The 68,029-nt window shown below is 39.7% G+C and overlaps 5 protein-coding genes across 21 annotated transcripts in view; 4 read left to right on the forward strand and 1 right to left on the reverse strand.

Moving 5' to 3' along the window:
- Positions 1-3,289, forward strand: part of cacna2d4a (calcium channel, voltage-dependent, alpha 2/delta subunit 4a) — a 93,901-nt gene extending 90,612 nt beyond the window's left edge. For all 13 annotated transcript variants that reach the window (XM_044186443.1, XM_044186444.1, XM_044186441.1 and 10 more), the window contains 3 exons: positions 222-337; positions 1,008-1,090; positions 1,425-3,289. In XM_044186443.1, the coding sequence (XP_044042378.1) occupies positions 222-337; positions 1,008-1,090; positions 1,425-1,517 (292 nt within the window). In that variant the 3' untranslated portion in view covers positions 1,518-3,289. The remainder of the gene's footprint in view (positions 1-221; positions 338-1,007; positions 1,091-1,424) is intronic.
- A 4,661-nt stretch (positions 3,290-7,950) lies between these two features.
- Positions 7,951-25,384, forward strand: cpsf6 (cleavage and polyadenylation specific factor 6). 3 transcript variants are annotated; one of them, XM_044186506.1, is made up of 12 exons: positions 7,951-8,107; positions 9,991-10,200; positions 10,329-10,432; positions 10,908-11,053; positions 11,178-11,351; positions 12,720-12,827; positions 13,945-14,443; positions 14,674-14,789; positions 14,913-15,066; positions 15,396-15,594; positions 16,130-16,140; positions 22,117-25,384. In XM_044186506.1, exons 1-10 carry the CDS (start codon positions 8,048-8,050, stop codon positions 15,580-15,582), a joined length of 1,758 nt encoding a protein of 585 aa, XP_044042441.1. In that variant the 5' UTR covers positions 7,951-8,047; the 3' UTR covers positions 15,583-15,594; positions 16,130-16,140; positions 22,117-25,384. The 3 variants fall into 3 exon arrangements, with proteins under 3 accessions (XP_044042441.1, XP_044042440.1, XP_044042442.1); XM_044186505.1 differs by lacking the exon at positions 16,130-16,140; XM_044186507.1 differs by lacking the exons at positions 12,720-12,827; positions 16,130-16,140.
- A 638-nt stretch (positions 25,385-26,022) lies between these two features.
- yeats4 (YEATS domain containing 4) lies at positions 26,023-28,604 on the forward strand. Of its 2 annotated transcripts, none has more exons than XM_044186511.1 (7): positions 26,023-26,268; positions 26,509-26,628; positions 26,711-26,822; positions 27,016-27,110; positions 27,393-27,482; positions 27,683-27,770; positions 27,935-28,604. In XM_044186511.1, exons 1-7 carry the CDS (start codon positions 26,218-26,220, stop codon positions 28,102-28,104), a joined length of 726 nt encoding a protein of 241 aa, XP_044042446.1. In that variant the 5' UTR covers positions 26,023-26,217; the 3' UTR covers positions 28,105-28,604. The 2 variants fall into 2 exon arrangements, with proteins under 2 accessions (XP_044042446.1, XP_044042447.1); XM_044186512.1 differs by having other exon boundaries at positions 26,031-26,268; positions 26,756-26,822.
- A 540-nt stretch (positions 28,605-29,144) lies between these two features.
- napepld (N-acyl phosphatidylethanolamine phospholipase D) lies at positions 29,145-38,532 on the forward strand. 2 transcript variants are annotated; one of them, XM_044186509.1, is made up of 10 exons: positions 29,145-29,391; positions 32,646-32,721; positions 32,990-33,103; positions 33,347-33,487; positions 34,564-34,788; positions 34,909-35,012; positions 35,174-35,339; positions 35,480-35,628; positions 36,159-36,273; positions 37,272-38,532. In XM_044186509.1, exons 1-10 carry the CDS (start codon positions 29,252-29,254, stop codon positions 37,401-37,403), a joined length of 1,362 nt encoding a protein of 453 aa, XP_044042444.1. In that variant the 5' UTR covers positions 29,145-29,251; the 3' UTR covers positions 37,404-38,532. The 2 variants fall into 2 exon arrangements, with proteins under 2 accessions (XP_044042444.1, XP_044042445.1); XM_044186510.1 differs by lacking the exon at positions 29,145-29,391 and adding an exon at positions 30,270-30,602.
- A 3,824-nt stretch (positions 38,533-42,356) lies between these two features.
- LOC122871413 (proline-rich protein 5-like) lies at positions 42,357-60,530 on the reverse strand. The gene is made up of 10 exons (XM_044186508.1): positions 60,263-60,530; positions 57,542-57,631; positions 54,412-54,609; positions 52,953-53,033; positions 51,747-51,853; positions 49,100-49,191; positions 48,798-48,938; positions 44,790-44,934; positions 44,343-44,639; positions 42,357-43,281 (listed from the first exon to the last, which is right to left on the reverse strand). The coding sequence occupies exons 2-10, from the start codon at positions 57,565-57,567 to the stop codon at positions 42,929-42,931; spliced, it is 1,440 nt and encodes a 479-aa protein (XP_044042443.1). The 5' UTR covers positions 57,568-57,631; positions 60,263-60,530; the 3' UTR covers positions 42,357-42,928.
- Positions 60,531-68,029: the final 7,499 nt, after the last annotated feature.

The raw sequence follows: 68,029 nt of genomic DNA on the forward strand, positions 1-68,029 counted from the left end.
ATAATCCTATAAATGATTATGTGACATCATTTGGGGTTTTTCATATTATTATTATTTTTTATCAATGTAACAGTCATTGTGGACATTGTATCTGCCTTGGCTTGGCGCCCCCTACTGGACAAAGTGTTTATGCCATACATTTCAATAGAGGTTTTCTTTCTCTGCTTTTGTTTATGTGCACATTTTCACACTTTTTATATGCACGCATTTGTGTGTGTCAGGATGTTTGTGGTGCAACAGATACCAGAGAGCAACCTGTTGATGTTGGTGGTGCAGGCAGACTGTGACTGCTCCAGACAGTACCCACCCATTACCATGGAGCCCAAGGAAGTCAAATATATCCTTTGATATTTTGGAATTCATGGAGTATGCTGGTTCATCTCGAGAAATGATCTCACCTTAACACCCATAATAAATTAGATAATGTTAGAGTGTGCTTGTTTTGATTTATCACAGCACCAACACTGATATTCACACTGGGAGCTACTGAACACAAGCACACTTACCAGATTTGGTAGAGCAGGTAATATTTCACTGCATAACTCACTGCATGTTAGTAGCAGAAGAAAAGGTAGGACAGAGCTGTGGCTTACATGTGTACCTTTAAAAGTACATTATAATTAAATAAACCAAATGTACCTAGAAACATAATCAGTTTGCTGCCCTTTTTGACTTTCCTCCAAATGAATTCCCTTTGTACTGCAGTTTCTGTTGCTGCAAACTCCCACTTTTGCTCTGGAGAGGGTGTAGACAAACCAACAAGCAGGTTGTCACTAATGTTGCAACAAGGACAGGATCTCTTACCAGCTTCTCACTCCTAAACACTGTTTTGATTAAGCTTTTACCCTTGCACCATGTTCCCCCCACTCACTTAAAATTCTGAGGCCCAATGTGTATACATTTGTGAAATATGTCATTTTCAGTGCAAAATTTTTGTATTACTATTTGAATGAGAATTCAAGAGACACCTCTCCTGTTCCTGTTGTTGCTCCTTGACCCCGCTGTACATAATGCCTCAGTGAAGTGTGACAGGATGAGGTCCCAGAAGATTCGCAGACGCCCCGAGTCCTGCCACGCCTACCACCCCCAGGTCAGCTTCTCATTGGTCCACCCCATGAATAACTTTTGCATCAACCAGCATCTGCAGCCAGTGTACAGCAGCTTTCACCAAGTGTCAATTTTTAGAACATTTTGATAATGCAATAATTTTTTCATAACCTAAATTATGATAAAACACACCTCCTCTCATTGTCTTGCTACACTGGTTCTGTGCACCAAATAGTATTTACTACTGTCTTCAACTGTATTGTTGGCATTAATCAAAGCTTCTATATGTGCTATCATATTTAGCTTGATTGCATTGAATAAATATCTAAAGGCTGAAGTCGTGGCAGAAACTTTCCCTTTCTGTTTTGTCCCTGCAGGAGAACGCCAATGATTGTGGAGGAGCTGTTGTTATATCTCTCTCTGCCTCTCTCTTCCTCACCTGTCTCTCCTTCTCGTCACTTGTCTCCTGATGATGGACAACATTGCTGTTTCTCATATAAAGGAGGAGATTGAAATTAATCAAGAAATGTGTTTGGACACAGGACACCTCGAGTGGATTTTTTTAAGTACCTAATACTGCACATTTTGCTCATGACAACCACAAATCTAGTCTCTTAATGATGGACCTTTGATGTGGTTTTTGAGCATTTACTCCTGGAAATTATTACATCTGAACTGAAATCTGCAAAGAAAGCAAGTTAATTGTTGTTGCCATGGATACTTTTCCATTAGTTACTTTCTCATACACCACTTTGCATCTCAAAATGAAAAGGGACTAAATAGATGCAGGTGGTAGCTATGACGTGCATTGATAAAAGGGGATTATGAGTCACAAGATGCAACAAAGTCCAGGGGGGGAAAATATGTCTCTCATTTACCATATCCCACTGAACTGAGTATTGCAGACACAAGTGCATATTATATATGCAGCTGCAAGCATGCACACCTCAAATACTTTATTATCCTGAATGCTTCATCTACAGACTATCATACATGCTCTTTTAAACGCTGAATGAGAGAAGGGAGAGAAGGGCTACAGCAATATACGGTAAGCATTGTTGTGTGATCAGTGTTGCTGCTAGAAGTCATGTTTTACAAGTTTTTTTGCAATATTAATTTCTCTGAATCGTCTGCAAATCTCAGAGGGTGATGGCTCAGTGCCAAGAAAGTAATAGCAAATACAAAAATGTAATAAAGATAATCACAAAATCAGAATGGGAAGTTCCTTCAGGATCTAATGTTTTGAGTTTTTACTTGGTTGACAACCCTAAAAACATTTGTTTCTGTGACATATCTTTTAAAAAAATGTCTGCCTTTCTGTCTTTATCAGCTGTGTCTTTCTGTGTGTTTGTGCATACTGTATGTAATTATGTTTGTCTATTTGGCTGGACATCGTTGTGGAAACAGGGTGTAGATCCACAATCAACATGGATAACACAATGATGAACTTAAATCCAAAATGTGTTTAGATAATATTTTTTCATGCAGTTACATGGTTTCAATGCAAATCTAGTACATATTGTATACCCTGCAAAAGATGCTCATAAATGTTTCTGGAATTAAAACAAAAGGTGTCTTTTGAGGCAGTGACAATGCATTTCGGGGAGACTGTAGTTTTTGGATACTTAGGCCCCAAGGTCATGCAACTGCTACTTATTACTTTGCATAAATAACAATATAATTTTATAAATTCATGATTGAAGCAAAAAAAAGGAATGCGCTCTGGGAAATAAGATTGTCATTATGGAAAAAACTGTTAAATTCTTATTGTGTAATTGCCTAATTTTGGAAATGTCATATACTGTATGTAACTGCAATGTAAATTAACAGTGTAAATCCAATTGCATAGGGTATTTTTGTATTTGCTTGTGTTTCATATTTTGAACTTCAGCATTTCATTGTATTTTGGGCTGTGAGTGTCCCTGTAACTTTTTCTATGCTATTTCTGAATCAACTTACAAAGCATGTCTTTAAGTTGAGCTTACTCTGATGACAAAATTGCCTGAGAATTTGCCTGTTTATGTAATAGACTCAGATACATATTGTGTGTGTGTGCATCATTACAGTATGATCTGTCTTGCTTAGAGTAATTTCATTCATCTGTCTCATTTTTGTTTATAATTTCCACTATACAATATTCTGTATATTATATGGTTGACATATGTCCACGTTGTATGTTGTTTGACTGAAGCCATGATTTGTACCAAGTAAATTAAATTATCCATATAGTTTTTGTACTGTATTTGTTGTCAGTGTGTGTTCTGTTTTGTTTGTCAGTGATTAATGTCAGTGCACATATAAAGATACTAACAATAATACCAGGCTAAAACAGAATCAAGGAATTCTACTAATACTCAAAGAGACTTAAATTTATCAGAAATCAAAGCAAGGTGATCAAATTTCTGACTTCCTTTAATCTGTTCAATAGAGAAGTGGATTAAATCCCAATAATTTCTGTCCGTTGACAACAAACTAACAATTTTTCCATAAAAGTATTGAATCAAACTATCGATAGATAGATAGATAGATAGATAGATAGATAGATAGATAGATAGATAGATAGATAGATAGATAGATAGATAGATAGATAGATAGATAGATAGATAGATAGATAGATAGATAGATAGATAGATAGATAGGACATATTTCCACAAATCCTGAAATCCTTAAACCAAGATCTTTGAATTCTTCAAAGAAAAACTTTCTTTAGATCAGACATTAGACATTGACATTGTATTGAAGCTGAACTAGGGTGTCTAAGTGAGCTCTTATATCCAAATGAGCTTTCATATTGCACCAGAAACAGGAATAATCTAAAGACTTTAAATCATCTCTGCATCTACAAAATACCATAACTAGACACTGCTGCTGTGTGATGCTTTACAGAAAAAGAGTAGGTAGTGTGATGGTTGTTCATCTCTACTCTCTATGTCCAGTTTTACTTCATGCCTTGATTTTATTTACTTTCAACTGAAATTATGAACAGTATCAGGATTTTTTATTTTATTTTCAGATGATGCAGTAGAATATAAATAACAAATGACTCATCTGTCTGTACCATCATCCGGTACAGTTTTTAGATTTCTGTATTCAGGGGTGCTGCTTCATCTGGGCTCCCTGACAGGATGTCAGAGCCCCCCAGCCCAATTTACATAAACAGTAGGCAAAAAACATTGAGACACTTTTTAAGGTATAACCCATAAAAAAGGAAAAAATAGTGCTCTGTGGCTGTAACTATCCCAAAATCATTATCACATCTCTTCTATGTGATCATAAAACAATGCAACACATATCCTATGATGACAATAAACCTACATTTACTTTTCATTTGACATAATTAAAGATCCATCCATCCATCCATCTTCTTCCGCTTATCCGGGGCCGGGTCGCGGGGGCAGCAGTCTAAGCAGGGACTCCCAGACTTCCTTCGCCCCAGACACTTCCTCCAGCTCCTCCGGGGGGATCCCGAGGCGTTCCCAGGCCAGCCGAGAGACATAGTCCCTCCAGCGTGTCCTGGGTCTTCCCCGGGGCCGCCTCCCGGTGGGACATGCCCAGAACACCTCCCGAGGGAGGCGTCCAGGAGGCATCCGGATCAGATGCCCTAGCCACCTCAGCTGGCTCCTCTCGACGTGGAGGAGCAGCGGCTCTACTCCGAGCTCCCCCCGTGTGACTGAGCTCCTCACCCTATCTCTAAGGGAGCGCCCAGCCACTCGGCGGAGGAAGCCCATTTCGGCCGCTTGTATCCGCGATCTTGTCCTTTCGGTCACTACCCAAAGCTCATGACCATAGGTGAGGGCAGGAGCGTAGATTGACCGGTAAATCGAGAGCTTTGTCTTTCGACTCAGCTCCTTCTTTACCACAACGGTCCGATACAGCGCCCGCATCACTGCAGACGCTGCACCGATCCGCCTGTCAATCTCACGCTCCATCCGTCCCTCACTCGTGAACAAGACCCCGAGATACTTAAACTCACTTTGGGGCAAGGACTCCCCACCCACGCGAAGAGAGCAAACCACCTTTTTCCGGTCAAGAACCATGGCCTCAGATTTGGAAGAGCTGATTCTCATCCCAGCTGCTTCACACTCGGCTGCAAACCGTCCCAGTGCATGCTGCAGGTCCTGGTTTGAAGAAGCCATCAGAACGACATCATCTGCAAACAGCAGAGATGAGATCCTGTGGTTCCCAAACCGGACACCCTCCGGCCCCTGACTGCGCCTAGAAATTCTGTCCATATAAATTATGAACAGAACCGGTGACAAAGGGCAGCCCTGGCGGAGTCCAACATGCACCGGGAACAGGTCTGACTTACTGCCGGCAATGCGAACACAGCTCCTGCTCCGGTTATACAGGGACCGGACAGCCCTTAGCAAAGGGCCCCGGACCCCATACTCCCAGAGCACTCCCACAAAGCGCCCGGGGCACACGGTCGAATGCCTTCTCCAGATCCACAAAGCACATGTGGACTGGTTGGGCAAACTCCCATGAACCCTCGAGCACCCGATGGAGAGTATAGAGCTGGTCCAGTGTTCCACGACCGGGACGAAAACCACTCTGCTCCTCCTGAATCCGAGGTTCGACTATCGGACGAATTCTCCTCTCCAGTACCCTGGAATAGACCTTACCGGGAGGCTGAGAAGTGTGATCCCTCTGTGATTGGAACACACCCTCCGGTCCCCTTCTTATACAGAGGACCACCACCCCCGGTCTGCCAGTCCAGAGGCACTGTCCCAGACCGCCACGCGATGTTGCAGAGACGTGTCAGCCAAGACAGTCCCACAACATCCAGAGACTTAAGATACTCAGGACGGATCTCATCCACCCCGAAGCCTTGCCACCAAGGAGCTTGCCAACAACCTCAGTGACTTCGGCCAGGGTGATGGATGAGTCCGCCTCCGGGTCCCCAGCCTCCGCTTCCTCTTCGGAAGACGTGACAGCGGGATTGAGGAGATCCTCAAAGTATTCCTTCCACCGTCCGACAACATCCCCAGTCGAGGTCAACAGCTCTCCACCCGCACAGTACAAGGTGTTGGTGAAGCACTGCTTCCCCTCCTGAGCCGTCGGACGGTTTGCCAGAATTTCTTTGAGGCCGACCGATAGTCCTCCTCCATGGCCTCTCCGAACCTCTCCCAGTCCTGAGTTTTTGCCTCTGTGACGCGCACGGGCTGCAGCACGCTTAGCCTGCCGGTACCTGTCAGCTGCCTCGGGAGTCCCACGAGCCAACAAGGCCCGATAGGACTCCTTCTTCAGCCTGACGGCATCCCTTACTTCCGCGCGTCCACCACCGTGTTCGGGGATTGCCGCGCGACAGGCACCAGAAACCTTGCGACCACAGCTACGAGCCGCCGTGATCGACAATGGAGGTGGAAAACATGGTCCACTCGGACTCAATGTCCCCAACCTCCCGGGATCTGGGAGAAGCTCTCCCGGAGGTGTGAGTTGTAGACCCTGCTGACAGAGGGCTCCGCCAGACGTTCCCAGCAGACCCTCACGATACGCTTGGGCCTGCCAAGTCTGTCCGGCTTCCTCCCCGCCAGCGGATCCAACTCACCACCAGGTGGTGATCGGTTGACAGCTCCGCCCCTCTCTTCACCCGAGTGTCCAAGACACGCGGCGGAGGTCAGATGATACGACAACAAAGTCGATCATCGACCTCCGCCTAGGGTGTCCTGGTGCCACGTGCACTGATGGACACCCTTGTGCTTGAACATGGTGTTAGTTATGGACAAACTGTAACTAGCACAGTCCAACAACTGAACACCGCTCGGGTTCAGATCAGGGGCCGTTCCTTCCGATTACCCCTCTCCAGGTGTCACTGTCGCGTTGCCCACGTGGGCGTTGAAGTCCCCAGTAGAACAACGGAGTCCCCGGGTGGTGCACTGTCTAGTACCCCTCCCAGGGACTCCAAGAAGGCCTGGTACTCTGCACTGCTGTTCGGCCCGTGAGGCCGCCACAACAGTGAGAGACCTGTCCCCACCCGGAGGCGGAGGGACGCGACCCTCTCGTTCGCTGGGGTAAACTCCAACACGTGACGGCTGAGCTGTGGGGCTATGAGCAGGCCCACACCAGCCCGCCGCCTCCCCCGCCCGGCAACGCCAGAGAAATGGAGCGTCCAGCCCCTCTCGAGGAGACGGGTTCCAGAGCCCAGGCTGTGCGTGGAGGCGAGGCCGACTATATCTAGCCGGTAACGCTCAACCTCCCGCACAAGCTCAGGCTCCTTCCCCCAGCGAAGTGACATTCCATGTCCCTAGAGCCAGTTTCTGTGTCCGGAGATCTGGTCGCCGAAGCCCCTGCCTTCGACTGCCGCCCAGATCTCTCTGCACCGGCCCCTTACGGATCCTCCTGCGGGTGGTGGGTCCACGGGGCCCGGCCACCAGGCGCTCGCCGTCGGGCACCCACCCCAGGCCTGACTCCAGGGTGGGGCCCCGGTAGCGCCAATCCGGGCGACGTAACTGGCCTTGATTTTAAATAATCCATAAGGGTCTTCTGAACCGCTCTTGGTCTGACCCGTCACCCTGGACCTGTTTGCCATGGGTGACCCTACCAGGGGCATACAGCCCCAGGCAACATAGCTCCCAGGGTCAAATTAAAGATAATTAAGATTAAAACAGATTTAAAGTTAGGAATAATTAAAAAATATCCATGGTCAAGTCAACATTGAGAAATATTAAGTCAAACTGAGTCAAAAATTGTACCTACTAACTACATAATTACGAGATAAGTCCAAATTTGAACTTTCTACCTCAAAGTTATGAGCAAGTCAATAACATTTAATAATTTTTCTTTGGGCCTCTTTATTATAGACTATAGTGACTAGAATAAATAACTTTTCCTACACGTGTGCTTGTTTGATTGTTATCGTGTGTATATGGTCTACAGCAGGTGTTGTAATTAGTGAGTTAGACCAGCAGGGGCGCTAGTTGTCCGTCTCCGTCTCATTGTTTGTGGCTCACTGTTGCTCTGCACCGCCGGGCGGAGAGAGCGAGCGACGGGTCAGAGGAAAATGGCGGACGGTGTGGATCACATCGACATCTACGCCGACGTAGAGGAGGAATTTAGCCAGGTAATTAATTCATATTCACCACACTTCGACTAATTGTGCTATTTTTTGTATATTTGTGTAATCCTTTCTTGTCATTATGATCGGAGAGTGGCGTGCTCTACTGGTCAAACGAGCTTCTGTGGTATACAGCCCCCCCCCCTTCACCATGCTGCAAGCCTGCATCCTCAGCTTCAGTTACAATTATCGGCTCGAAATGTTGCATCTGTGGTGTTGTCGACATTTACCACGACGTATGCTGCATTTAATAACTGATATGCAATTTGCAAATATAGATTATTTCTTTAGGTAGATACTAAAAGCATCCGCTTTCATTGTTAAGCTTTCACAGTTTTAGGCCTCGGCATGGCCGCCGGAGGCGGGCTACCAAGCCAAACAAACGTAGTTACGTTAGCTAGCTAGCGTTAGCTGGTTTTCAAATAATTATGTTTAGTAAGTTACTTTTTGACTTGTGTATTCAGTTCATACAAGCAAACTTCAAATGCCGTTAAATGCTTAACGCTATATATGAAACGTCAAATGTATGAATTAGAAATGCATTTAATAGACGTATGAATTGTTAACTTTTGGCTGTTAGCTTCGTGTAAGTTAGCATTAATATGTCTGCTGGGTAGATGTTTTCTTCCTCCACACACACCCCTTTTGTCTGTGCAATCAGAAAATGCTGTATCAGCCTAATCTGGGGGTGCAAATAATTAGTTGTTTGTAACGTTAGGTAGTTTAGAGACACCCTTATCTCCATCGTCATCTTAACGAAACAGCTCTCATAATGTTTATGTTGACCCATTGTGCACTCTCAAGATGCTCGGAGTTACGGAAGTAGCACAGCTTGTCGTTTCATTCATGAGCTTTTTCTGTACGTTAATTAAACCTGAGGTCAATAGGGCTGATGTATTAGAACGTTACTCAGATATACTTTATGCTGCAACAACTAAGTTAAAAAAAAAACACACAACAACTTTGAGACAGAAAAAATGTCCCTAAAACTTGCTTATGGCCAGCTTGTGCTATCCTGACATGATCTTCTCAATGAGTATGTACATGCTCCCAATCTACAATTGGGAGGGTCAGCAATACTATTAAAACATTTACACGATGAGTGTGATTTCCTCAATAACATGTTCTACATGCATTCAGTTAACATCAACAGCACATTGTTCTTTGTATTATCTGCATTGCATCTGGTCACATTCACATAAAATATGATTGAGATGTTCACTTACCACAGGCACCTAAATAAATCTACGTATGTTCACAGAGTTACACTTAACTAAGATTCAGTTTACCGTGTTTTAAGACAGCCTAATCAGATTAAAGATTTTAAGAGCAAGCCTATTTAATAGTTTGGCAGTACACAAGCGCTCTGTCAGCTCTAATGGATTTAATGCAATGTAACAACACAATGTAAACAAGTACTTTTGACAAAGTTGATCATTAAGATCTGTCTGTGAGCAGTAAACTTCACTGGAAATTAATTACAATTATAAATATACATTTATCAATGTATTGCTGCAATTTATTGCAATTATTGCCTTTATTTCTATGATCTGCACTGTCAACGTTAAAACTTTGCTGCACACCACTAACCTTGTTGAACTGGTAGAAACATGTGGCTTAGTGAATAAAAATGACAATAACCATTGTCTTTCCTATCCCACCAGATACTGTTACAATTAAATAAAAAAAGAAAACTAAAACACCCCCGCAATGCATTCAGGATGTACTGAAAAATCTATACTTTATTGCTCATTTTGATAATGATGGTCGCTGTACAACTTTCTCAGATTTACACACACTCACAGATAAGACGGGTATAATCAGTGTTGTGGAACTGCTTATAAGGTGTCACACATGTTGGACTGAACTGTTACCATCATGCTTAACAGGAAGCTGACTACCCGGTTCATGAGCAGATCGACCTGTATGATGATGTATTATCCCCATCAGCCAACAATGGTGATGCTCCAGAAGACCGTGACTACCTGGACACACTGCCTGCACCAGGTGGCACAGAGGGAGGGAAGAGTGCCCAACCCAACGTGGTGTACACCTACACAGGCAAAAGGATTGCCCTGTACATAGGAAACCTCACATGGGTGGGTATCAGAGAATTCTGTGCAGGCTGCTTAGATATGTGGAGGAAAGTATTGACCCACAAATGTATATGCAAGTTGTAAAACCTTGCATAATATAAATATACTGATGGTGCTCTTCTCTTATGCAGTGGACGACAGATGAGGACCTGACAGAAGCCATCCGGTCGATAGGCATCACAGATGTGATTGAGATCAAATTTTTTGAAAACAGAGCCAATGGCCAGTCAAAAGGGTAAGGTTTTTATTAGCAATGCATGATGATTGGACTACATCACAGCCTGCTATAGGTTATGATTATTACTACTTGGTACATATTGAGAGTAGTGAGTGGAATCCCATGTAGGATGGGGTAATTTTGTATGTATCTGGTCATATTGCTTTTAAGTTATTGTTAAGGATACTGATGGAAATACGTATGAGTTTAGCTCAAATAATTTTTATTATTTAGAATGTAGTTTTAGTCATTTTCAATACAGGTCCGTTAGAACTGATGCAGTACTGTACTGGTTTGTAGATTGTGAAATGACATTTGGGCAGCCAGGACTTTATAATGTCACATATATTTTGCGAGCTAAAAATTGAAGCAGAAAAAATCTGTCATGCAAAATTACTGAACTCTTTAAATTGAGAAAGTATATCCTTCGAGCACTGACTCTTATGTTTTGCGTGAATCAGATTTGTGTATGTCCTCTGCATTCATCTTAAAGGTTTGCGCTGGTGTGTGTGGGCTCAGAGGCATCATCCAGGAAGTTAATGGAGCTGCTGTCAAAGAGGGATCTCCATGGTCAGAATCCCATTGTCACACCATGCAACAAACAGTCCCTCAGTCAGTTTGAGATGCAGTCACGCAAAAGTAAGTAGGGCAAGTGCACACTTCGCATCTGTTTATTTTAAAATGCACTCAGCAAGAGTTAATTTAACTTGCATGCAAAACTTGAATGGAAAACTTGAGTTACTGTTTTCTCGTCATTTTACAGGTACCCAGTCAGGCCAGATGTCTGGGGAAGGTAAAGCTGGCCCCCCTGGCGCTGGCCTTCGTGGAGGTTTCCCCATGGGTCGAGGCAGAGGCAGGTTCCCTGGACCACCCGGCCCCGGAGGAGACCGCTTCCCTGGTCCCGTTGGGCCTGGAGGGCCGCCACCACACTTCCCTGGTTAGTTTGGTAACAAATGTTTGTGCCAGTATGGTAGGAATAAAGCTCCTCACAGTTCACTTGGTTGAAAGATAATATTTAAAGTGCAGAAATGAAATGGATGGGTAAGTAGATTAAATTAAGGAAAGTTTATTATAGCAGGTCTAATTGAATATCAAACAGTTTTAAAATTTACTTAAGTGATTGACAGCCCGAGTGTAGGAGGTAGCCTGCTGTTAGCCACTCATATTTACTGTAAATTGCAAGCTGTTTCCTAATCTAATTTAGACATTTCAACAATTGTTTTTTACCTAATAAGAGTGGGGTGATCAAGTTATTGGGCCTTGTTAAATGCTCCATTGATCTTGCTGTACCAAACAAGGTGAGTTCATGGTAGAAAAGATGTTTGTGTCCTGATCACATCTCTACTGGAAAACAAGCTGAATTTTCTTAACGTTCTCATTGAAACAGAAAAAATAAATTTCCAGTCTGAGCAGTAGAAGCAAATTCATGGATGGATGCAGTGGGAATACATACACACCATGAATCACACAGTTAGCTCACTGCATGTGTGATCTGTGATGTGTATGGAGCAGTTTATTGGCAATCACCGCTGGCGGTGGTCGTGGTCTATCACCTGTTGAGGTTTATGTGCCAGGGGATTCCTGGTTTAGACTTGGGATTGATGAATGACGCCTTCATATCTAAAATTTTATGTTTTTGTTTTCAGACTTTTGTCATTCATGTGGTGATTTTTTTTTTTTAACAATAATATAGCAGTGCAACAGATTGAAATAATCATCACAGTGTGACAAGTTCCTTGAATACTTAATGTGAGATTAATGAAAATTTTGCTTTCTGTCTGGCAGTGCTGCTATTAGCACAGTCCAGGCTTTGCTACTACTCACACCTGCATGGAACCAAGGCTAGCCTCCTGTAGTGTGTGTTTCTTGTGAGGGATCTTATACCCAGTAAATCTCTCCTGGCAGGGCTGTGTCTTTGCATGTTTCCCTCCCCATCTGGTTTGTTCTTTCTTTGTCCCTCTTCACCTCCAGTTGAACAAAAAAGTCCTTCGCTGGCTGCAGTTTCTGCTCAACACCATTCCTTGACAAGCAGTTTGCTCAAAGCTTTACTTGGCAAGCTACCAACCTTAAATTCCTCGCAAATCTTGGATTGGCCACCTTGCACACGTAGTTGGAGAGAATAGAGTTGCTAGCTTTTCTCTTATTTCCATTTTTGCGTCTTTTTCCCTCCATCCCACCTTTTTCACATCTCTTCTTTCGCTTAGTGGCTGGTGCCCTGTGCTGCTGGGCTGTGACAGGCCTTCAGTTAGTAGGCGGAAGTTTATGAAGGGAAGACTTGTGATTGGTTTGCTTTCTTCCCCATTAGGCTCGGGGATGAGACCAGATCTGATTAGGCATCAAGATGGCCCTCTGATGGATATGAATTTCAATCCCTTCCCGCCGGGGGGCAGGAACGGGAGCTGGCGTGGCAGAGGTGAAATACCTCGATTGATCTGATTGATTTGATCGATCACCTTTTTATCCTAACCCTCGGCTCTTTATTGGTAGGAGTTGTGCCATTGAAACCGTCCGGTTGACTGCCCCAAAAACAGCTGAATTTCTCACCAAACTCTCTAAATCCCTGTAGGGCCTACATGAGGCCAGAGAAAATATTTTGATGTGTTCACACAAAACTAAAACATTTTAGCACACCATTTACAGATGTGCTTTGTTCACAATTAAACAAAATGGTTTATAAAAAAAAAACATCCTCTGCAGAGGCACACAGCAAGTTTTTTTTGAAGGCCACCCTGCATTCTGCCTACTCCTTTTTTTTTTTTTTTTCTCCACGCTTGTATTAAATCTAGTCACAGTACATACAGTACTTCTTTACCTCTTTTGCTCCTCAATCCTCTAAGGATGTGTAATGGCCCAATGTCAAGAAAACACCTTATTTTTAAATAGTTTCTATACAATTCCTTAATGTAGTTGGGTGAAAAGCCTTGTACTCCCCATTTGCCTTAAATGACATCTCATGAGTGTCCCTTGCATAGAAGAATATATTTGCTCACTGCAGTATCGGGGCTCTTGGCAACTTATAGCAGTGCACCCTCTCAATTAAGTGTTGAGGGAAAAGAATGCTTGAAACAATTTGCTATGACCTGTATCTCATCTGTTCTGTTGCCTTCTGATTTCATTTGCAGCATTATTTTGTGGCCTTTTGACATTTGTTGTTCCCTGTAGCTAGCTATGATATGGCTTGCTCTTCCTTATGTTTGTGTCATTATCTCTGCTTTGAACTGCCTTAATAAGTACCTAAGGGTATCTACATTTGAAGGAAAACATGGAAAATACATGCTACTACAGGATATTAAAGTTAGAGCTTGACTGATAAATTGGCCAAGCCTATATGCGTTTTATGTTTTAAACCAACCAATTGCATTTTCAAGTAGAAAAGGTCTTCATGTTTTTTTCCCAGCACACTTATTTCCCCATCATACCCAGAAATGTTGGGGAGAGCACTACCTGCTGTAATATAAACAAAAGATAAAGAGTTCACTAGATCTTACTTTGTCTTATGTGCTTCTGTTTTGTCTCTTGTGTTTTTTTAGGTGGGATGCAGGGACCCCCACGTCCCCCTCCCGGTCCACCTGGTCCCCCTGGCCCTCCAGGACCTCCACCTCCTGGCCAGGGCCTCCCCCCTCCCCTCCCTGGTCCTCCAAATCGTGGTGACAGGCCTCCTCCCCCTGTTCTCTTCCCTGGTCAGTTTGGCCAGCCTCCAATGGGACCCTTGCCCCCAGGCCCCCCTCCTCCAGGTTACGGCCCTCCCCCTGGTCCCCCACCCCCTCAACAGGGCCCACCACCCCCGGGACCCTTCCCTCCTCGTCCCCCAGGCCCCATTGGGCCCCCTATGGCTTTGGCTCCACCTCCACACATGCCAGGTCCACCACCAGGTGGACCACCACCAGCACCCCATGTCAACCCTGCCTTCTTCCCCCCACCTGGCAATAACAACATGCCCCCCAACGACAGCCGAGGCCCCCCTGGACCAAACGACCCATACGGACGGCCACCACCATATGAAAGAGGGGACTACGGTCCTGGAGGCCGGTAAGAAAGGGTGGTGGATGTGGAACAAATAATTGGTACAGAAATTTATATAAAGTTCTCTAACAATATGTTCTCAATACATTGGCACAAAGTATCACTCTTTTTATTAAGTTCAAGAAATGCTGATTTACATTTTAAAGATTTTTTTTTTGTTAAAGTTAGTTTGCATTAGTTGCGTAGATAACAGTAAATACATGCTGTAACTCTTGTGTGTTTGTGTCTATTTGTAGGGAGATGGAGGCGTCACGGACCCCTCTGAGCGAAGCAGAGTTTGAGGAGATCATGAACAGGAACAGAGCCATCTCCTCCAGCGCCATATCTAGAGCGGTGTCTGACGCCAGTGCAGGTAAAACACATAGTAATATAGGATACATATTATGCAAGCACGTACTTACTGCTCAGATTTTACACCAACAAGCCAAAAACTGGGAGCCAATTAAAGCTTAATGCAACCTTGTGTTCTCTTTAGCTGACTACGGCAGTGCTATAGAGACCTTGGTGACAGCCATCAGTCTGATTAAGCAGTCCAAAGTGTCAGCAGATGACCGCTGTAAGGTCCTCATCAGTTCCCTGCAGGACTGTCTCCACGGCATTGAGTCAAAAAGCTATGGTTCCGCCTCCAGGTAAGATTTTAATTTAGTGCAGTAGCCTTTAAATGTTACACTGAAGCTGTTTACAAGCTTTACTAAAAAGACATGTACAACAACTTGTCAGATAAAATATCTTGGGTATATTTTGGATCTAGCACAAAGGAAAAGAGATAAGCCAGCCAGATTTGAAGATGCATGGACTATTGCCTACTTTTTAAAATGTTTTCTAGCCTATATTTGCTGTAATTATGACTGTATCTAAATGATTTCTTCCAAATGGGAATTGGCCCTAGAATATTTGGTATTCAAAACTTTGAAACCCTAGTACACAGTCCAATGATTCTTCTCTATGTCTCTGCCAGGCGAGAGCGTTCCAGGGAACGAGACCACAGCCGCTCCAGAGAAAAGAGCCGGCGCCACAAGTCCCGCAGTCGCGACCGGCATGAGGACTATTACCGAGAACGCAGCCGGGAGCGGGACCGTCATCGTGAGAGGGACAGGGACCGAGACCGGGAGAGAGAGAGGGAGAGGGAGTACCGACACCGCTAGACGAGAAGGGAGGTGGGTACAACTTTTCCTGTGTTATTCTCTTCTGTCATAAACTGTCTTCTGTCTTCCTCATCACTACATTTGTCTTAGACCTGGACTGAGCCAGTCTAGCTCAGGCTCAAACAACCTAAACTACATGGCAGAAGAAGGAAAAACACCAGTGTTGAGTTTTAATGTCTGCTTTGGTTGCTCACCTCCTCTCTTCGTTATTGGATTCAGTTAGCTAACAACCCAAATTTGCTGTTAAGATTTCCTGTGCCCATAACGTATTCTGTCAAAATTTAATCTACTGAGGGTGTGGTGTATTATCACCCACAATAACAAAGTCTTTGTCCTCATGAGTACAGTCTTGTGTAGGCCATCTTTTGAACATTTAAAAAAACCTGATTAAAAACGGGTTAAAGCTTTAAAAGATATGAAGAATTTACAGTATAGAATGACATAAGTGTTAATTTACGTGTCCCTCTATGAATATTTGAGGGAGGGGACAAGGAGAGACAAGGTAAGCAAGGAAAATACTTTTAAAACTCAATCCTTTTGGTTTCAGGTAGGCGTAAGGTAAGTCCACTTTCCTTAAAATTTCATAATTAATGAACATAGTTGTGTTGTGTATTTGGTCCTCCTGTGTAATACACACTTAATGTATTCACTATGCTGCTTTGCACAGAGGGGTTTGTAAGAGTTGTATCTATGATGTGGTTCTCCACAAATCAGAAAATACACTGATAGTAACTGGAAATTGAATTTGTGGATGCATTGTTACTTTTTGGTCTACATGCCTCTGAGGCTGGTAATTAGCAAAATGTGTCAGCCACTTTTTGTATTCTGCCAAATTCAAAATAAGAAATTGAATACTCTTACAGATAGCATGAACCTATGCATGGCAAGAAAGCAGTACTAACCTGCTGCTTGTACATGTTTGGTTGTGGTGGGTAAGATTTTGTACTAGTTCTTCTGCCTTTTTTGGCAGTTTAGACTCTGTATTACACATTTGCTAAACTTTGGCTCATAAAAAATGGAAATGATCAAAATTGTGGTTTTACCAGCAGCTATGGCCAGTGGACCAAAAAAAGTTCAGTTTTTTATGGCTTGAATATCAACATTCAGTACTTAATTGCATATGTGAGTTTAAGCTAATTGAAGTGTATTGTGACTGCTGAGTTGGTTTGTCAGTGTGCTTGTAATAATAGTTCCTTGACTGATTGGCTGGTTTCAGATGTCAAAGTATTCCCCAATCATTTTTTACAGTACTTCGTACAGATTTGACATTTTGTGTGGTCTGTTTGTTCAGATTGGATTGTATTTTAGGGGGGGGGATTACAATGTTTAGCTTGTTGATAGTAGACCAATCTACACTCTGTAAATGGTCCATTCATAGTAATGTTGTATACATATTACCATTTCAATTTAAAAGTTGAATATATGTCATTGTCATGTTATAATTACGAGAAGGTGAAAATTTATTTATCAAAGTGTCTATCTGATGACTTTTGGACACAGAAAATTTTGAGAATGTGATTGTGTCATATTTGCTTGTCGGTAATATTGCCTGACATTTTGCTTTTGTTAAACTCAATGTTTTGCAGCCTAGTGCTTCTCACTTTTGAACCAAAGTACCTCAGTTTAAGATGTTGAGGTGAAGTGAAAAAATATTCATATCTTTTTGATATCATGTTCCGTCAACATAGATGTTAGTGTGATGTCCAGATGTTAATGCCCTTAGTACACATAATGTCATATAGATCATTTTTTCAGGCAAAGGTAAAAGAAAAAACAAAATTTGATATTCTGCTCTGATTGATCAGTAGCTTTGAATTGAAATTATTTGTAATTTATTGATCATCAGAATTGGTTAACATTAAGGATCAGTGCATACATAATTGCAGTATCTTACAAGTATATTATTGACAAGAGTAAATTACATGTAAACATGGAATAAGTGAAATCGAAAGCTAGGATCAGAAAATAAATGTTTTTGTATCCCAGGTTTTTGTGCCTGTCACCAGGCCATCATTACATTTTTTTAGCTGAGTTGCCTGATTCAGTTAAACTGAAGGAAATCATAATTTTATCTCTGAGAACTTTGAAATAATATTGATGGTATACAGTAAATGGAAACTCTTAACAATTTAATTCAATGCAGCAAATCCATGATTATATGCCAATTGTTATTTGACATTGATACATAGAAGACATTTACATTTTAATATTTGGTTTTTATGTGACTTGTATGTACATTGAAATGATTTCCATTTAGGCTGCAGTATTTTGAATTGATGAATCATCATAGGTTGGCATGAGATCATGCAAGTATTTTCAGTATTTCGGCTCATAGTATTGCTGGCTTTTTGGAAGTCATGTTAGGGATGAGTTGTAGATGAATGTCTCAAACTACTTGACATCCGCTTGTATACAACTAATATCGATACCACATTGTCAGTAGTGCGTTGCTCTCAAATTGTTTGAGGTAAATAATTTATAGGCTAATTTTCTGAGACTCGCTGGTGTTTTTCATTGATTCTCGGTGTTAGGCTTTCGCAAATAATTTTGTAATCTTTGTGGGAAGATGCTTTCTTCCATTGCGTCACTTGCGTGTTGAACAGCATGATAATTTTTGTAAAGTTTTGGCACTGTAGTTGAAATATCTGGTTTGAACAATTGTGTCATTTTGATGTCCTTTTGATGTCCAAAGCACTAAGATGTCTGTGGTGTTGTGTATAAACCATTCCTTATCGAGCAGAGTCTTGTAGGTTACATGGACCCTTTAATATCTCTGTACAGTCGCGCATCACCCCAAATAATATTTCTCATAATTTTAAATGAAACAAACTTCATTCACTCTTGACACCTGTCTTAATTTAGTTGTACTCAAGCAGGAAAAATGCTCTATACATTAGACACATTATTTATATATGCACTTTTTCACAAGTGTCTCTGTTTCTCTCCATACTGAGAAATATTAACTGGGGTGGTTTTGCTCATGGAGTTGCTGAATTCTGAAAGCAGGCAAAACTTTTATCTAAAGAATGTAACTTAACTATCTCAATAGTCTGTCATGTGATCTAAATAGGGTAGAGTTGTGCTAATTTTAGCTATCAGCACTAGCTAAGTTTATCTAATCTGTTCCACCCAATTGTCCTATACCTACACAACAGTTTTTACTGAAAAGTAACACTTTGTGTCCACTGGGAACCTCTTTACAAAAGATTACTTTTTCTAATTTAGTTAAAGAGAAAATATATATATATATTTTATCATGTTTCCTTTCATTTACAACATATAATTCAAAGTGGCAAAAGCTAAATGTAAAAAACAAAACCAAAAAAAACTAAGTTTTTTTTTTAATTGTTTTATTTTTTACCAACACTGCATTTTGATCGTAGCATTGCAACATCAATGACTGCAGTCTCCTAACACGTTTTGTTATCTCTGATAGATAAGAGATCCCCAGTGGGCACAAGGCCTAATAACATTTGGTAATATGGAGATGCCAAAAATGCATTCATTAAGTATATTTTTACCAAAATGTTTCTTGCAGTATAAATGAAATGACTAAAGATCAAAATCTGCCTTTGCATTCAGTCTGATATCTTAGAGCATGGTAATCGGGAGGTGGGGAAGAGAATTAAGCATATTGCTTTTATTCCTGGTAGTAGTATGGCTGTTTGTTGTGTCCACAGATATGCTTTAACACTGTTTTATCTGTTCATATTGCCATGGGGGAATGTACACTGTTTGCCCTAGGCTGAAATGACTTTTCATGCTATCTCTTCAGTCTGTCTGTAGGTGTATGTGTGCTTGGAGTCACAGCCCTGTTGTCCTTTTCAATACAAGCATGCTATTTGCTCATGTTAAACCAGGGTCAAACAGAGTTTCAAAGACAGGTCAGTAGTAGGCATTCCTGCCCATTTCCCCAGGGATGAAATAGAATTTATACTTGAAGAGACTTGAATATGTGACTGTGAGAGATGGCTCAGCTAAAGCAACTGTATTGCTTTAATTATGTTTAGTTCTCAAGTTATTATTGTCAACAAATCAGCTATGTAGTTGTCACAGTGAGTAGAATGGCTGGCAGAAGTGTACATTTTCTACACTTTCTTCACTATTAACTATTTCCTGAAATACCAGGAGCTTTCTGAAGACATGATGATTAATGACAATGGAAGCAAAGGTGATACCCACAGGCTTGCTCCAACGTCCAAATGTAATCTGTAAAAAAGGAATTTTTAAATGGTAAGTATCACATTTGTTGAGTATTTCATGGACTGCTTGACCCTGGTTTGACTCTGACCTGTTTCATTTCCATGCTGTATTAGCTGACACACTGCTACTCATTTTAATGTTTTCTATGAATAATAATATTCTATAATGAACGTACGTTCAACAATGTGGCATATTTTTAAATATTGCAAAAGATTTGTTAGTCTGATATATGGATGTAATTTGACCATTGACAAAAGTTCAGTCATGCCCATTCTCACTTGTACTGGATGTTATAGTCCCTTTAAATAATAGTGTGACAAAGAGTACCATTGAATTTGACTACTGTGTTGTGTAAAATATGGTTATTGTCGGCTGAACTGTATTCACCTGTAGCTATGCACCATGTAAAACAAAACCCTTTCTACGGGGGAAAAAAACTATGGAGTTTCAAAATGCATTTGAATCTTTGAACCATATAAAATCATCTGTACTCATTTGACGTGCCTCTAAGTAAGGCCTCTTTGGTGCAGATACCAGTTCTAATTCACCCTGTAAACCTAAACCTGGTGTCATCAAGGCTTAATAGATTTGATTTTAAACTAATAGGAATACCTACCAAATTTGAAATGACTTTCTGTATCGGAATTGTTGTCATTTCATTTGATGAATTTAACATTTCTGTTAAGAGGTGCTTTAAATTGTGTAGAAATGTAATCAGGTCAGTGGACCATTGACAGTCTAATTGACCATTGCTGCTGCCATTTCGGATTATAATGAAGAGGTTGCCTTTCCAGTTTCCTGTACCTTGCATGCTGGACTTTGTCTTTCTAAATTATAAGTACAAAATATTGCAGTTTATTCACTCCCTGGTAGTATGCTTACTAGACCATAAAGGGGTATACTAAATTACATTGGCATGATGCGTGCCTTTCTCTTCGTAGTTTTGTGTTTTTATCTTCGGCTCTTTTTGTCCTTTCTGTGTCTTTTACTCCTGTGTTAATTTCCTGAAAAATTGGTTGTGTCGCAACCAATCATGCACTGTTTTTATGGTATGTCACAGTGGTTTTCAGTGTTTTTAGCTCTGTAACTTATGCCTACCAGTTGGTTTTAAGGAAAAATATGTTCTTGAAATAGCTGAATGACATAGGGTTTTGCAATGCTGCATGAAGTGGCTAATGCAGGGAAAAAAATTACTTGTTAGTTCATGTTTAGTCAAGGTATTAAAATAAAACTACCAATGACCCATGTCTTCAGCAATAAAAAGCTGAATTTTTTAAGCTTACTTTTAAAAGACCTCAGAAAGCTGGTGGTGGGATGTCTTTTTAGAAAACCAGTTGATTGGAAAATTGCAATCTAATAATTGTCACCCCTTGCATAATTGATAAGTTGATTTCCGGTGAGATTTGTTATGATTTTGTCTTTGCTCTGTTGGCTAATGTTAACAGCACAGTACAACATGTAATGTTTTCATTCCACAAATATATTTGACCAATTTACCAAGAAATTTCATAATTTTTGCATCACAAAAGACAGAAGATGCTATGTAGTGCAGAACTGATCCTGTTAAGACAGGTGCACTTTATGACTTCAGGCTCAGTTAAGATATCCACAATTAGAGGATGAGTCTTGTTCAACCCAGCATAGCTTTGCCCTTTAGATCAGCATTTTCCCCCATGTCCATCCCTGAATTTGGAATTCAGTGTGCACTGTAGACCATTCTGTTACAAAAATGTCCAACTTCACTGTCCTGAGTCTTTAAATATACATTTTATATATGGATGTCAATTCTTGTCTGTCAAAAGAGTTACATGTAATGTGCAAGCATTCATATATGAATTTACTTAAAATGCATATAAACAATTTCAAATCCATGTTTCAACAACAGCGATAAATCTAATAGGCATAGACTCGACTGAATATGGTTATATTTTCTGGTGTGTGTACGAACTGGTAGATTTAAAATTTGCTTCTTGGATATTTCCTGTTCAAGTTTGCATGACATGTTTCTCTGTGTCTGTGCTAGGGTTGGGGTCAATGCACAGTCACCTGAGCATTAAGAGAAACAGAAGTTCATGTCCTAACAGGGAATTCTGCCATGCATATGCCTCGTTTTCAGAGACTTCTCTGACCACACGCCCCTTGTCAAAATAAAATGTTCAGTAAGTGGACTTGGGCGAACTCTGACCTTGTGACTCAAAGTGATGGTGAATTGAACCCAGACCTGGTGTGCACTATGTATGTGTAGTCTAGAGGTAAAATGGTGAGGGGGGAAGTGTTCACTGTTGGGCTGGCTCGAAACCAAACTCCACCCTTCGTTTTGACACCTTTCAGCTAACGAGGATCAAGGATGAATGGAAGGAAAAGGAGGAGGAATTTCAGTGCGCCACCACCTCCCCACCCTGCATGACCGGACAGGACTACAACCGCCACCTCTTCCTCCATCTCTCCTCTCCGTCTCCACCCATCCTTCTCTCTGTCTGTTCATCTTGTCTGCCTGACTAAGAGCAGTGGATGGAAGACCCTGACCTGTGTAAGGCTTTGTTATCCAAACATCTTCTATACTCATGGTAACTAAAGATGAAAGAAAAGAAACTTTCCAAACAGCTCTTTTATTTTTATGATGTTTTATTTGACATGACGACTACGTGTGATGCTTTTTTTTTTTTTTGCAAAGAAACAATAAAAATGGCCCACACAATCCCCCAACTAGAAGACACAAACATTGCATCCTATTTTTTATTTTTCCTTGGCTCGCTGTACTGTGTACATTCAGTTTAGAGATCAGTTTTTATAGGGTACATATTTGATGTTTTCTCTCCTCCCCTCCCTCATTCTCATTTATTCTTTTCATGGTTAGTATGTTTGTAAATGTCTCTCTGCTTTTGATTAAAAACTAGATGGTGTTGTAATAAAAAATGTTTACTGAGGTACTCAATGCATTTGGTGAATTCCTCTACATGTTTGGCTCATTTATATTAAATGTATATTTTGGACTTCAAACTGTTTTTCATATTGAATTTGTCTATATTTAGATTATATTTTTTAGCTGTATTAGCAGGTGGCTTTATGTTTTAGAGAATAGATCCTTGTCATTTAGTCCCTTGCTTTGTTTTGTTCTTCAAATGGATAAAACTTTTTTGCAAGGTAAGACAAATTAGATGAATGTACATTTTTGCAATGTGCATTGATGGGTGGATGGGAAGCTATGTAGACCTTGAACAAGTTGAAGGTCAACATGTACCTGCAGCTCTTTGGACAATTTTGGGCAGCGTGGACCCCACACACACACACACACACACACACACACACACACACACACACAGTAAACCATAAAGTGCGTAATACTGTTCGCAAAGTGGTTTCTGTTGTAAGTGCACTGAATAGCCATTACCAATAACTTTTCCAATCCAATTTTTCTTCAGTCTTTGTTTTGTTAATGTGAAATATATTCATTCTTACACTTAGTAATACAGGTTAATTCAGCAGCCATTGTAGTTACATCTAACACGGAGTTGGTCAACCTTCAAATATCAATTAATCCCAATTTCTTGAAAATTTGCTATTTAAATTAAGTGATACATTTTTTGCTCCTATGTTCCACACTTAACATGTTTTTGTATGTACATTTTTAACACTTTACCCTGTCACCATAGCTACACTTTTGAACACATGACCAAATTAATATGCAGTTTAATTATGGAATGTGCACCATAACACTAATGTTGTCATATGCAGTGCAACAGGTTTTTTTCTTTTATTCCACCACCCATCATGTTCATGTCTTGCATTTTTGTTGAATTAGACTGTGATTGTCAACACATTGCGATACAGGGCTTGTAATATTTACAAATACGCACTGAGTTACATGTATCTGTTTTACTGTCTATCGATTGAAATGACAAATTATATTAGTCCTAGATGTCCTAATATTAGACGTTGAACCATAAGGGCAGACGAGTTATTAAATTTCACTACGAAAAAAGAAACCTCAAGGTGCTGCAGCAACAGTATTTCATCAGGGGTGTCATATTGCTGATTGTTCCATTTGTACGCCAAAGGAATAGGGATAAAGTGAGATTAAAAACTAACGTTCTTGCATGAATGCAACAAATGACAAAATCACTGATAAACACGGATTTTAACTTGTTAGCAAACACAACTCCTGTTTAGATGGTCCACAACACCTCCCTCTATTGTTTTTTATCTAAGAATCCTCTTTTGTGTTGATTTTTTTGTTTTACTGGAGGTTATTGATTTACTTGTCAAGATGGTTGTGTTTTTGTTTTGTTTTTCAATCCATGTCGGTTCCAATCCATGACCATCCCCTGAAATATTTCATCTCCAAAGGTATTTGATGAGTTTAAACTGTGGACCCTAACCTCCATCTAGTCATTGTAATGGCTACAGGAATTGCACTGACCTTTGATGAAAAGATGTTAATCAGACTGTAACCGCATCCAAACATTTTTAAAACCCTCACAATGCTCTTGAAATGTCTTCCTGTTCTAAGTTTAAGAAGTGCTTTATGTTTGTGAATGTTAATCCCTTTGCTCCCATAACCCTGTGAACTCTGTAAAAGAGTAATGAAACAAATTGTAAATTGGGTTTTGGTACAAAAAACAATGAAAAGGTGGGGCATTTCACACTTAACGGGGAAAATAGTCTTTATGCCAGTTCTCTTGAACAGTTCCTTTTAAAATGTCAATGCAGTATAACTCCCCTACACACCAGTGTTTAATACTTTTGGCTGACTGGACCTCTCCTCGGGAAGTGTGTTAGGATCATGCTTGATTGAAGTCTCTCTCCCTCTTCTGTTGCACCTATAGATGCTTTAAAACTTGATGAATCTTTCATGTGCATTGACTATTGTGACCTAAGTAAACTCCCTAAACAGTTCCACCCAATGTCATCCTGAGCAGAGGTCTAATCAGCCAGAATAAGAACATCTTTGTTCGGAGCTTTCAGCTTTCGGGTGTCACTTTCTAGTTGTTTTGTGCTGACTTCTCTCCACAGTGCTGAAGGTAAGTGTTTTCAGGTCTTCATCACAGCAGAAGAAGCAGTCGAGAGGAAGTCTGCTGCATCAAGCCAGAACAACACTTTACCTCACACAAGCAGTTGAAAAGTATTTTGTGTGTTTTCAGTATTTGACTTACATGGTTTAATGGTAGGATAATTTTCACTATTAATTTTCTAATCTTAAGCTACTTTTTCATCTTTAACAATATAAAATGTTTAGATATTTAGCTGTGTGTGACTGTAAACTGGGGGAAACATAAGTTAATATATAACTGCTCATTTACAGTTGATATGTTTGTAAATGTAATTGATCATATCGCTATGCAGACCTGCCAGTGAAAAGCAGGACTTCTCAGGGCTACATGACTTTAAAAAGAGTTTTGCAACAGTTAAAGCAATTAACTCAATGTTATTGGTATCTATATTAATGTCACTTGGGTTTATAGATTAATGGGGTCAATTTTAGTTAATCCTGTGCTACTACCAGCAATGTCTTGTAGTAATTAAACATTTCCTGTCAGGGTTAGGCACGTGGTAGCCAAAATGGTCATCGGTCTCAAAAAATAAAACATTTCTAAATTCAGTTTGGTTTTGTGGCTTGACTTTGTACATAATATATATAATTAGTCTCTTCATAGTAGACATCAGATGAGAATGGGCAATATCAATTACTTAAAGCCAATCAATGTAAATAAAAATACATTATCCCAAATTGTTAGTTTTGAACTTTTAAGGTGCATAATCAAAAATATAAAATAAGGATGCTGAAATGTATTGAAAATGTACTGTTTTGTATGTAAAATTACCTTTATGCCAAAAACTAAGTGTAAAAAAAATGATCTAATTAAGAGCCGTTAAATACTATTTCTTTAAATAGCTGTTTCAACTGATCAAACAGCTAACATAGTTGATGTAAACACCCACCACTTTCAATCAAATTCGACCTGACTAGGTTGCGTAAGCGAATTAAGATATCAGACCCAAGAGTAAAGAAGTGAAATTTGTCAAAGTACAGTAATTTGGTCAAATTAATTAGTAATGTTAACAAACTTTCTGAAAGCTAAATTGCGTTTGCAGTGTGTGTGAGTGAGCGAGCAAACAAGGAAATTGTATTACAAATGAATATATATTTTTAAAAAGTTGATACATGCAATATTATACTTGTCTGACGCTATTGCCTTCTTCAGCCGGAACCTTAATGTCTTTATGGCGCACTCCTACCATACAACTTAACGCGTTACACTTGTCGCTTCCGGTGCTTGTTTGGCTGGCAGTTTGAAACCAGGTCGCTGGCTGTATAAAGCATACTTTCAATGCTCAAATGGCAGGTTTATTAAATATGGATACACGCTGTGGAACAAGACGTGTCGTCTAGAGTGTACTACGGGATCAGCTTCACTGTCTTGCCACCGTACTATGTTCAAAAAGATGACTGAATTCGGTCCAGATTCCGGGGGGCGAGTTAAGGTAACGTAACGTTACACTAAAAGCGTCTGGGGTAGTTGAGAACATGGCCTCGTTTTACGTCTTCTAAGTAGTTTCATAATTAAACAAAGAAATGTTAATAAAATCACCAGGAAGGATTCATGTCACGTTACCCACCGTTTCTTTGTTCTGTTTTTTTTATTATTATCATCTTGTATTTGGGAATATGTTAACCGGAACACGTTCATATGCTTCGATATGTCTTCCCTCTGTGATCTGCAGGGAGTAACCATTGTGAAGCCCATCGTGTTTGGGAACGTTGCCCGCTACTTTGGGAAAAAGAGAGAGGAGGATGGACACACACATCAGTGGTCTGTCTACGTGAAGCCTTACAGAAATGAGGTTAGACGTCCAGATCACATCATCATAGACAAACTGTAAATGTTTGAAAAGATAATGACCAACCACTTCTACTGCCACGCAGGTTGAAGGTGTCTTCTTATGTAAATACATAACATTGTTCCTCCAGGATATGTCCGCTTATGTGAAGAAGATCCAGTTCAAGCTACATGAGAGCTATGGTAACCCACTGAGAGGTGAGCAGACCTTTTACATAGCAAGTATGAATGTATGACCAATGCAATAAAAGTAAGAAGAAAATATGATACATCATATGCATATAGGCAGGTGTATAGTGGCTGTACCTGTTATGGTGTTTTACCCAGCTTCAGTCGGGATGCAGACTGAACTCTCTGTGTGTCTAACTCATTGTGTTTCTCTTCCTTCCAGTGGTGACTAAGCCTCCATATGAGATTACGGAGACGGGCTGGGGGGAGTTTGAGATCATCGTCAAGATCTTCTTCATTGACCCCAATGAGAGACCTGTGAGAGCTGCCACTAGTAGACAGTTTCAAAGAATGTGTCCCAGCTCCATACTAAATGCTGAAAATACTGTATATACTGTGTGTTAATCTTCATAGTGTACATTTTTACTAGTATGTTGCTTTAACATATGGTATTCAAAAAGGAAGGCTCTTAACTGATATTTTGAGCTTCTTTGCATCTTAATAGTAAATACTCAACACATGACGATAATTAGTATTTAATTTTGAACTTTACCTCCCTGTGTGTATGCTTATATTAATTTGTGCCTGTGTGTGTCATAGGTGACTCTATACCATCTGTTGAAGTTGTTCCAGTCAGACTCCAGTGCCATGCCTAAGAAGACAGTTGTCTCTGAATTCTATGATGAAATGGTACGCCTGCTTTCATGCTGTAGTTTATAAACACAGTTACTATACTGCATCAATTTCTGTGTTCCTTTACTGTGAAAATGGTAGGTATCTATTAATATTTAATCTTGTCACCATAAATGGTAAATTACATAAAGTTTCCACACACGTAGAAGTTTGATTTGCAAACTGAGATGACCACCTGTTTTCTTTGTAATTTTCAGATCTTCCAGGATCCCACAGCCATGATGCAGCAGCTACTGACCACATCAAGACAACTCACCCTGGGAGCATACAAGCATGAGACAGAGTGTATGTAAACACACAATGAACATAGAAACACAAGTGTTTATATACTGATTAGTTTTGTCACATTACTCCAGTTTTGACTTCAACCTCAGTGCTCCGCATGAGTGGAAAAATCTAGTTTGCGTTGCTGTACAGTACATAGTTTGCTTATGTGTGTGTGCCTGCAGTCAGTGAGCTGGAGCAGAGGACCAAGGAGAAAATGGAAGCAGCAAAGAAGAGAACCAGCCAGGAGATCACAGAGCTGAAAGACAAACTAAAAGCCAGCAGAGAGAACATCAACCACCTGAAGGCAGAGATCAGGAAACTGGAGGAGGACGGAGACCACAAGGAGCACTGAGAAATGGACAAACACATCTCACGCACACACACACAATTGTTCAGTAGGGAACAACCTGCATGTTTTGTGTTCTGACCACATAACTGATTAAAAAACAAGGCATTGTTGTGACATATTTTGTGATTACACAAGATAGTTTTGTGTGGGTTTTTTTTTTTTTCACACGAACACTCAGTATTACACGGCCCAGAGAAGACATAAGAATGATTTTCAAAAATTGTGTGTTCTCCATAGTATAGTATATAACTGAAGTGAACCTGAGCAGAGATCTGATGAGCCAGAATCAGTGAAGCATCCCCATAATATTCACACCTACCTGTAGAGATATCCACATTTGTGTGGACAGTTTTGAATCTGAATAGCTCCATTGTTGTTTTTTTTACTGATCTTATGGTTTTCTATATAAAGTAAATGTGTTAACAGTATTGCATGTATCTGTTTCTTCTGCTGTAACCATTTGGGTTTGATGTGGGTCGATTCATAAAACATTTCAATCTGTGTTTGATAGCTCATGATCTGCCAGGTATGGAGCAAAACATGTTAAACTCTGAGTCTGACCTGCTTCTCAATCCTGGTCCTGCGAGGATTTACTTTGGAGGACCCTCCCTTTCACACTGACAGTCCACATGTGCAGCTGGATAACTAGCAGGGTGTGAAATGGTTTAAACAAGCAGAATGTTTTTTAGTTTAACCATGAAGTTGGTACCCACTGAAATGAAAAGGTCAAGTTTCCTGCCCTGATTCAAGTAACTCCTATAACACCTGATAGTAGAGTCCTCAGGAATAGAGAATCGCTGTTTAAAGATTGGCAAGATTGGGTGTCTATTCTATTGAGCAGCCCCAGAATATAAATAGGCTACAAACATTTCCGGATTCGACAAGACACTTTTTTATGATTTAAAAAAATGAATAAATTAATCATCATCTTCACATAAACGTTTCTGTATCTAAAGAGTTGATTTAAAACTTTTCCTAGGTGTTCAGATTTCCGAGAGTTCATGAAAGCATCTGGCAGGAAGTTCAAACAACTTTTGCTGTCGGGACGCTGAACAACTTCCCTTAAGCTGGACACATATGCAACTTTGTGTCCTCTGGCTGTTCTTTACCAGAACACTCAAGCAAATATGGTCAAATACAAAGAGTTAGAATGGAGACATTGTTCCGGCCTGTACATTTGTTGCCGGCGTATAGCTGTAAGTTTAGTAAATACACTGGGCGACTGAATGCAGTTTGTCTGCTCGGGTTAAGATCCCTCCAGGTTTCCTTCTTTAGGAGGAGGATATCGAGGTAAGTCTATTTCACGTTTTGTATAAATAGTACAAAAACTCAATAGTCCTCAAGGGGGCATATTAGCCTGGCAGAGCTGTGTGTTTGTCTAGGGTTTGTAGAAATGATTATTAAGTTGTCACTAAAACTATTCTAAGACCAAACTAACTCTGTTATCCAAGTAGAAAAGTGTGCCAGCAGCTTTCTCCTGTGACATAGTCAGTGCTGATGACACATGCAAACATAAAATGACTTTAGCAGTGAATGAGAGTGGGTATGAATGAGTAGTTCACTTAAAAATGTAAATTCATGTAACATGGGTATTTCATAGAATATTTCATTTCTAGGTAGATGAAACAATGGATCAAGGACTAAAATTTGAATCTAACCCTAAATTTTAAATATTTAATAAACAGCATAGGCTACACATTTCGTTTTCTGTGCAAATACCTATTTAGACTAGATGGGTCAAAATGATATTAATAAATAAACAATGACATAATTAACAAAGTGATAAAATACATGAATAACAAATTAGATATACAAAAGTATTAATCTCTTTCGCTAAATTAAATTAATAAGGAGATAATGAAATAATGAAATATATATTTAAGGAAATAAATCAGCTACTCACTATACCATATTATTATTATTATTGATCATTTTCTTTGCCAAATTATTATGTATAACAGAATATAACAGAGAATATAATAAACGTAACTGTACTTGTTGCAAGAATAAGTAATAAGTTACACATTTCTACACAATAAGATTCTACAGACGAAGTAAGAATCTTATTATTTTACGATACTAAATAATATATTGCATTTTGTTTCTATTTGAATGCGTTTTTAGTTATTTATTTTAGCCTGCAGTCACAGCGAGTTTGTCGGGCGGTCACGTGATCAGAGGGTTTTTGCACCGACGTCAGAGAACCAGAGCTGGTGCCGACCACTAATGAGCCTCACCGTCCTCCTGCATTTAAACTCCGCGTCTTACCTTTTGAAAGACATCTTTCCAACCGCATTTACTGATTTAATTTTCCACTCGCTAGTTTCTAAAAGAGATGTTATTGTAATGCAAACTGTACGGGAAATGCTCAGGGAACCGTGTAGCTTTTAAATATGTTACCCAGCTCGTATTAACTCAGTATAGGGCTAACGTAAATGCAGCAAACATGTCTCCTCGCTAAGAAAACAACTGGTGGTATTCTGTTGTGTTCAAGTTTTCAGGTAAGTTGGATGAAAATAGTAACAACTGGCATGTTTTGTAGCCTTAACGACGCATGTGGTACTCGACAGTGAGTGTATGGTGGCCTTATTGTTACCCGGTGGCATTTTAATCAGTCTTATGCTATCACTGCTATTTTCCTCAAGGGACACATTTTGCTGGGCTAGTTTTCTGTAAAAAAAAAAATTCTATAACGCTAGCTTCGTATTTCTTGTATTTGGCAAAGAAGTTAATAATGTAGCCTCTGTGGTTCTCAGTTTGTCAATATTGTTGCTGCTGCCTTTCCTGTCTGTGTCAATGTCTGTTAACACATTTTGAACAGGAACCAGTTGAAGATGTCTAAAGATATTAAGACTCTGGTTATCATATGGCTTGGCAGTCAGTATCACATGGACTAGACTAATTCATTCATGTTTAGACTTGTGTGTCATGTACAGTCATGATAATAGCAATGGCAATTTGTTTCCTCATTCTTCGGGACACTGTCTTCAAAGAACATGGAGACAACCCTGTCTCATAACTTAATAAGACTTAATTCAACTTGACTACAGAGAAAGAGAGAAACTCTGACTTCTGGTTGTGTCTCTTGCTTATATGTCTGCATCAGGCACGCTGGCTGGGTATATAGATCTTTGTTTGGTTGTAGTCCACAGAGCTCCATTGTTGTCCTGGTGTCTGTGTGTAGTGTGCAGTTTTAAGTCCATTCATGAAGCTGAGTGCATAGTCAGCACACCAAAGCTTTAATGCATAGAGTTCCCCTAAAAGGGCAGGTGCACTGTGGGGCTTCCATCGCATTACTGCTTTGGTGTGTGTATACCTGGCATAGTCATACATTTCTCCTAGCATGACAGGATCCATCTGTTAGCCTCTCTTCAATATCATGCCTCGAACGGACCACATCATACCCATCTCTTCAATCAATATGGGAAAGCAATGAAGGCCATCCTCAAGTGCATTTTCTCATGAAGTATAAGTGCATGAAGAAATCATTCATGAGTGGATAGTAGTTAGTAAGGGTGTGTACTGCACTGCGATTGCTGTGGATAATAGCAGGATAAGGAAGGGCTGTAATTAGGCTTGCTGGCTTTGGAGTGCGTAGGTGCTAACATCAATTTATGTGCCTAGTAAATGTAGGTGTTTCTTCTCCTACCCCGAAACTAAAATGGCAAATCCACTCTCATATTTTCCAACTTTTCCTACTGAAGGGATTATTCCCTTTAGTCACACATTCAGTCCAGTCCTCACAGTGAAGAAATATATTTTTACCTTTTCTGCTCAGCTGAAAGCAGACCTGTACCTAAGTGTAGGGCTCAACTCAAGGTTTAATATTGCACCACCATGTTTGAGGTGGATATTGTCCAAGAAGGAAGTAAGTAAGATTCCAGTCTGGCCTTATCACTTTGTATCAGTAGTTAATGTGGCCTTTTTTTTAATACGGAAAACCTTTCTTTTTGTATCATGCATGCATCGCCACACCAGTCACTTCCGAATTAGTATTACACAAGAGTAAAAGAGTAAAAAGAGTGCTCTTTGTTTACTTTTATTTCCCACACTCACTAGGCAAGTTGTCATAATCTTTCCAGCCAACAAGATGTTAAGAGATAAAATTAAGGGGAAAACTGAGACACAATATTAGGAAGTGTTGCTAGGATTGGTTTGAAACAAGGGCGAGACTTTGGTGCACTGTGGTAGCACTAAAATGTCACTCCTGATAGTCTCATTTGAATCCAGTGAAGCTGATCTTGCTTTGTGTCTGATTATCATCTTTGTGTCTCATGCAAACTATTATGGTTTAACTGTCAGTTGTTAAATGTGCTCTGTTATCGTTGCAGCAGATTTATGGTCAGTGAAAGGAGCCAACTTGTGACCTGGTTGTTAGTGTGAATGTGTGATGCTGTCGCCATCCTCTGCAGCTTCTGCTGCAACTTTTTAAGCAAGACATGTGACCCCTGGCTGCTTCAGAAGAACAGTTTAAGGGCCGACTGTCGCAACCTGTTCTACTGACTATGAAGCACTTCATAACTGTGTGTGTCTGTACGTGCTAGGTGTGGTGGCGAGCCCATGGAGAAGCTGTCATCTTCAGACAGAGCAGCGCTGGAGGAGAGAAAAGGCCTGGTTGAGGTGAGCAGCTTACTCATCAACTCACAACTAGATGAGAGCAAGACGTAATATATGGTTAATTATAACTTGTTTGAGAGAAACATTTTTCATGAAATGCGTGTTTCCAAACTCATTTTGGAGACTTCTTTTTTGTCTGGGGATATGTGTTCCTGATGTTGTTAGCTGTCCAAATGTGGTCGCACATTTTCTATCAAGCTGAAAATAGACCTTTTTTTCAACCACAATGCAAACCATCACTGTGTGTTTGTGTTTGTACCTTTTACTCCAGGATGGTGGAGTGCTGAGAGGTGGTGAGGGTGGAGAGGTGGGTCCTCAGACCCCGAGGAAGAGCAGCTCCTCTCGCTCCTCCCGCAAGAGCTTCCGCCTGGACTACCGGCTGGAGGTAAAACCTCACTTCCCGTCATCCTCCCGTCCCCTGAAACTACCTCCTCTACTTGAAACACACACATCACCTCTTTGGCCTTCAACTCAAACCTCCTCATTTCCATAAACTCCTTCCCCCTCAACATTCCGTCTCTCCAGTTCTCGACCTGTTGTGTTTGGTGTATTGTGTTTTAACCTGACGTTTGAAATGCCCTATTTAAATCCCAATATAAATGGCTAAAATGTAATAGTTTGATTGTAGGAGGAAGTGACGAAGTCCTGTCGGGACAAACATGGCCGCTGGACCAACCCCTGGCCCACATGGCGGTTCCCTTCCTACACCACCCTGCTCAGGTTCCTATTGTTGGATAAAAATGACAGCAATGTACCAACTAGTAAAGAGGTGGGTAATTATTGGATTAAAATTTGACAGTTTGCTATTGACTACAATTTCAGCTTTGTTCCATAATGTCACATAAGTCCCAATAGGGCTTCACTAAATGATTAGTGTCAGATTGGTAATCTAAAATCAGTAAAAAGATGTTTTTTTAAATGTAACCTTCCCATTTTAATACAGTATATAGTGGATGATATTGAGGACAACTCCACCCTAAACTCGCCCCCTTAGAGTAAATTTTATAGTTTGCAGAGCACAAAACATGTTGATTTTCACACTGTCTGGGTTAAATTGATACTTCACATTTCTGTATTGTCATGTACCAAATTTGTTCAAGCCAATAAATGGTTTCACATGTATTAACCTTATTGTGATCAGTATTTTTATATAATATTATATATATTTCCCACCTCTGTTAGTAGGAACATTGCCCTTTGTCGACTTTTACAACCCACAAAGTATTTATAGCTCCAAGTGGAAACTTTGCTGAGCTCAGTGATAGCTTAACAGGCATCAAAGGCTGCTTTCACACAGCAATAGAAAAATGTTTAACCCTTAATTGCACAGTGTTTTGCTGTTGTATAAAACCTATAAGAATTGATGTAGAAATCAACAACCAGAGAGGTCATAGAGCAAAAGTTTGATGAAGGAAAGGTAGCTCGCAACATTTTGTAAATATATTGTGTGTCTGTTGTAAAAGACGTGCATAAATACTGGGAAGAGATGAAACTCAAGTCACACAAAAGTAAGTTGTTCAAAGAGCTTTTTAGCTGTCTATCATAAATAAATCCTGCAAGCAGCAACAAAGACATGTTAACTCCTGTGTTTAGAGAGGAGCAAACAGTGCAGCACTGTAACATTTGCAGAGTAGAGAGCAGTGACTCTGTTATTAGGGTTAGAGGAGATTACTGTTCATTTTTGAAAAGTATGATCAGATGAAGTCTGACTGAAACATTCTATTCCTCATAATCAGTATGTGGTTGTTTTCTCTCCCTTTTTCCCCTCTGTATCCTTCCCTCTTCCTCTCTCTGCTCATACTTGTGACCCCCCAACTCTTTGCCTCACCTTCTCTGTTGCCATAGGCTCTGGACAGTGAGCTCCCAGTGATGGAACCATACTTCGTCCAGAACCCAGACCTCTCTGACTCAGGTCCAGGTCTGAGAGTCACCTGGCTGGGTCATGCCACGGTTCTGGTCGAAATGGACGGGCTGAATATTCTGACGGACCCAATTTTCAGCCAGAGGGCCTCACCGTTCCAGTTCATGGGGCCCAAAAGGTACCGAGGGCCCCCCTGCACTGTGGAACAGGTTTAGTACTTTTTGTTTATTTTCCAAAGCAAAGACCTCTTCATAATATTTGACCCAGGCCTTGTTTCTGTAGCTGCTTCCTTCATACCTCGGTTTCATTTGTTATCCTCCTGCCAACAGCTTCCCAGGATCGACGCTGTCGTCATCAGCCATTCCCATTATGACCATCTGGATGCTGGATCTGTGGCCAGCCTTAATGCACGCTTTGGAGGGGAGCTACGCTGGTAAGTGTGGTGGATCTGTAGTCAACAACAATGATTTGAGATCCACAGTCTTAATTCTATTCATCAATTGTAGTTCATGTATTCAGTTTACACTCACAAAATCACATGTGCCTTTTTATATCAAGTAAGTCCAAATATGTGTTAATGTGTGTGTTTCACAGGTTTGTGCCCCTGGGTTTGATGGACTGGCTGGCGAAGATGGGCTGCGAGAACGTGATGGAGCTGGACTGGTGGGAGGAGAACTGTGTCCCCGGCCATGACGACGTCACATTTGTCTGCACACCATCTCAGCACTGGAGCAAACGCACCGCGCTGGACGATAACAGGGTAATAAGTCATTACATCGATTACTGAATATTATTTTTTTATTCAATCACTATAAAAGTACAGACAAATGAGACCATATATTGTTTTTATTTTAAGTTCAAAGCATATTCAGCACATAAACACAAGTCTCTTTCTCTCAGTCTTTATGGGGCAGCTGGTCTGTTTTGGGTCCGGACCATCGATTCTTCTTCGCCGGTGATACCGGCTACTGCTCTTCCTTCCAGGAGATCGGACGACGCTTCGGACCGTTTGACCTCGCAGCAATCCCCATCGGAGCTTACCTACCTAGGTTCTGTACATAACATACACACACGCATCCACTCAGTGTCCACTTTATTAGGTACACCTGCACAATCTAATGCAACTGTTCTGCCATAGCCAGCCAAGTCTACCCAGTTTTTGTTGACACTGTCAAAGGTGTTAATTCAATTATGTTTAGGCAGGTAGTGGTGGTGTTCTGGACTGCATTATATTGTGGTGTTTCTAATATTCTTCCCATCTCAAGATGTAGACCAGTACAACACCACCTTTAACTATGAGCTCAGTAATAAACATAGTTTAAATTACAAATTTTGTAAAGGTAGAATTTATGGCAGATGTTGTACTGGATTGAATCAGATTGTACAGGTGTACCTAACGGAGCAGCCACTGAGTGTAAAACACTGTCCTTTCTGTGTGATTTTTAAATTTAAATACTGTACAAATCAAAGTCTTTGTTACTGTATGTATTAATATGAATTAGCATTGAAGGTTTTAAAAAGACCATTCACAGCCTTCGTTACAGAGACAAACATATTGGAATAATCTTTGGTTTTGCAGGGATATGATGCAGGGGCAGCATGTAGATCCAGAAGAGGCTGTTCAGATTCACCAAGACCTTCAGGCCAAACAGTCTGTGGCCATTCACTGGGGGACCTTTGCTCTCGCCTATGAGGTAGGGGTATACAGATATACAGTTACTTAGATATTGACTAATTGATGCTTTATGTGTGGTTTAAAGGAATAGCTTGGTATCTAACTCTTGGCAAGAAAGTGAATTTCCCAAAATGTCAAACTATTCCTTAACACACAAGTATAAACAAATCAAAGCAAGTAGAGGTTCAGCTAATTGTGATAAATAAGGAAATTCTGTAATTAAAGTGTACACGGTCGCCGGTTTGAGGTACACCTAACTAAAACTAATGGCGTGTAATACAACATTCCTGAAATAAATCCTACCTTCATGAAAGTTATTCAATTTTTATTAAAACTGCTTTAAAAAGAGGAGATTCAACTTCATGATCAATTTTGGAGGCTGCAGTTTGTGGCTCTGCTGAATTGGATTGCATTATACTGACAAGTGTTATTTTGTCCACCCCATTTCTATCAATGAGGGTAGGCTAAATAACAAAACACCTCCTGTACAAAGCACCACAAACTGCAGCCTCCAAATGATCAAGTTGAATTAACACCTCTCTGAAACCATTTCAACAAAAACTAAATATTAGAACCTTCATGAAGGGATTTATTGCAGGACTGCTGCATTAGTTTGGCTAGGTGTACCTAAAACTGGCAAATGTTAGGAGGAATCAAATGTTTTAAACATTAGTATTTCAATACTATAATTTTTTTTGTTGGTCACTATTATAAATCACAGTAGCCCGAAGAGTTTGTGTGTCACAGAGGTAAAAAGTGCTGACACTATTATGTTCTGGTAACACAACATAACAAAGGTGTCATTGTTCGTTAAGCTGCATGACTATTTCTGCAGCTAACAGTTTAATGCAACCTCTGGCTCACTGCCGTGGTTGGAAAATTAGAGATGAGTTGACAAAAGCCATAAACACTCAAAAACATGCAGCACTGAACCAGAATCAACCTGTCTGAAGTACGGTGATGCTCAAGGATAGTCTCTAATACTCTTTTTTCTTCTCTGGTCCCTCCATCATCCAGTACTACCTGGAGCCGCCGGTTCGTCTCAGACAGGCCCTGGAACAGAAAGGACTGAAGCCAGAATCCTTCTTCACTTTGCATCACGGGGAGTCTCGCCTTATAGCGACACAGAAAGGAGACGTCTTCGACTGATCCTCCCTGGAGCGTTTTGTGGGCCAAGTTACATTTGTGTCTGTAACAAAGTGCAGAACATTTTGTTAAATCATATATAGATGGACTTCAGTGATTTTAAGTTTGAAATGCATATATGTATGCAGCTTATCCCAACTGAAAATAGGAAATTCAAATGTTCTGCAAAGCCGTTTACATACTGAATGTTTGCCGTGCCATTGTCATGGTGGGCAATGCTGCCTACGTGAGCTGTGACTCATGTAGGCAGCATTCATTAGGTTTACTCGTGTGTGTGTGTGTGTGTGTGTAATTTTAGGCAAAGCTCAGCTGCTTTCATGGCTCATAAAAACAAGGTATTAGATTTTAACTCTGCCGTCAACACTTACTACGGGATGCCCAGTGTTGGTACAGTGTGGTTAGTCTCAAGTAACATAGGATTTATTTGACTAATTCTTTTTCAGACTTTCTGAAAAAATCAACAAATCAGAATTTTAAAAAAAAGTAAAATGCAATGATAATTAAACCCAGATGGAGTAACTGGTGCTGGTGCCACGTTACTATAGTAACCAGTGCTCTTGAATGGAGATAAAGTATGTAGTTGAACCACAAACCTTCGGTTTGAAGCTGGACTGGAGGCAGTGTGATGCAGCTTTATGCTGTGAGCTGTAATATAGAAGAGAAAACAAACTTTTAGGAAGTTATTTAGAGTAGTGATTTTCAAAGATTGGTGCTAGGTAATGCCACATTACAAAGGTTTTGGGGGTTTTTCTGAATGTACTCTGGCCAACCCAAAACTACATGAGATGCAGAAGTTGAGCTGGGTTCAGCTTCATGCACTGCAACCACAGTACAAAGACATTTTCTCTCTCTTTGCTTATCAGTGTGATCATTCATATTTTCACTTGTTAGAACTGAAGTCAACAGATGTATTTGCTCTAGAGAGCAACACTAGAATCATTTTAGTACTCAGTTGTTCAAATGATTTAATTTTTTATTTTTAATGCTGTATCTTTAAAGCCAGAATGTACGAACAGTTGACAGCACAATGTTGAGTTAATTTAGTAGCCTGGTTATAACTACAAGGCCAAACTGTTAACTGTGGTTTGCACTTGACGCATGTCACTGAATTAAATATACTTTGCATTTCAAATGTGTTTGTTTCTTGTTGTCAGCAGCGATTTACAGCAGAAACACAAAGTACCTTACAGTTGTTTTCCATTAGACATCTAGGTATATAAAAAAAACAGTTTAGGTAATCATAGAAGATTACTTTAAAATCAATTTAGTATACAATTCTAACAGTATTTGACTATTTTGTCCTGAGGCAGAATTCCAAAGTTTCCTACTTTGGAGCCCCAAAGTGGACATAAAAAAAAAGACATTGGTAGACATTTTGATTAAATCAGCAACAATTAAGTGGGGATTTTACATTAAACATGAAAATGAGGCATAAAGATATTCTGGTCTTTTGATTCTGCATTTCTATTGGCCTCTTAAACCGTGATGTCTGTAAAGATACAGTGTACACTGCCAAAGTGCACACTGTTCATAATACATGTAATGTGGGCTACATTAACACTGCCACGGTTAGCGGCTGATTCCCACCAGTAATTAAGTACATTTACACAAGTACTGTACTTAAGTACAATCTTCAGGTACTTGTACTTCGAGTATTTCCATTTTATGCTACTTTATACTCCACTACATTTTGGAAGCCAATACTGTACTTTTTAAATGGCACTACATTTATTTGATTAGTTACTTTGCAGATTCAGATTAATAATACAAAATAACTAATAAATTATTATGCATTATTACAGGTTAGGTTTTTCTGGCAGTTTATAAAGTAGGTGAATTTAGCTTTACCAGCTGCAACATTAGTGATGCTGACACATTAATGCATCACTAATTATAATTATATATTATTCTGAAATTGGCCAGTCTGCTTAATGAGTATGTTTGGTTTTGGTACTTTATATGCTGATGCTAATACTTCTGTACTTTTACTCAAGAGTTTGAATGCAGGACTTTTACTTGTAACAGAGTAATTTTACACTGGTATTGCTACTTTTACTTAAGTCTTAAGTAAAATATCTGAGGACTTCTTCCACCACCGATTTCCACTGGGGTCAAATATACTTAATGAATGCACTTCTGATTAAAGGCTCTGCCCATAAATTGAAGAAATAATGAAGAAGTTAAACCTACTTTTATTTTTTTTAAAAAGTCTTCCTTAATCGACTGCATTTTAGGGAGACGTGTAAAAAGTTTTTCAATACAGTTCTTTTCATGTCAAACAGTGTTGAACCTACAGTGTAATGTGTTTTTGTTGATCTATGAATTCAGACACTGACTGGTTTATTCAGTATAACAACAAATTACTGTTTTCTACATGTCTTATCAGCCCCCCTAATTAATGTACATACAGTATAATCTTATTTCATATTATGTGATACACATTATTACTCTAAATGTACAGATATAAAATAAAATATATCAGTACTGCGCATCACTTTTGTTAGTGTTTATGTGCATGAGTACTACAACAAAAGTAATGTTGGTATCTAATGTATTCACATTTGTAGTTTAATAATAAATTACACATTTGTCTTTTCATAAAGATTCAAGTACATTAATTTTTCCTGGGCATAGTTTCTGACATTACTGTCGGTAACAGCAGCTGTTGGTGAGGAAAAGTGTCAAAATAGTAAAGACTGTATAGCGGGACTGCAGACTGGCAACAGGTATAGGTTTGTAGGAGTTAGGGGATTATTATCACACAAGAGAGTTTAACACAAGGTACTGTTTTTGTCTGTCTCATATTTTATTTCCCTTCGCTGTAAATCTAACCATTGCTGTAAAATGTTATCTAACAATTTGCATGACAACAAAGCACCTGGCAGCTCTTTGGGGAAACAAAATAACTTTGAGCAACAGGAACGGAAGGGAGACAAAAATATAAGAAGCTAATTAAGTTGGATCTCTTGTTTTGTTTGGAAAAATACAGTTCTCACAACCTCCCTGAGAAATGAGCAATAATATTACAATAATAATATATGCAATAAAATTGTGGTGTAAAGGTTGGGTGCCACACAGGAGAATAATCATAAACCTGTCACTTTAAAATGTGTTAATATGTGAATTAAAAAAGAACCTGGAGAGCTTTTTACCCTTGCTACAGAGCTACACAACTGACGATTGAATAAAAACACAATTTGATCACCAACAGAGATAAAATCTATTTGCAGAAAACAGAATAATCGTCCACATAAATCCAAAGTAATCAAATAGTGGTTATGGGCATTCATCAAACAGAAACACTTTTTCCCCCCAGTCCATCTTAAATAAATTAAATCAAATGGAAAAACTAATTTCCACTCCAGAGTCTCAATTTGATAATGAATGCACACCAAACAAAAGCAGAGAATATGAGAAGCCTGTTGGAGAAAGAGAATAAAAAAAGATTCATTCAGACCTGCTCTGTCGGTCAGCGCTCAAACAGCAGCACATGGTTCCTCAGGGAAGTCCAGAAAATCCAGCCAGTTCTTGAAAAAACTCCCTCACAACTTTTTATATGTACTTTACTACTGTGCTTATATTGCAGCAGATAGATAAAGTCTTATAGTAAAATATCTCTTTTCTTTTCTCCTCCATACTGCTTCTGTTAGTTTCTCCCCCTCCCCCCGACTCAGGTGTCTCTAATTGATCTCCTCACCTTCCTCTCCTACCAAGGATAAAACACACCTTGCACTGTGAAAAGGACCACACAAGGTGGCAGTGTCTGCAAAGTTTTCTCATCTTGCATTTAAAAATATGGAATTAAATCAAAATATTGCCTGATCTTATTGGTTTAAATCAACGTTCTGAGATTTCATACCAATGTGTTTATGCAGAGTAAATACAGTTCTTAAGGTTCCAAAAAATCCAATCCAATCCAAAAATGTGTATTGATCCTAATGTCTCTGGATTTAAACAAAAATAGCATAAATATTGTTGTTATGCTGTTATGAATGAAGTCTATTTTTTCAATGGAACATCACATTTGATTATTTGGTACGTTGATCTCATTGTTTAGGGACATTAAATTGGGTCCATAATTTGGCAGTAGATACGCATGAGACTTCTTTAAAAGGCTGCATTCATTCAGGAACAGAAAGTGTTTGTGGCCTGGATGTGATTTTCTTCCAGATGTATAAACGAAGAAAACTCACATTAATGGTTGTTTGTCCCTGTTTAGACAGAGTTGGGGAGAACATACTATAGTTGCATGACAGACTCTTTACACGTGGCGTTCTGCTATTTTAAGTGGGTACAGATACAACGTGAGAAGACCTGAGACAAGTACATCTTAGTCTCTGGTTAAACATACATACATAAGTCTGAGAATCAGCAGTAGGTAAAGCTTGGTATGTTCCTGTGAAAATTTTGTCTTTGATTAACATCTGAAAATGTTTTTTGAATGATTACCATTAAAATGATCAAATTAAAACTGTCCCTCGCAGAGGCCTTTGTCAACACAAGTTCAGTTAGATTTTGACTTGTGAAAAAGTCCCCGAATATTTACTTGATTCTAAAGACACTGAATCACTGACTCACACATCCTCTGAGCTGATGCAGAGACGAGTTTCAGTGACGATTTTGATTTGACAAGAAGTGGGAGGAAGAGGTCCAAGGTTTGAAAACAGTTGAATACGGCCAAAACAATGTTTGTTTGCCATTTATAATCACAGCGGTTTCATAGTAATTTCTGAATTAGCACTGGGATCAGCTTTTATTTTGATGGCACCAGGAAAAATGGATTTGCTCAAACTTTAAAGCAGCAGAAAACAATGGGACGTGAAATTTGCCACTGTCACTAATCTTGTGTAGATGAGGCCTAAAAGCAAAAAAAGTGAGATGTATTGGAACCATTTCCAGTCCCTTATTCCCTTGAAACTAACAGGTTTAGACGTAGATTCAGTGCGAGACCAAGTGCAAAATTCAAATGAATATTTTAATCATCAATTAATAAAATAAGTTGAAGTTCAACCATCAATAAAGAAGCTTCACTGGTCAAACTGGAGTTTCTTTTACATTTGAAATGTTAACAGTTTGAATTTGACAGCCAAAGCTATTTAATAGCCCTGGTCTTGAAGAGACATTTGACTATGGTAAAACATTTTCATTTTTCAGCATGTGCGCCTGCCTCTGGGATGTGCTAATCACCTCTGAGAGAGCAAAGCCTGTGACACAACCACTCATCTACAGTTTGAAAGTGATTTATGTGATTAGAGCTTCCCAGAGAGGCCACTGCTGATGTTTCCAACTGGACTACACAAAAAGGCCTAATTGATATTTTTACCAGTCAGCATGAAGTTAGAGTTCTTTCTAGGGATGGGTGACCACATCTTATAAAAATAATTCAGTTTGAAAGAATCCCTGATCATCTAGAGTCTCCATAAAACAGCAGGAGGCGTCACAGGCTGTGAGGAATGTCAGTCGTGGCTTAGCATTGTTTGCACATGTCCCTGCATCAGAGTGTGTCTCCTTAGATGTGTGTGTGTGTGTCATGCCACACTCTGCCTGTTGCTGTCTATGCTGTGCGTCGACGCTCCAGAACAGCGTCGTGAGAAGTCCAGAAAGATGCCGTCGTGCTCCGGCTCCGAGTCCGAAGACTCCAGGACGTTGTCCAACAGGATCTCCGGACTGGACGAAGGACTGGGCCCGGAGCTCGTGTCATGAGCCAGTACTCTGGAGGACGCAGGGGAGTCTGACACCAGTGAGCCTGTGCAGTGTGTGTCCTCTCCTGGGGAAGGATCTGGGAGGATGCAGGGGGTGTAACGCTGTGGCTGGAGAGGGTGGGGACCCGTGGGACGGTCAGCGTCTTTGGGCCGGGGGTCTTGGCTGGAGGTCACAGTGTCTGTGCAGAGGACAGTAGTTTTAGAGTTAAACGAATAAATGATCAGTATGTTAAATGTGATCACAACTCTCTGGGTCGCTAATTGATCAGCTGCCTGCTTTTAGTCTTTCCTGTGGAGAGTACAGTAGCATTAGTGCAAAGAACCATTTTGTGCCAGTATTTGAGTTGAAATGTGACTGCTTTCACACCAAATTTCCAAATATTCTGTGTTTTTCTCTACATTTTAGCCTCTGAAGCACCATGTAGATATGATAAGATATAATAAGTTGATTCATCAATTGACAGAACATTAATCGCCACAATTTTTAATAATCTATTGATCTTTTTTTTTCTCTTTTTCCAACTTTTCCAATGTCATTATTTCTTAGTGCTATATGATTCTGAATACTTTGAGGTTTTGGACTGTTTGTTGGAAATTGCACTGGGCATTTTTCACATTTATAGTCTAAATGATTAATCAATGAATCAATAAAATCATTGGCAGTCTAATTGCTAATGAAAATAATCGAAAAAGTCCCATCTAGGGCTGCAACTCTAGATGGGACACTAAAACTCTCCTTTGATATCCCCGCTGACTTGTTAGTTATTGCAGAATTTACCCACTGAACCCAGAAATAACTTCCTCTGTCATGTGATGTCATGTAAAATCATTTGCATGTAAGAACAACATGGTGTGAAAAATGAAATCACTGCCAACAATGTTTTACAAAGAATTAGTTTCTTTCTTTGTTGTCTGTTGCTCATCTACACTGCCACAAGTGGTTTTTTTATACCTAAAAATATAGAATTATAGCATAAATTATAACTTGTTCAACTTCAACTAAACTTTAACATCATAACCCATACAGCTTTTTGAGACCTTTTATGACAGTTTGCTCTATTTAATTAATTTTTTCAGACACTTAAAGATAAATGTGCAATGTTCGGTAAGATGCAAAACGTTTTTCTTGGACAGTCTTAAACTTAGAGAGTTAGATTTAAAGGTCGGGGATTCAGCACCAAAACACACTGTTTAAAAAGTCAGTGATTTGTTATATTTTTTGTCACCAGTGTAGCCGTACCTGAAAATGCAGGAGAGTGGTTGGCGAGGCTGGATTTGCCGGTGTTGTTGGTGTTGTTGGTGTTGTTGGTGGCAGTGGTCGTGGATTCAGCCATGGAGCTGCTCTCCTCCAAGCAGGAAGTTATCTCAGAGACGGAGTGTCGCCTGATGCCTGTGCCACCTCCTGTCAAGGAGTCGACGTCATACTCCACCACAGGGGTCAGCATGGGAACGTTGTAACTCTTAGAGCGTACCACTGGGTTCTTGGCGATGGGGGAGTTGCCTGGTTTGGAGGGCCAGGAGCGGTGCAAACGCTTTTCTGGAGATAGAATAAGAGAGTGAGAAGAATGCTTTAGATTTTTGATTACTTTATAATTGAAAACATGCAAAAACATGTGTGTACACGTACAAGAGATCATATAAGGGATCACTTCAATTATACATTAGCTGTACACACATACACACATACCTAATACGCAGGAGGAGCAGTGCAAATTGGAGGATCCATCTCTGGAATATAACCCATGAGTGCCGAGGTAGGGAGAGACCACCTTCTGGATGAGAGACTCCAGACGAAGGTAGTCGTCTGTTACACCTTTGGATTCATGGACTCCCTGCATCAGACACACAAACACACACACACACATACACACTAGTTTGTGTTAGCCAGTAATTGCTGCTTGTTGGCTGGTGGTAATGGAAACTTTTAAAAGCCATGAACACATTTCCAGGGGAAAAAGAAAGAAAGAAAGAGTTCAATTTGGCTTTCTGTGATTTTATCAAACATTCAGCCAGTAACTGTGAGTAGAATCAAAGGTTTGCTGAATTTCAAGATTGTTTTAAACATAAGGGGGTGACAGCTGCCAATAGGAGACACTATGCTTTTATGGACTCGGCCGGAAGACAACATGAATAAAACAGCTGAGTGTTGAGTAAATTTGGTCCCAATCTTAGACTTGTATAAACACGTATAAACATACTCAGATATAAAAAAAACATCAACAGCATCGGTCAATTTAGATAGAGAGCAACAGACAAAAGAAACCCATGAACCTGGTTTAATATAGACAGAATTTCTGGATGGATGTAAATGTAATAATGTAACCCACTGCAAAGAATGTAAACTTTGAATTGGCATTATCTTTGTCATTATTAGATTCAACTTTCCGATTTCAACAAGCAAAAGAAGCTGTTGCCTAGTAACAGCTGACATGACTAGCCTTCCAATTTTGCGTATTAAGTTAGAATGATGATTGTATGAACCAAATAAAGCTGTTGGAGGGGTAAAAAAAAGTTACGATGAGTCTGTTACATCAGAACTGTGCGGTTATCTGAAAATGATGCACATCCTCAGACTAAACAGAACTTGACTGCGTCTTTCTGTCTATTTGTTTCATGTGTTGCAAGTAGATTCGCAATGCCCAGTGGGAAGAGAGAAAGAGACAGTGTGAAGTCAGTGGATAAGGATTATTCTGGGGTCATGTATCTGTAAATCTAACATTCACTCTCCTTTTAGCCCTGTTTTGGTCTCCACCAACCACAGATGGAAATATCTGTTTCTTTAGCTGCTAACGAAACTATGTACTATCACTATGTTCACCAGCTAGTTGCTAACTTTGTCTGCTGTTTGGTGCTAAGCAGGTAGCCTAAAGTGGGTTTATCAGAGCTTTTTCGCAGAAAACACCTGCCTGCTGCGTCTGGAGATGTGAGACTGAACTACAACAGTAAAAGGAAGGTTGCAACTTTGCAGGCATCCCGCTTCTCCACTCTTCATATGTGGAGTCCTTGTTGCCCTGTTTATTGGGGCATCTTGTTTCATGGGGCCCAAGTAATTGTTTCTGCATTGTCACCAGGAAACACAGGCATTACAGCTTTCATCTCAAACCCACTGATGTGCACTTGATGTTAGTGTGTTTTTAAGTACATCAGTGGCAAACAAATTACCCTCATAATCAACATGGTGCTGTTTTATGAACTCAAGCAAAATAATTTTCTTTCTAGTGAAAGCTACCACCTCCTGATGGCATATTTCCAAGCTTGGTGACCTCATTCTTTGCATGCCTTTACACAATTTAAAGACTAAAATAATAGTCTTTATTTTCCTTTTAAAAGTTGGATTCAGTTTGAGCTACTTCCACAATTTTGGCTGAGGGGTGCAATACATATGGACCCAGACCTCACGCCAAATTCTTCAAATAACAAAGGAGAGATCAATCAATTTCAGTACTCTGAATCATTGAGCCCATGCATCAAAACCACAGCACAGAAACAAACCACATAAATAGACCAGACTTCGGTGAATTGGCGTCACAGAGCGAAAGGGAAATTACTAACAGATGAAACAAGAAGTAGCAAAACAGCAACATTCAGTACTGAATTTGATCTCTCTTACACTCAACCCCTGCTTTCCTGTCTGCATTTATATCTGACTCTACTTGTTTTTCTGTTCATCTTTCTCTGCTTTCTGTCGATTTAATATTTATTGCGGGCAAACAAAAACAGATCAATTAAAATTACTCTGCAGGATATATCTGTACACAATGGATAAAACAGGAAAATAAATATATCCTGTTTTCTATTCTTGTGTTTACTCTCCATACCTTCCTCTCTCTTGCTGTCTTGCCCTCCCTCTGTCTGAGTCTGGAAGCAGCAGATTTGGGTCAATGAGTCACTACAATGATGTCCAAAGTAACCCACACAGAAGCAGACTCTCACAGACTCATAGTTCATACTCCCAGACACACTTGCATTCACTCACTGACCCACATCTTACCTCTGACCAATAAATGCCCAAGGAATATAAAAGGTATTTAGAAGATTGGCCAACAGGATAACTGTTAGCTGGTTGGTCAAAATTATCCATAAATCTTTGATTGGTTTCTCTAGTGATCAATACACTGTACAGACTGCCACTTTTAACTTTGATCCTTCAGGAGCCAAATGTTGCTAACTAATGCTAGCTAAGCTAATATCCATTTGGAAACCATCACTGATAAATGTTTTTTAGAGTCACTGCTACATAGTTCCTGAAAGAGCCCGAATCCTTCTAAGGTTATTCAACAAACCCCAATAGGTTCTTCAAGGAGCGTTGAAATCCTTCCTTATGTTAAGCATACGGATGGTTCTTGTACCACTGCTAAAATCTCTCAGAGGTTCATAGAAGAGCCATTTTATCAGCTGTGGTATCTAGAGGAAGCCTCAGTTAATTAGTTTAGTTTTAAGTGATAAAAAAGATAAGCTTGGGGCGCATGTAAATTCTAGTCACAAAAGTTTATTCTTTGCTTTCAAAGCCAAAAGAAGTTGTTTCGTAAAATATTTAGATATTACATGAAATTTGTTCGAAGAAACGTGAGTGTCTAAATTCACAGCAATCTCATTTCTCTAAGGTTGTTTTACTTTGTTGAATATTATATACAATAAGAAAAAATCCAAGATTAGAGAAAAAAATGAAAATAATTTTGTGTAGCAGAACTTTGTTTCTTCTTTTTCGTTTATTTTTACCCCTTGCAACCCATTGTCCTGACGTCCAGGTTGGAAAACACTGCCTCTATACACTCAGGAGAAGAAGCTAAATTATCAATGTATCCCTCAATAGTAAAATATGGATGGGCTCAACAATGACTGAAAATGCAGGAGATGAAAAAACTGGTGTGAATTTTATGAAACGAGCAACGTCTTAACTTGAAAATCCAGTACCTGTTGTCTGCATGAGGAGTAAAGCAACACCACAGTTACATGATAAGTAAACAGCTCTCTGGATATCAAGGTAATGGACAATTAACTGTGTGTAGCTAGAAGTCACTGTACAATGGATTAATAATTAAACCAAATAAAACTGCTTCAGCTATATATAAAAAAAATATAAACGTTAAAGGTACAAAACTTATAACTCTAAAGGTCAGGCTTCTTACTTTGGGGCGATATCAGTCAGCTAATGTTACTAACTATAGTTTATGTTTAAATGTTTACGAACTGAAAATTATCCACAGAGGACAATGAATGTATTCCTTTCACCCTTTGCTTTTTTGTCAGCAGTTTTTGCTAATGAGGTCTGAAACACTCTGCTGCTCTTGCTGATTTTTTTTCTGTTTTTGTGAGGACATGAGGGTCTTAAAAGGACAGTGCAAAACATTGGACAATTCACACAGACAAACGTTGACACAAATATTCAGACACAGGGAGGGTGCAGAGGGCACTGAGTGGTCATGGGAAGATTATTGTGCTTTCTGTTCACACTGAGATTACTTCCTGTGAGATCCCTTTGCAAGAAAAAACAAACTCTACAGCTCTCTGTACCCTCTGCTCCTCTTTCCCCATCTGTTGTCATTTACCCTCTTCCCTCACCCTACATCAGTCGTGGATGTTTGTCTGTGCAAGCCATGTGACAGAGATAGCGTGAGAGATTTTAAGACAAAGAGGGTGAAGCAGAAATGAAAAGATAAAGGTCTTGTGTGTGTGTGTGTGTGTGTGTGTGTACCTGTAACATTAGCAGCATCTGTATGATAGAAGGAGGAACTCTGGCTCGGGGTCGAGACAGAGCCTCGTCCAGTTTCAGGTTGAGGGTGATGATGTTCCTGAAGTGGAGCAGAGCCAACTGGCGCACTGACGGCTCCTTTCCCTGAGGGCACATACGTGTCAACACACAGTTTTGTAAGGAAAATTCTATGCATGTGAGTGTGTGTGTGTGAGTGTGTGTGTCTGTCTGTCTGTCTGTCTGTCTGTCTGTCTGTCTGTCTGTCTGTCTGTCTGTGTGAGTGTGTGGTTATGTATGTACTGTACCTGTACAGGATAGAAGATGGCCTGCAGCATGGACAGAACATCACAGAAGAAGAAGTCCCATGTGTCGGCCAGGGAGTCCAGCAACTTTTGACCTATAACATACAAGCAGAAAGACAAACAACCAATCAGGCGATAACCACAAAGTCAAAGAAATTACAGCAAGACGACTTTCTGGCACATGCAGTCAGCAAGAGATAGATCGATCTATCTATCTATCTATCTATCTATCTATCTATCTATCTATCTATCTATCTATCTATCTATCTATCTATCTATCTATCTATCTATCTATCTATCTATCTATCTATCTATCTATCTATCTATCTATTATTGCAGATACTGTTGGTGTTCTTAATTTGTTGCAAATCTTACATGTAAAGTAATGTTGGACATGAAAGAGTCTGTGATTTGTTAAGTAAAAAATCTGATGCAAATTAGAGACCATATTTAACCAAATATTGGTCCCATGTCAGTTGGCATCTTGTATTTTTCCTGTGTTTTTATGAAGTGGTAATGACAGTATTAAAGATAGCTTTAGTAGCAGTTTGGATTCAAATTTGGGAGGCTCAGGTGCATCAGCAAGGTGACCCACTCGAAAGACACAGCTCAACATCAACGGTGTCAAATTGTGAAACATAATAAAATGGATGATGCATGAGAATTTGATATGAAATGGTTTATCGTACAACAAACGTCTTGGGGCTACTTGTTGCTTATGTAATGTTATATTTCAATCATCTCTCAATGATCTTTGTTATTTGGTCAGAAAAAAACAGACACTTTGTTCACGTGACACAAATGCCTCACATGAAACACAGACTTGAGAGGATAAATTCCTAAATGTCACAAGGTCCACAGCTAATTCTAGTCCTGAGAATGTGAAGCTTCATACACACACACACACACACACACACACACACACCAGAGACACACACAAACTACTATTGATTAAGCCAGAACAATGGGTCTGTAAGTTAATATATGTACTACAGTGATTGTCTTACCTTTAATTTTTCACTTGATGTCGTGTAATTGACGCAAAGCATCACTTCCTGTCTGATTGCTGTGACGACAGCACTGTCACAGTCAGTGTGCGTGCATGTGCATATGTGTTTGATCATTTGAAAGGTGCTTCAAATAAAGGTCACACATTTACCACAACAGAGAGAACCAATTACTTTCAGTGTCTTATTCTCACCTCTTCAATGGCTCGCTCCCACTCTGTGTGTGTGTGTGTGTGCGATGGTGTAGAGATAAAGCCATGTTCTCACAGCTCAAACTAATAGTTCAAGGGTTAACTTAGCATCTGGAATTTTAGTCAATTATTATTTTTCCCTCCTTGACTTATGACTGTTGTCACATTGAGATAAAAACTCTAACATTTATCTCTGACTCACTGGCACTGTGAACATTCCTCTCCAAAGCCAGTAGGCACCGTTAGTTAATGAATGAGTGAAATCCAGATTCTAGGGCACAACAAACAAAATAAGGGACTTGATAGTTTTTACAGCGCTTACATTATGTTGTAGAATACCTTACTCTCAAATATGATTATTTTTTAATTAAATTGGAAAATTTTCTCTTAAAGGTTAATCAAATGACATCTCTTTGAGATGGCAAATTGTTTAATTTATTTTTTCACAACTTACATTTTCTTCCCTCCTGTTAATATGTATGTATGTCTGTTCGAAACCCCAATAGTCCGAAAAATGTCCTATAGGACAGAAAGCCCATTTGTCCGACAGCCCGTTATCCTGAAAACAAATGCCCATTGCTCCGAAAATACACACTGTCCCTGTAGTTGTTAGTTCAGTGACTTGCGACCCTGTCCATGGTGCTGAATCGGCGGGGGGTTTATCCAGTGGGATCACACCAACTGAGGTAAAACTCTCATGATTTTATTTCGACATTAGAAATTTGTCTGCGACAGTAAAATCGCTTGAAATGTCATTTGGTGTAAGGCCAGAAAAACAGCCTATTAAGGGCAAAACCCCTGCCGACACAGGACTGTCAGAAGCAGAGTGGGAGTCTTAAGAGTTCAAAACTCCAGCAACACTTGTAGTTTATAGAACAACTTTATTATTTACCTCTGTTTGTGTCCCGTGTGAAACCAAAAGTCAACGTTGACTTATTATTTTGACCCAAACTATGAACTTTTTTTAAACCTAACCAATTAGTTTTGGTGCCTAAGCCTAACCAAACTGAGAAGGTTTCACAAGGTTAACCACGTGTTAACTGGCAGAAAGGCAAGAGGGCAAACTTCTCCCATGTACATACATTCATGTCCCCCTCATGGTGAATTGTAATAACTTTGGTGATCCCTGACTTTTCATCTAGCTCCATTATCAGATCAAAAGTTCACTTTGTCCAATACTTTGGTTTATTACCAAATACGTGCAGAACTAATGACATTCTCATCAGGCTCAGCTGTAGTTTGTGTTGTGCTAATTAGCTAATGTTAGCATCCTAACACGCTAAACTAAGATGGTGAACATGGCAAACATTATACCTGCTAAACATTAGCATAACATTGTCATTGTGTGCATGTTTGTATGCTGAAAATATTACACAGTCTGCATTCCTGCTCCCATCATTGAATATGTGTGCATGCAGTATGTTTTGTTAACATTTATGTGTTTTTGTGTACCTTCATAGAAGCGGATCTTGTCTCTCAGTATGACCATGCCTTTAGTGAGCAGCTGGTTCTGAAGGTACTCAGTGAAAAAGGAGCCCAGCTCCGTCTTCAGCAGCTGCCTGCAAAAAACATGAGCATACATGATGATATGTGGGCACAGACACACCACACACGTGAACCAAAACTAATTAGTTCTCATGCACTGGAGAGCCGCAGTGTTTAAACAGCAACAGATTCAGGAAATGAGAAAAGATGTTGTTCACACTGAAGACAAAGGCTACAGCAACATCTGAACATTTCAACAACAGGATTTACCACTGATAAAACACAGGTACAGATTAGTATGACAGCTGGCTTGCTGTTATTACAGGAAGAGAAAATTTGACTTTTAATCTTTGTGGCACTCAAAACATCACTGGGAAAACAGTTTATGTTTGGACACATAAGAATCTAATTTTACAAAGCTTGTTGGCCTAAACACAGAGAGAGTCATAACCACTGTTGTGTTTCTGCAACGTAATGTGATGCTTTTATTTTGTTCAATTTTAGATACAGCAGCTCGAGTCCATTCACAACCCCCAGCCATGTTAGACTGGTACTCTCTGGAAAGATCAACCATCACTCTTGAACCAAGTAATGTGTGTGCATGTATATGTGTATACTGTATACATTGTAGGTGCTTGTACAGTATGTATGTGTGTGTGCAGTGTAATATTTACTGTACATGACTGAAGTCAGTTTTGACAACCATGTCTCAACTGCCCTCAGCTACACTGTAATTAAACACGCAGCAGTGACCCCTCTGTAACCTCGACCTGTCATTGCCCCTTTTAAACAACTTTAAGGTGTTTCTGATTCAGTGGACAGTATATGGTCGAGAACAGCAGGAGCAAAAACATTACCCATGATGCAGCTGAGAGTGACGCAATAACAGTAACAGTTACTGGGCATGTGTTAATGGTTCAGTAAAGACTAAATTTTGCATGCTGAAGCTGCCATTTATGTGTATATGAGTGTCTCTGCCGGCAAGAAATCCAACACTACAGCAAGGAAAGTGGGAAATTACAGAAGAAAACACCATAATTTAGTCTCTTCCTCAAATACAAACCAGCTCAAACTCAACATTCAGCATGCTTGTGTGAAAGTCAGCGAGAGAGTCAGAAAAACAGACAAATTAAAACACAAAGACACGGATAGATAAAGAGACAGACTGCTAACCTGACACCTTCATTCAGAGTGTAGAGTTCATTTTCCCCAAGATCCTTCCTCTGGAAAACTGATATCACTGCGTTGTGGATGCTGAGAAGAAACACACATAGAAGCATTTAGTGGACACATATTCACAAAGACTAATGACTAATGTGCAGGACAATAAAATAATATGCAATACATGATCACTACATGCATATTGTTGTTAAAATCTATATTATAAATGATTATCATCCCTTCAAACTGAGATATATTTTAGATTTGCCTAAATCATTTTCTGGTGGTCAAGTGACAAACTTTAGAAAGCAATAGAGAAGGTCTCAGACTGAACGCTCCATCCAGAGATAGTTGGACTCATAGAGGTTAATTTTATTTTCTTCTCTCATCTATTGTGTAGTGAAGTATCACAGACTGTCCAGGTTGATCAGCTTGAGTGTTTGTAGTTGATTATTTGGGTAATACATTTTTTTTTTAAATGGGGCTATCTGTTGCTGCAATTTGGAGTCACCAACATTTAAATAACTAGCTTTAACCCTGATCCTTATTCAGGGTTAACAGTAAACCCCCAAGCAGGTTCAAGGCTCACACACAAGCACACATACATACATAAATGCAAACGCATACAGAAGATACACCGATACACCTCAGGGAGTCTGCTACTACACCAAATACAGTAGAACAGAAACTGTTTACATTTGATTTTGTACAGCAGCAGCATGCTGACCATGAACACATTCACAAGTTCACACATACAGGCACACTGTGCTTCTGCACAATAACCTTGAGCAAACTGTGTTCAAGCCATACAATCCAAAATGTAAACAAAGTAAAAGACAGCCGAAAACAAAAAAGGAGAGTAAAGCATAAAAAGTCTCGACGTGCATGAACTTGTTTCACTGTAGGTTCCAGTGCAGCACATGTCGTTCATGCAGACTTCCACATCCAACTTCCCCCCCAGCAAACTGAGAGCTCAGGCTTTCCACTCTCCGCTGTCTCGTGTCAAATAAAGCTGAAACACCATAAAGATAACCAGAGAAATGAGAGAGGACCAAAGAAGAAAAAGATCTATGAGGCAGAATGAGATGAAAAGAGGAGTGAGGGATGGATGGAGATAAAAAGAAGTCATGATGGACCCTGAGGGAAGAGAGGCCGATAGAGTTGATGCTTATGTGCATGCATGTTGTAAAAAAAGGTGTGTATTCATAGCATGAATAATGGCCCCAACAGAGCTTTCTGCTAGTGGTCTTTATTCAAACATGGTACTGCCAAGGCAAAAAGGCACACGCACACACACACACACACACAAATATGTCTGTGTGTGTACACGTACAGGCATGCCAGTTTGATTAGGGTTGCACACTTGACCAAAAAATACATATTTTCACATTCAGTCAAATATGAAAAGTAAACAAACAGCTCACACTCAGCTCAGATTAAGAATATACAGATCAATCTCTCACACACTAACCTGTTCCAGGTGGCATTGGCCCCGGCCCTCCTGTGCTGGGTACCTCTGTCCTTGCTACACTCCTCTGCCAGTCCTCCAGTTGTTCCTCCCTTATCCCCACTCCCTCCTCCTCCTCCTCCTCCTGGGGTTTTTGCCTGCGAGAGGTCAGTCAGACTGGAGGACGAGCTGCTTCCCAACCTCAGCTTGCTCTGGAGACTCCTTGAAATGCAAAAGATAGACAGTGAGAAATATTAATAGTCCACTTTCCACATATGCTATATGCTAGTGGAACCCCAATGAAAGTACATAAAGCATTAAAGTCATCCAAAGACAATAATGGGTGTTTTTTTTTTTTACCTCAAAAGCTATACGTTTTAGTTGGTGAAATGTAAGTACAGTGGATTTGGTTTGAGAAACTTCCAAATCTATCAAAAATGTTCTCTTGCAGGATGTGTTCTCTTCATGGTCTATGCAATATTAACAATCAAGGCACCATACTGAACAGATACAATACAGAACAACACCTGCAAGAACTCAAAATCAGCAGAAAATCCAAAGAGAAAAGGTACTATGAGGTACAACTGCTGTGCACAAACACCACTGTAATTCTTCTTGATTTTAATGGCTGACAACATTAGCATTTATTGATGGGTGATTACTTTTTATTAGCCATCTGTTAATGTTTACACAAGCTGATGTACTATACCGCTTTGGAAACATACAGCAGAGAGACAAGTAGGTACAGGGAGAGCGATCAGGAAAAGAGTAAAGTCAGTCAACCTGAAGGAGGAAAATGGAGAGAGGAGAAAACTGGAGAGATGCACTAAATATTCATAGGTTGGTCCATGGAAAAGAAACAAATATCAACAGTGAGTTCAGTTTCAGCAGTTAAAGGCAGAGAGGTTTAGTTAAGGCAGTTTTTATCCTAAAATAAACTCACCTACTGAATCTGTAGATTTAATCATATGCAAATTCAGTAACTTATTGTGTGTGTGTGCTCTTATATCTTATATGTTAAAGTGAGGACATACAGTATTTAGAAAGGGAAAAATGAGGACATTTAGGCCTGTCCTCACATCTTCATAGAGCTGGTAAGGTTAGAATTGTTAGAAAAAAATGTTCTCTCCTATGTACAGTATCTGTGTGTGTATATACAGTATGTGTATTCATATTATTTGCACTGTATATATGCATGCAAGTACAAATATACACACTGCAAACCCAAGTTCTTTATATTACTGTTGCATTGTCTCGACTGTCCAAAGAATGAACACTTTCACATTCATTTAAACAACCAAACCAGTAATTTCTGCAATAATTGAAAACATACAATGTATCTCCCTACACACACACACCTGCACATTATGTACTTACTCTAGTAACTGAAAAGGTACCACATATCCCCACTCCATGAGTGTGTGTGTGTCACACTGAACAGAACCACAGGTGGACGAAAGAAAGGATGGAGATCGTGGAGGAGAAAAGGTGTCTCTGTCCTCATGGGTCTCTATCCCACTCTTTCACATGCCCTTTTGATCATTTCTTTCTCTCCTGTTTCATTACCCTCGCTTCCACCTCTCCCTTCTTATTCTTCTACCTTAACTGTTTCTATTCTGCTATACCCTCTTCTCTCTTTCTCGCTTTGCCACTGTGCCAGTCGGTGACCATGTGATCCTGTGAGCTTTTGTGCCAGGCGAACAAAGGAACCCTTTGAGGTTCAAGAGGTGCCAAGTAGGAGGGGAAGGATTTAAAGGTGACACACATTTCAATTCCTCCTCCTCTCTTTCTGTCTGTGTGTGGCCCAGGACAGATAGAAGTTGTATTCAAACTGTTATCGTTATCACATGTTGGCAGAATTCACTGATCACTGTTCAATATATCTTTTTTTGTCACACTGATTTGCTGATTTCTGCTTTTTACTGCCATCTGCTGTTACTTGCTGTTATTTACTTTTCTTCTTTGTTTTCAATACATTTGTAATGCCCAATGAACATTGTTCACATGGACGGAATTAAACTGAATTGAATTTGAATGAATTTGGACACAAAAAGCAGAAGAAAGAGAAAAAGAAGGGGCTAAGAGGAAAGATAGAGAGTGGGAAAGAGAAAAAAAGAGAGGATGGAAAATCAGAGGCATGGAAAAGAATATGGCAGGGAAGAGGAGAGAAGGTGTGTGTGTGCATGTGTGTGTTGTAGGTCCGTCTGTCAACCTGGATGTTAGTTCAACGCCACATAAATAGGTCAGTGTGAGAAACAGAAGCCCTGGGCTCAGACACACACACAAGGAGACTCTCTCTCTCTCCCTCTCTCACACACACACACACACACACACACACATCCTTGTACATCTATCTTTGTGAGGACCATCATTGATATAATGCATTCCCTAGCCCCTTACCCTAACCTTAACCATCACAACTAAATGCCTTACCCTAACCCTTACCCCCACCCTAACCATAACCTAATTCTAACCTAACCCTAAAAACCAAGTCTTAACCTACAAACAGCCCTTTGAAGTTGTGAGGACCGGCCAAAATGTCCTCACTTTCCAAAAATATCCTCACTCTGTCGGTAAAAAACGTGTTTCAGTCCTCACTATGTAGCAAGTTCAAATACACACACACACTTCTTGTGTCAAAGTGAAGATGAGTTTCCAAATTCTCTCAGAAAAGGTGCAGTGTTGAACCTCGTGCCACTGAATTGTGACACTTCAGTCAAAAGTTTTCTCCTGAAGAATAGATGATGCAGAGCATTAAACAGAAGCAGAGAATACAGAGACTCGGAGTAAACACTGAGTTGCAAAACGTGTATAGGGGCAGTCCCACTGCTGATGTAAAGGGGCATATATTTCTACATTTGAGTAAATTAAAGGATGCTAACCCGGAAGATAGATACTTTTTGTTTTTGGCTCTGAAACAGGAAGGAGTTGAGAGAGAAAATGCTGCGGTCTAATTACTAAACAAAGGATAAGGGGGATGTTTGCATGAATGAAAGAATGAATGAGGTCATTCAGGAATGTGTGTGAGTGTATGTGTGGGGACAAAGAGAGAAAAAGGAAAAGAAAAAGTATTGAAGCTGCAGTGAAACTCTGCACACTACTGCTGACTGAAGTGTGTGTGTGCGTGTGTGTGTACGCGTGTGCGTGTCCTTACCTCTTAAACGAACCCTCTCGTTCCATATTAGCCTTAACAGACAGCTGCGACCTAGCGACCGCCCTGCAACCAGCACCAATGAATCAGCATCTGAAAAAGAAAACAAGCAGAATCACTGGTAGAGAAGATCATCTGACTTCAAACAAAATGATCACCTGACATAACAAGCTTAATGGACTTTTGATGAGTTGATTTTCTAGTTTGAAGCCCAAGTGAATAAGCCTTTTCCCCGGAAGATATTTTGACATGTCACAGTAGGAAAAGCACAGGTGTAAATAAGAAAACTAATAATGGCTGAATTAGATTTAGCTGCTTCAGTTTCAGGTTCCTGGTATGCTGGCTTACTGTCATGGCTTACTGGGACACTTGAACAGAACCTCCATCGTTAATATCGTTAGTAACACCTGTGCTTTTACTACTATGACAAAACGTCAACATGGCTACTGTGAAAAAAGCCTATGACATGTTCACTGCATATTTTAAGAAAACAAACCTCAATCAATTAACTTTGAGCAACCTGGAGAAAATCAACATCTTGATTATATTTATTATTTCTTTTTTGCATGAAAGAATATACCGTTAAGAATAATAGTGTAAAAGTAAAACCACAAACACCTGATTATCAGTATCATCAGTGAGTGTATGTGTATTATCAAATGTAATATAGCTATGAAATAGTAACAATACTGGTGTATTATCAGTACGTATCTACATTACTACATCAGCTGAATCCCACCTTTACAAAGAACAAGATTTACATATGCTCTCGACAGATCAAGGAACTGAGGCTTTTTTCAAAACAAGGAGGGTAACAAAAAATGGGATTATATGTGTTACTACTCACCGTCTAGCTAATAAGACGCAGTATTCTAATCAAATTACAGCAAAGTGGTTGAGACGGACATTTGATCCTACCATGAACTCAAATGCCCTTACTCACCCACTCACACACTCACATACACACACATAACTCACAGACACACATTCACACACACACACCCAGATAGAATGACACATATATCGGGCAAGTTTGTAGTACAAGGCCAAACAGGATAAAGCTGAGGCTTCCTCATGACCTATATCACTGTCTTAACCAAAATAATTTGCTGTTCAAGTTTCAGTGAATTACTTTACAGTTCCAGTGATGGTTTTAGACTTTTGGTTGCAAAGTATGCGTGCAAGCAAAGTTACATCACTCAAAGCTTTGAGTTATTAAAACAGTTTTATTTTCAAATGCACTGTGGGTGGGGTTTAGGTATGAGGGCCCTGGTGTGGTCATGATCAGGGTAATCTAAGTCTGTTTAGATGAAAACTGCAATGTCTGCTTGGCTAGTAATGACTCTCCAGCAGTACAAGCTTTACTTCCTGGAAATTATATTTGTCACTATGCCATATGAACCATGACCTGCTGTTGTCTGGCGGCTACAGTTATACGCATTACCTTGTCTATCCTACAATATATATTTATTTCATTTTTATTATCTAGTTCTAGTTTTCTTGGTAATTTCTCTGTGAAGCACATTTACACTGACCAAAGTGCTCTTGACATAAATTTACTTGACCTCACAACATGAAACAGATTTTAACCTTCTATTTGAATCAGGACTCTGCAGAAGTCAAGCTGAATCCAGAGAAGCTGATTTGAGACCAGAAAGGCACCACTTTCAAGAAATATGTGGTTTTGGGTATGGTTAAAAAAAAAAGAAAAAGCAAATGATATTATAGCCATATCCTTGTTTAGATGGATGTCTGTGGCTCAATGTGGCTCTCATGACACACGCTTAATCCTGGTGCTGCAAGTACTGCCGCCTGTCTCTGACCAACACTTTCTTAAGCCACACTTCAGTGCTTCAGTGGGGTTTAATGCCTTGCTTAAGGGCTCTTAAACTGTAGTTACGTGGATTGTGATTATGGGAGCTTGAGAGTGTTTCTCATTCAGACTATGGACAGATTTTCATGAGCGGTCCAGAGAATAAAACCAGCAAGCTCCCACTTATTTAAAATCCTGACTTCTCTGAGTGTAAACCCTCCTCCTCCTCCTCCTCCTCCTCCTCCTCCTCTTCCTCTTCCTCCTCCTCCTCCTGCCTCTCTCTCAGCAGCAGACAGTTTACATTGTAAGTAGATATCAGGGACTCCACTGCTGAAAATTAACACCCATAATCTACTTCAACTGGAACACACAACACACACACCACACCATTCTGCGGACTGACAGCACAACGGGGAAATTACCACCCTGCACCAGATAAGTGCTAAAATAAGTGTTTGTTGTGTCTTGCAGCAGGTGTGTCTGCTCTACCAGCCTCTGGCAGAAAACCAAACCACAAGTTCGAGGTCCTTCTTCACAAATCATTGGTGTCTGTTTTAAGAGCTATCCTACCCTGACAACAGTCCTCAAGTGTCCTTCTTGTCTACCTGAGGGCAACTCCTGTGCAATACAACAATTTCAAAGTATGCAATGCTCAGAAATCCTGGAGTATGATGCATGAAGATAGCCTACATAGGAGAGAAAATTCCCTTTAGGACAAATCATAATCCTATAGAGATAAAATGGAAGAAGTATTAGGTTACTTTTAGGTATTTAAGGCAATAATAAGCTATTATTTTATGGTAGGAGTTAATAGTTTTGCTTTATATTTTTCTGTCTGTATAAAACTGACGAGAGGACAGTTGCGTTTCTCACGTTTGTTGAGTTGATCGATTGTCATACAGTATACTCACTTTTTCTGAAGTCTCCCTCGCTCCCTTCAACAGCAAGTGTTCTCTATGTTAAAATCCAGCAAGAAAGCCAAAAATAACTCCTGTATTTCTGTGAAGGCTGGAGGTCTACACGGTGGTAAATAGTCCACCGTCGCAGCTCTTTAGCGCAGATAACAGCGCGCGAGGCTGTGCACGTTCTCCTGAAAAGATATGTGGACCTGACCCCGCGTGAGCTGCGAGCTGTCAGCGCGGCTTTCAGGACTCTCCGCGAGCGTCAGAGATAGAGGGAGGAAGTGGGAGAGAGAGAGAGAGAGAGAGAGAGCTACAGTCTGACAGTGTATGTGCGTACATGACGTTTTGTATGTGCAGGGGTCGGTCGCTGAGAGATGTACCCTATGGAAAGTGTTTGTGGTTCAGTATGTGGGGAGCGTGAAAGTATGAGGTAATACAAATGACATGTTAAAAGATAGATAATATGCAAAGAATAAAGAGAGCAATTCTTTTGTCTACTTTTATAGTACTTTGGCTCTCTGCTACTTTTTAGTTGTTATTTATGTGTTACTCCTACACCTAATGCCAGTGGTGTAAAGCAACTAAGTACATTTACTCCAGTACTTAAGTACAATTTTGAGGTACTTGAAGTTTAAATGAGTATGTCCATTTTATGCTACTTTCAGTGGCAGATCTGGAAAACTTTGCAAGGTGTGGCAAAGGGGTTTTGGCAGGGTGATGCAACCACTTCTGTGGGGAAATGGCAACAGAAAATAGACAATAACTAAATATAACTAAAGTTATTTTACTTAGTGAAATGGTATGCACTAGAATGTATATGAACAAAGAGAAAACCTACAGCACCATGATGTCCAGCTGGATTTGTGGCATGTGGTTAATATAGTAAGCTATACGATCAAACAATCAAATTAATAAACAGGAGTGATACTTAGATTATGGCTAAAATATTTGCAGTCTGGCAGTGAAAAATGAAGCCTGTATGCGTGCTCACATTAACAGATGGATGTTAGGGATAGGCTCCTTTTAAAGATATTTATTTGCTGATCAAATAAAAATAATCGATCTGTTGACATGTACACTGCTGTTTTAATAATATGGTCTCAACCAAAACCACTTACGAATGAACTGTCAAGCTCCACAAAACATTGATTGTTACTGGCTCAAATGAAGGGATCACCAAAATTATTACAGTTTATCCTAAAGGGGGCAAGAATGTATGTACCAAACTTCATGGCAATCCATCCAATAGTTGTCGAGACATTTCACTCAAAGCCAAAACCTGCTGGTGGCGTTAGAGGAAAAGTCAGGGGATAACCAAGGTCAGTAGGATTTGTAGGATTTGTAGGATTTCCTCTATGGACCGTGAATGTACAACATTTCATGGCAATTCATCCAATAGTTGTTGAGATATTTCAGTCTGAGCCAAAGAGGTGGACTGACAGACCAACCAATGGACTGATATTGCCATCCCTAGAGCCAAGCTGCTATCATGGCTGAAAAGAAAGAAAGAAAGAATGAATGAATGAATGAAGGAGTCTCCTCCTCAATTCAAAGTCCTGCCTGAATGTGACTTTTTAATGCAGATTGGAGGCAGCTTTGTCAGCAGGTTGAAAACACTGGGAGTCTTTGTTGTCAGCAGATTGGACTCCCATCATGTTTAATTCGTAGTGAAATAATTCATAGCCAAACCAATACAACAGCAGCCCACTCAAAACACTGGACATTACACTGAGTGCTTTTACTGCTGACAGAGAAGGCCACTCAGCAGCTACACAGGCTTCTGTGTGTGTTTTTATGTGTGTGTTTTCACTTTAGAGCCTAATGTACAGATCACTACATTTACCACAGAGCTCACTGTGTCCCATCAGACAAACTGCACTCTGTCGGCAGAGACCGCATAAATATGCAACTGTACTCCTCTGTTACTAGATCACACACACACACACACACGTACACACACGTACACACACGTACACACACGTACACACACACACACACACACACACTACACTGTCCCTCCCACTGTAATAAGGAACAGGTTTATAATAGCAAAGTTTACTGGTCAAGGCCAGATTGTATCTTAAAAGTTCTCAGGACCATAACACAACCACACACACACAAGCACCTGGAAAAATTCAGCTCGCCCAGAGTTCACTAATCACTTAACATTATGTAAACAGAGTGTTACTAATGTGTTACACACACACACACACACACATCTTGCATACACACTGTATTTTGGCATGTACAGATACATTAGACATGTTCACAAAACACAAACATATTTAATACAGACTGGCACTCAATACACCACATATCAATCAGTTTCAAGACTATGAGGATGTGTGTGTGTGTGAGTGTGTGTGTGTGTGTGTGTGTGTGTTTGATAAACCATGTGACCACCAAAAACCTGCAGTAAACAAGTGATGTGAGTTTTTCCTGCAGTTAGCGAGGGTTTGCTTACAACTAGTGTGGGCATGTGTGTGTGCATTTGTGTGTGTGGGTGTGTGTGTGTTTGGATAATGTATACCTGTATGCAAGTGTGTATTGTATCTTGATATCAGGAAGTACAGGATGAACCTGCATTCCCTGTGTAACTGAACACCCCATCATCTTGAACATACTTAATTTTTTCTGTAATTTATTCAATGATAGTTAGCTAGTAAAACCAAAATTTCAATATTATGCCTTTTATTAGCCTAATTGTTGGAATTACAGTCCATTCCTAGCTATACTTTCATGGCAAGAAAGGTTAGCTCCAAAAGTGGAAAAGACAGTTCATTTGAATTCTGATGCTCATTTATTTCTGCAGTATAGCGGCGGTGACACTGCTTTTCTGTTTCTCTTTCACAACCTCTTTCAGATAAACTTTATGGCTGGCAATTTGCACTTTTACAGCACACTTTGAAGTTGATTTAAACAAGGAAGCTGTAGGTTCAAAAACCACAAAGCACGTACTAAGAGTGTACAAGCCCGTACATGATAACATGAGATGCATTCTGTTTAGTTCCTAAGAGAAAAGCTTTTTCAGTGTAATATCATTAGATAATCAAATGTGGGCGTTTGGGGTCATTAAAAAAATCTTGTAGTCTCTAAAAACTTCAGTAGTTAGGTGATTTCATATGGTGAGGGGCTTCCCCTTCCTGGTTACCGTTGCCATGGCAAGTGGATTGAAGAATTGTAAAAAAAGAGAGAAAACTAAAATTTCTGAACGTTTACAATGCTTTGCAAGTGAAATCTTTTTCACGACATTACACACTTTACAACTGAAAATGTGGGATGTTACAACAGCCTAGAAAGGCAATAACCTGACTAATTAAAAATTACAAGTGACATACAGTGAAGAAATTTCACTGATCTACCCAAATGTTTTAAACCAGATCACTATAACAGCATTTCCAAGAGCTGGAAAGCAGTTTTCTTTCATCACGTGTACACCTGAACTCACTTCTCCACATCATATCAAATATATAATGAAATCATACAAGTTTGTGATGCTCTGACTTATATCTTTTTCCACTGTGGGAGCAGGTAGAGGTGCAGTGCCTTGCTCAAGGACACTAGCAGGACAAAGTATCTGTTCCAGGGACTAAACTGGTGACCTTTTGGTAGCTGGACTGATACTCTGTATAGAGATACACAGTGTTTGTTTGTGCTCAGTTACACTCCACCTCCTCCAGTCTATTTAAAACACACATAAACTCACATTAGGCTGACACAAACAAACACACACAGAAGACACGAACACACTGTGAAGACCACATGTGGACAGGAAAAGCAATTAAAGCACAGGTGAACAAGCACTTTTACCAAAAACTGTACTGAAATACACATGTATACAGACAAATGCACACACACTCTGTCCGCAGACAAACTGGCGCACCATTTAAAACTCTGTGCCATGTTAATCTGGGCTGCGTAAACAGACGAGGGGAGAAAAGCTGCTCTCAGGCCAAAGGAAACAGCAGCAGGAACCTGTAATGACTCCACTCAGGAGCCCACATCGCCAAGCGCAAACCTGTAGCCTCTGCTTACACAGCTACGCAGTTACAATAAACACGGCAATGTTGCAACATCATCGCTTCTGCGTAGTGGAAGGATGGGATTTTCCTTCAAACTGATTTCACTGTAAACATTCAGGTCATTATTTTGTGTTTTATGTCAATGTCAGAACAAAATTAAAACAATGTAACACCATTTTAACCAAACATTTTCACAATAAAATGCACTTAATCTTAAACTAAAAGAACATTTTTACTCCCTGACATGCACAATCTACAGTACATCTCAGTTCTTTCAGAACGTCACAGTACTTCTGTAATTCATTGGATTCTTCTTATCTCCTCCTTTGTGATTATAATATAACAGCAGATAATGACTTTTACCTCGATTCAGCACCTCAGAGTGATTTAGAAAAAGAGAAAATTATATATTTTAGTCGGACAGTCTATCAATTTGGTGGAGAAATTGAGATTACAAAAGAAAGTCAAGCAACAGCCCTGCCTTCCTTAAACCACCACCAGTGCTGATGAGGAACCACTGAGCAAACTCAGTACTAATCTGTATTTACCCAGATCATAAGTCGCCATAAGTGTTCCATTTCATCCTGGTCCACACTGGTCACAGTCCGGCTGCAGTTAAAGGTTAAAGGCTTCATTCAAGGGCAGCTGAAGGTAGCTGGAAAGCAACAAATATATGCATGAGTAAATGAATGAGTAAATTAGTAAGAAGAAAAAGGAGGGGGATTCATTTACTTAGGATGTCACAAATTTTATATATTAAAAGATATCAAAATTGTATGTGATTTCCATGACTTTTATGGAATATATGGCAATCGGGTATAGAAGTCACTGCTTACATTTAGTGGGATATGAGATTTTTGCCATCAGATGGTCATTTTAAAGCCACAACTATACAAACTATCAGAGACAGAGACTTGATTCCAGATCCTAAGGGTGTGTTTGCAGGGACAAGAAATGGGTGACCACTGTTTAGTAAACACACACACAGTCCTTCATTAGGCCCATATGGAAACTCTCAGTCAGCTAAAAAGGTTATGTAATAGGTATTTATCTATGTTTATATGTATTAGAACAATCAGTGGTTGGTCCCGCCACTGAAATAACAACCAGTTCAGACATATGATATCAATGTAGTGAATGTTACCATGTTATGATAATATTACTATTACTCAGTCTCATGCTATTTCTGTTTAGCTGACAATGGAGCTTACAGTGGAGATAAAAAGTAAAAAGTAATGGTGTAGTGATGCTCAGGCTGACTTATATGTGGTCCCTGTGGTTCACCTGTGGTTCAGATAGGTCAAGTTATAAACAGTTATTTAAAAAAAGCTTGCCTGCCATAGACAAGTGAATAAAATAATTACTTAGATTCACACAAAAATCGTGCTTAAGTTTTATTTTTATTGTGGCTCTATGGATGGCAATGTTGGTCTGTTTGACAGTAACTGTTAATTGCTTGAATTAGCTTGTCGTTTCAGTGTGATTCTTACCTTTAAATATTTGTTTAGTAGAGCATTTGACCGAATTAGTGTTGTGGCAGCTGAATGGTGATGATTGATGACAACATGCAGTTTCAGGTTATATCATTGTTGAACCACACGTCTCTACAGTGTGGAGACAGGATACCAAGCTTCTTGGCCATGCTTTTATGTGACCTACTAATGCTAAAACACTACACATGGCAGCTTCAGTGTTCTCAAGTCACTTACAAAGACATAAAAAAATATGAACAGGAGAGAAAAGATCCAATACAAAGCTACTAATTTTCTGTCTTTTTCTAAATATTCTGAATGTCAAGATAAGACGTTTTCTATGCATATATAGATTCATACAGGAAAATGGTTTCTACAGCTTATTTTTGTAACATTTACATAAACTGAAGAATAGAACTGGCTGTTCTTTCCATCTGCAGTCTGTGCATTTGTACCTTCTCCCACACACATGGCATCTGAAGACCCCCCGCTTATCTTTCTCTCTCTCCCTCACCATCATTTCTCTCCCCTCCCTCTCTTTCTCTCTCAGAGTGTCCTTTCATTTCATTCTGTCATAGAAAAAAAGGCCACTCTCATGTAAGTCTACCAATTGGTCACGACAACAGGATGAAAAGATGGAGGTGACACGCACTATACACACGCAAAAAAAAAAAATCCTTTTTAAGCTGATTTTCTAGTTTGATTCACGTCCTGTTTATTCATCTCTGCTTTCCTCTTAAAAAAAACAACTGAATTTGCTCAGTTACTTCTTTTATTCCCACATCTGTGTGGTTTCTACAGTAATCTTACATCCCCTTAAGTAATATCTATGTCAATTAATAGTACACCTCTGTCAACTAAGGACCAGGGCTGATTAAGTGCTCAGTGGTGCTTGGATTGACTGTTACTTAATTATTCACCTGTTTCTGGTATAAGCAAGGTCATTCTTGTCCTGGGGCCATAGTGAAGGGTAACTCTCAAAATTCACTAGCCACTCAGCCAAACAGGACCTTAAATGTCTGCAGTTTTCCTGCAAGATTGGGAAGCCAAAAAGGAATATCCATAAATGAATCAGCAAAGCATCGTACTATTATTGGTTGTAGTCACAGTCAAAATGTAATTGTTTCTCACTCTGCGTCTGCCTCTTGGGGAAGTTCACACATAAAAAAAAATATAAGAAATATCAATTGCACTTATCCATATGCATTCATTTGGCTTATACACAAGCTTAAAAAAGCCAAATATGTGTGGGAGATCTATATAGAAGGGGGAATGTGAGACCCTGTAGTTTATGCTGTAAACAGCTTTTGTGTATGTGAAGTTGTAGGTTTGGTTTCCCCTCGTGACTGTCACATTTTACCTCCATCCTCTCTGATCTTTACCCTGCCATGAATCTAAAAAAACAGAGAAGCATTTATAATCATAAAAAAATAAATTGTGGTCATGTACTGTGGATAATGGAAGTTTGTTTTTTTTCTAAAGCATGACCCTAACAGCAACAACTGTAAACTAAATATGAAAAAATTTGAGAAATCTCACCTTTACATCTTGTGTGAGTTCACCCTGCACCTGGCTGTGGTTTACAGTAGGCTGAAAACAAGAGCTTCATAAAAATATACCTACACTGCAAAAAATGTGTTTTATATTCAGGCTCATCAAGCTCATTACATGCCATGTAAGTCCTAAATATCTTCCTACCATTAGCCAGGATGAGTAAAAGTTTCATTCCTCAAAGTAAAAAAAATCAGAACAAATAGATTTATATTTAGGAGCATATATATATATATCCACCAAATTTGACGAGGATCAATGCAGATAAAAATCCTAATCTCAAAGTGTGCAATTTTTTTGCAGCGCAGTATTCATATCATAGCAGGAAAACTGCTATTTATTGTTATAATGTACCACTAAGTCTCATTTTCCTTCCTCCCTTCCTTCCTCGAGCCTCTTTTTTCTCTGGGCTGACCTTGTCATTTTCATTGTATCCATGGTGACAGATAGTAAGCACAGATTCACACCTCACAACAAGCTGTTTCCTGATTGGCATTGAAGCAAGAATCTGTTTAATATGGTCTGCATAACAGGAAGAAGGCCAGTATGTACAGTAAATCCTGCAGGTTATGCAGTTAAAATAAGTGCTGCAGCCGTGTGGAGAAGACAGGTACTGCAACAAAATGGGACCTTTAGTCGAGTCGATTCGATTGAATATAACATTTTACACTGTTGTCATTATGATACATTTAATATTTTTATATTGTATATTTGTTGACATTATTTGGTTG

This window comes from Siniperca chuatsi, linkage group LG23 (assembly GCF_020085105.1).
Source record: "Siniperca chuatsi isolate FFG_IHB_CAS linkage group LG23, ASM2008510v1, whole genome shotgun sequence".
NCBI classification, from domain to species: domain Eukaryota; kingdom Metazoa; phylum Chordata; class Actinopteri; order Centrarchiformes; family Sinipercidae; genus Siniperca; species Siniperca chuatsi.

What these genes read in the sequence shown, in the direction of transcription:
- napepld (XM_044186509.1), top strand. Translation starts at nt 29,252, where the DNA reads ATGGAGACATTGTTCCGGCCTGTACATTTGTTGCCGGCGTATAGCTGT. An exon ending in AGAGAAAAGGCCTGGTTGAG is followed by an intron (nt 32,722 to 32,989) that starts GTGAGCAGCTTA and finishes CTTTTACTCCAG; the next exon opens with GATGGTGGAGTGCTGAGAGG. An exon ending in CCCCCTGCACTGTGGAACAG is followed by an intron (nt 34,789 to 34,908) that starts GTTTAGTACTTT and finishes TCCTGCCAACAG; the next exon opens with CTTCCCAGGATCGACGCTGT.
- cpsf6 (XM_044186506.1), top strand. Translation starts at nt 8,048, where the DNA reads ATGGCGGACGGTGTGGATCACATCGACATCTACGCCGACGTAGAGGAG. An exon ending in GCCAATGGCCAGTCAAAAGG is followed by an intron (nt 10,433 to 10,907) that starts GTAAGGTTTTTA and finishes TTCATCTTAAAG; the next exon opens with GTTTGCGCTGGTGTGTGTGG. An exon ending in GGTGTCTGACGCCAGTGCAG is followed by an intron (nt 14,790 to 14,912) that starts GTAAAACACATA and finishes TGTTCTCTTTAG; the next exon opens with CTGACTACGGCAGTGCTATA.
- yeats4 (XM_044186511.1), top strand. Translation starts at nt 26,218, where the DNA reads ATGTTCAAAAAGATGACTGAATTCGGTCCAGATTCCGGGGGGCGAGTT. An exon ending in ATTCCGGGGGGCGAGTTAAG is followed by an intron (nt 26,269 to 26,508) that starts GTAACGTAACGT and finishes TGTGATCTGCAG; the next exon opens with GGAGTAACCATTGTGAAGCC. An exon ending in CTATGGTAACCCACTGAGAG is followed by an intron (nt 26,823 to 27,015) that starts GTGAGCAGACCT and finishes TCTTCCTTCCAG; the next exon opens with TGGTGACTAAGCCTCCATAT.
- LOC122871413 (XM_044186508.1), bottom strand. Translation starts at nt 57,567, where the DNA reads ATGGAACGAGAGGGTTCGTTTAAGAG. An exon ending in GCCAATGCCACCTGGAACAG is followed by an intron (nt 53,034 to 54,411) that starts GTTAGTGTGTGA and finishes GTTTCTTCTCAG; the next exon opens with CATCCACAACGCAGTGATAT. An exon ending in CAAGATCCGCTTCTATGAAG is followed by an intron (nt 49,192 to 51,746) that starts GTACACAAAAAC and finishes TGTATGTTATAG; the next exon opens with GTCAAAAGTTGCTGGACTCC.